The sequence below is a fragment of the Zingiber officinale genome, chromosome 8A, assembly GCF_018446385.1.
Source record: "Zingiber officinale cultivar Zhangliang chromosome 8A, Zo_v1.1, whole genome shotgun sequence".
Lineage (NCBI taxonomy): Eukaryota > Viridiplantae > Streptophyta > Magnoliopsida > Zingiberales > Zingiberaceae > Zingiber > Zingiber officinale.
In genome coordinates this window covers 140,093,631-140,154,578 of record NC_056000.1, presented here as the reverse complement: position 1 = coordinate 140,154,578, position 60,948 = coordinate 140,093,631, and the positions used below count along the sequence as shown (strand labels likewise).

General features: G+C 40.4%; 1 protein-coding gene across 1 annotated transcript; it reads right to left on the bottom strand.

Annotated features, from left to right (window-relative positions):
- Positions 1-21,749: 21,749 nt before the first annotated feature.
- On the bottom strand, positions 21,750-25,474 carry LOC122011348 (putative disease resistance RPP13-like protein 1). The gene is made up of 2 exons (XM_042567732.1): positions 22,306-25,474; positions 21,750-21,814 (listed from the first exon to the last, which is right to left on the bottom strand). The coding sequence occupies exon 1, from the start codon at positions 25,472-25,474 to the stop codon at positions 22,604-22,606; it is 2,871 nt and encodes a 956-aa protein (XP_042423666.1). The 3' UTR covers positions 21,750-21,814; positions 22,306-22,603.
- Between the last annotated feature and the right edge of the window lie 35,474 nt (positions 25,475-60,948).

The window sequence follows — 60,948 nt, the reverse complement described above, 5'->3', positions numbered from 1 at the left end:
TATGAATTGCACTTTTATTTGAAGCAGAAATTCTTTTGTGCATGTTGATCCTTGTTACTAGTATTGTCAAGCACTAACATTGCAAAATAGTGTGACAACTGACAATCAAGACTACATGGAATAGTATCATCCTCAAAGGTACACACACACTTGCTGTAAAATTTTAGTATGAAAATAAGCTCGTTATAATTTTTCATACGGATTGAACTTCCTTAATTAGTATTACTCTAAAAAAGACATATTTGCATTGTCTGCTAAATGCAGCAGATTCATGTCTACAAAAATGATTTGCTCCTATTTATAGAAAATAGGACCATGTTAGTTGCAACTCGCAAGAATTGATTCTACTTTCATTGGATTATAATTTCTTTAGTAGGATTGGCCATATGTGATACAGGTTCATGTTTGCAAATTTCATACTTCTCCTTAATGTATTTATTGGACTGCTACTCCAGATGCTTCCAAAGCTTATTTCTGCCATGAAGGGAAGTCGCGCACAGCATGGTTCACCATCGAACTTCAAGTTACATGTGAAATGGGCTCCTGATGTCTATGATCCACCATGCAGCTTACTATTACACACTGTGAAGAAAAATCACCATCAACTTCCCAAAGCAAGGAAAAATTATTACAACAAGCACAGGACCAAGTCAGCTCGAGGAAGTAACAATGATAGAAGAACTGCAAATAGGAGTCTAACCAGCTATAAGACTGAGTCCTTCAATGCAAGGTTTACAACATGCATAGGACCAAGTCAGCTCGAGGAAGTAACCGTTGTCTTTTCATACTATTGGGATAAATTTTTTTTGAACATGAGACATGTTTCTTCTTTTGTGATTGTAATTCTTGTATAACTAACATTTTGAATGATATTGATGTGGGGAATATTCTTTATTGATTATGATTCTTTATTATATATTTAAATTGAAATATGATATATTGGTATTAAAAGATAATAATTTAAAAGACAACGATTTAAAATTGTGATTGTTGTCTATCACCCTCAAAGACAACGGTTAAAAACCGTTGTCGTAGCCCCAAAATTGGCAGTGGTTACGTTAAAAATGCTCTAAATAACAACGGTTTTATACCGTTGTCTTTTCATTCAAAGACAACGGTTTAAAATCGTTGCAAAACTATTATCTTTTCATTCAAAAACAATGATTTAAAACCATTGTCATAGCCCTCCACTTTTAACAACACTGCCAATTACAACGATTTTAAAGGGCCTACGACAACGGTTTTTAACCGTTGTCTTTTAATAGTGTGGAAAAGGAACCTGGACATTGTTCTAACTATTGAGAGCTATAAGTTTGTACTTACTGAGGCTTGCCCTAATGAGCCTAATGGTGAATCCACCCAAGAGGAGATTGAATATCATAGAAAATGGGTAAAAGCAGATGAGATGGCGCGGTGTTACATTTTGGCTTCAATGTTAAATATATTGCAAGATCAGCATCAAGATTTACCAATAGCTTATGATATTATGAACAATCTCAAGGAACTCTTTGGTCACCAGGATCGGACCTCTAGGCAAGAAGCTTTGAGGAAATTAATGACGACCACCATGCAAGAGGGTACTCCCATAAGGGATCATATCCTAAAGATGATGGCTTATCTGAACGAAATACAAATCCTTGGAGGAGAAATTGATGGGGAAACCTAGATCGATATGATTCACCAAACGCTACCCAGAAGTTTTGAGCAATTCCGCCTGAACTATAATATGAATAAAAGGATGTATTCATTGGCGGAACTACTGATAGAACTTCAGGCAGCAGAAGGGCTATTTTATCATAATTCTCAAATTCACTATGCTGAGAATGGTTCTACTTCTAAACCAAAAGGCAAGAAGAAGAAGAAACAGGTTACCTCAGCAAAGAAGGTGAATAAACCTCAGAGTACAGGACCAAAGGCTGGAATGAAGAAGCTGAAAGGTAAGTGCTTCATCTGCAAGCAGTCAGGGCATTGGAAGGCGGACTGTCCTCGTAGGAATTAGAACAATAAAGGTATATCTCATGCTCTTGTAGTTGAAACATGTTTAGCGGTGCTATCTACCAACATCTGGTGTGTAGATACGGGAGTCACTGATCATGTCTGCAATACTTTGCAGGGGTTCCAGGAAACCCGATGACTATTTGAAGGGGAGATAACCGTCTACATGGGCAATGCTACTAAGGTGGCGGCTATTGCAATGAGAGATCTCTACTTATCTTTTGATAGGAATAAAAGTTTGGTTTTAAGAAATTATCTTTATGTACCCAGTTTTAGAAAAAATTTATTTTCAGTTTCTAAACTATATTTGGATGGATATTCTGTTTCTTTCAATAACAATGTGGTTATAAAGAGAAATAGGGCTATTATCTGTTCTGATGCATTGATTGGCAATTTATATACTTTAAATCTAATTTCTCCCATAAAGCAACAAATGGAAATTAATAACACATCTTCTAATTCCAATAAGAGAAAGGAACCTTCGGAGATAAACCAAACGTATCTTTGACATCTAAGGCTTGGTCATATTAACTTAAGTAGGATTCAAAGACTCATAGCTGATGGACTCTTGGGTCCATTGGAGTTGAAAAATTTTCCAACCTGTGAATCTTGCTTGGAAGGTAAGATGACCAAGAAACCTTTTAAGGCCAAGGGATATAGAGCCAAAGATGCGTTAGAACTGGTTCATTCTAATTTGTATGGTCCTATGTCTATCCAGGCAAGATGTGATTTTGAATATTTTGTCTCTTTTATAGACGATTATTCAAGATACGGATACATTTACCTGATGCACCGCAAGTCTGAGTACTTTGATAAATTCAAAGAATACAAGGCTGATGTGGAGAAATATCTTGGTAAAAGTATCAAGACACTACGGTTAGATCGTGGTGGCGAATACCTCTTAGGAGACTTTAGGAATTACTTATCAAAAGCCAGGATTCAATCTCAATTGTCCGCACCTGGTACACCCCAACATAATGGTGTGACAGAACGAAGGAATATGACTCTTATGAAGATGGTTAGATCGATGAGTTATTCAAAATTACCAAACTCGTTTTGGGGATATGCTCTGGAAATGACAGCGCACATTCTGAACTTGGTACCTTCTAAATCAGTATCTTCTACTCCCACAGAATTGTGGAATGGGCGAAAGCCCAACCTAAGACATATTCGGATTTGGGGTAGTCCAGCACATGTGCTGAAACCAGATGCTGATAAGTTAGAATCTCGTACAGAAGTTCGCGTGTTTGTGGGTTACCCTAGAGGAATGAAAGGTGGTTTATTTTATAGTCCTAAAGACCAGAAGGTCATTCTTACCACCAATGCCTAATTTTTAGAAGAAGACTATATAATGGATCACAAGCCCAGTAGCAAAATTGTTCTAGAAGAGCTTAGAGAGGACACATCTACTTTAGTACCAACAGTACAAGATGAAGTAGCACATGAAACTGCAACACGTGTCACACGTGATACACAACCACAGACAGTGCCTCGTCGTAGTGGGAGGTGTTGGTTGCTACTCGGAAAACCTATAGGTTCCACTGTACAAAAATTTTGTACAAAGGTCTGAACCTTTTCCTAGCTACCATGTGTTCTTTTAAATTAAATTTTGGATCGCCTGCGGAACTTAACACGTTTGATCCAAAACTTAATCTATTTGTTCTTTTAGGTTTTGACTTGGATCTCCTGCGGAACTTTACACGTTCGACCCAAGTCTCCTTAAGTTATTAATTCCATTAAATATTAATTTCCATAATTGGTTCCCAGTACTGACGTGGCGAGGCACATGACCTTCTTGGATATGGGAGCAACCACCACCGACTAGACAAAACCTTTTATAGAAAGCTAATATTTAATTTCCTAAAATAACTTTAGGTTAACCAAAGAGAACAATCAAATCACAAGGAAAAGAAAAAACAAAAGAACACAACATCGAAAAAACATATTCGAAATTCTAGAACGTAAGCCTCTTGTATTTGGTATTATTTCCATAAATAACTAGTATGATGCGGAAATAAAAATTACTAGTTATACCTTGTAGAAAAACCTCTTGATCTTCTACCGTATTCCTCTTCTAACCTCGGACGTTGTGTGGGCAACGATCTACCGAGATGAGAAACCACCAACCACCTTCTTCTCCTCCAAGCAAGGTTCGGCCACAAAGGAAGAACTTCACCAAAGAAGAAAACCAAAATACTAACCAAGCTCCAAGAGATGCTAGCTTTCTCTCCTTCTTCTTCTTCTTCTCCAAGCAGTATCCGGCCACCACAAGAACTCCAAGAGAGATGAAGTATTCGGCCACCACAAGAGGAAGAGAGGGAGAGGATGATGGCCGGCCACAACACCAAGGAAAAGAGGGAGAGAAAATAATAGAGGTTGTGTCTCATGAAGGCACCCTCACCCCTTCTTTTATATTCCTTGGCCTAGGCAAATTAGGAAATTTAATTACAATAAAATTTCCTTAATTTTCCTTGACACGAATTAATTGAGAAAAATAAAATAAAATTTCCCAATCAACTTGTGATGGCCGGCCACAATCAAAAGAGCAAATTAGGAGAGTTTCAATCAACAAATTAAAACTTCCTAATTTGTTTCCGGAAATTTTAAAAAATAAAATTTCTCTTTAAAAATCTCTTCATGGTTAATAAAAGGAAATTTCTATAATTTTAATTTTATCAACATGTGAATAATTTTTAAAGAGAAAATAAAACATCTCTCCAATCTACAAATAAGGAAAGAGATCTAATCTCTTTCTTTAATCTTTTGTAGATCGTTTACAAGGTAGATATTTTATTTTGAATTCTCTTTAAATTATATCTTCCACATAATAATAAAAATTAAAATTAAATTTCTTTTTTAATTTAATTTGGCCGGCCCTACTAGCTTGGGTTCAAGCTAGGGCCGGCCACCCAATTTTATACCTAGGCCGGCCCTAGCTTGTTCCCAAGCTAGCTTGGCCGGCCCCAATTGGGTGGGTATAGAAGGTGGGTATAGGTGGGTATAGAACTCTATAAATAAGAGGCTACGATAGGGACCGAGAGGAGGAATTGGTTTTGGTCTCCCGATAAAATTAAGCATCCCGTGTTCGAACACACAACTTAATTCTATCAATGACAATTCATTCCACTAGAGAACTATCATTGAACTACCGCACCAATCCCAAATTACATTTTTGGGCTCCTTCTTATTATGAGTGTGTTAGTCTCCTTGTGTTTAAGATATCGAATGTCCACTAATTAAGTGAGTTACTGACAACTCATTTAATTAATATCTAAGTCCAAGAGTAGTAACACTCAACCTTATCATCATGTCGGACTAAGTCCACCTGCAGGGTTTAACATGACAATCCTTATGAGCTCCTCTTGAGGACATTATCAACCTAGTATCTCTAGGACACAGTTTCCTTCTATAATCAACAACACACACTATAACTGATATCATTTCCCAATTTATCGGGCTTATTGATTTATCGAACTAAATCTCACCCATTGATAAATTAAAGAAATAAATATCAAATATATGTGCTTGTTATTATATTAGGATTAAGAGCACACACTTCCATAATAACCGAGGTCTTTGTTTCTTTATAAAGTCAGTACAAAAGAAACGACATCAAATGGTCCTACTCAATACACACTGAGTGTACTAGTGTAATTATACAGTCAAGATAAACTGATACCTAATTACACTACGACCTTCTAATGGTTTGTTCCTTTCCATTTTGGTCGTGAGCTACTGTTTATAATTTATAAGGTACTGATAATATCATGTTCTGTATGTGACACCACATACTATATTATCTACAATATAAATTAATTGAACAACTACAACTAAATGTAGAAAATTTGACCAAATGTGATCCTTTATTCATAATGAATGTTTACAAAGCTTAGGCTTTCAGTATACACTCCAACAGGAGGGTTGTGAGGGAACCTGAGAGATTCATGTTTTTGGAAGAGTCTTCGGACTTGATCCCGGGTAAACATGAACTTGATCCCTGGACATATGACGAAGCACTCCAAGATATAGACGCAGGATCTTGGCAAAAAGCAATGAATTTCGAAATAGAATCCATGTATTCTAATAAGGTCTGGGAGCTTGTAGAACCACCTGATGGTGTAAAAGCCGTTAGATGCAAGTGGATCTACAAAAGGAAAAGAGGCACAGATAGGAAGGTGGAAACCTTCAAAGCAAGGCTTGTTGCGAAAGGGTACACTCAAAAAGAGGGAATCGATTATGAGGAGACCTTTTTACCGGTAGCTATGCTTAAGTCTATCCAGATACTCTTATCCATTGCTGCTCATATGGATTATGAGATTTGGCAAATGGATGTCAAGATAGCTTTCCTTAACGGAAGTCTTGAAGAAAACATCCATATGAAGCAACCAGAAGGGTTCATTGAAAAAGGCAAAGAGCATCTAGTGTATAAGCTCAATCGGTCCATTTATGGATTGAAGCAAGCTTCAAGATCTTGGAACATCCGATTTAATGAAGTAATCCAGTCATATGGATTTATTCAGTATCCGGATGAGTCTTGTGTATACAAGAAGTGTAACGGAAACGTGGTGGTATTTCTTGTACTATACGTAGATAATATTTTGTTAATTGGCAACAATGTCAAAGTGTTATCGGACGTAAGAGTATGGTTGTCCAAATAATTTGATATGAAGGACTTAGGAGAATGTGCACACATTCTTGGGATCAAAGTCATAAGGGATCACAAGAAAAGAATGTTGTGTTTATCCCAAGATTCATATATAGATACAATTCTTGCTCGTTTTAGCATGCAAAACTCCAAGAAAGGTTTATTACCTTTTAGGCATGGAGTAGCTCTATCTAAAGAGATGTTTCAGAAGATATCAAAGTGTTAGTTAAAGCCCTATAGCCAATCATATGATGATTGTTGTATGGACTCATTGTATCATATTCCAATGTATATAAAGGCATTTGTTTTGGTTATTATACTTACTTGTATTGGTGTTAAATAATTAAGTATAATAGCGTCCTTGAGTAGAAGGTTCTTATCTATATCAATCGATTGGTTAAATCGATAGTGAGATGGATATAGAGAACACTACTCTTAATCATTCCTAGTCAAGTATTAACATTTAGGGACAATGTTAATGCGACGAGAATAGCATATGGGTCAACTCGATGACTTGATCTCACAAGTCATGGATATAGAGATATCAAGTTGACACATGGGTATGCATTGGAGAATGTATACTGAATGACCCGCCATGAGAAAGTATCATGAATCGTTATATGAGTGTCATATACTTTCTCATGTGGCTATTAGTATGACTATTAGTCTTTGGACCTGAAGTCACCATGGTTCCCTACATAAGGAGTTACATACTTTGGCTTTGTCAAACACCATCCGTAACTGGGTGGACTATAAAGGCGATTACTGGGCATGTAACAAATTATGCGGAGGGATGTGAGTGATGTAGATGGGATCTATCTCTCCTATATAACGGGAGTGACATCGTTATTCTTGATAGAGTGAGACCACTAAGTGCATGGCCATGCCCAAGTGAGTCGATATGAGATATTGAGCTCACTTGATTAGAGTGAGTCTACTTGGAGTTCAAGATTTAGATTGATTAGAGGATGACATGGTCTATGCCTCACATTGATCAATCTAAGTGTCAAGGATAGAAGGACATTGTCATATATTGTGAAGAGTCACAATTAGTAGTCACAAGGTGATGTTGGATCTCAACATTCTTGTAACTTGGGTAGTAATGATGTGTTGCTAGATACCGCTTATTACTTATGCTTCTAAATGAGTTTAGGAGCATTGCCAACGTTACAAGAACCTATAGGGTCACACACAAAGGGTAATTAGATGGAGATTTGGTTCATATGATAAACCAAGAGGATTAGGTTCATATGATGAACCAAATTGGATTAAGAGTAATCCAAATTAGATTAATTGAGAAAGACTCAATTGAGTTAGACTTGAGTTAGACTCAAGTGAGGCTAGACTTGAGTTAGACTCAAGTGAGGCTAGACTTGAGTTAGACTCAAGTGAGGCTTGATGATGATATTCATTGAATTTTGAATTCAATGATAAATAGAATTCAATTTGAATTTTAGATTCAAATTTTGAATGAGTTTCAAAATGATCATTTAATGAAGAATGAATATTCATTAAATACTCATTAAGGCTCATTAATGAGGTTCATTAATGATGTTAATGAGCATTAAGTATTTTCATTAGATGAAAATACTTAAGCCATTTTTTACTCTTATTTTCATGATCGATCATTATTGTTCTCCTTGCTTCTTCTTCTCTCCCTCTCCTCCTCCTTGGCCGAAACCTCCAAGAGTGCTAGCACACTCTAAGGTTTCTTCTCCACCTCTAAGAGTGTGGATTCATATAGAGGAGTGCCCACTTGAACACTCTCGAGATCCGACAACTTTGGACGAGCGGGATAAGCGAAGGGCTTCGCATCAAAGGTATAAACTCCTTAACATGTAGATCTAGTGTAGATCTTGGTTAGAAAACAAGTACATGAAATTTTTTTTTGTTCTTTTAATCTTCGCACGGATCCGGTGGCATGGGACTTCGGGGTTTCCGCAACGTAAAAAGTGGTTTTTGCGGCTCGAAAGTCCCAACACAAAGGAGATAGAGGACATGAAGGCAGTTCCTTATGCTTCGGCTCAGGAAGCCTAATGTATGTAATGCTGTGTACGAGACCTGATATCTATTTTGTTGTGGGCATGGTTAGCAGATATCAGAGAAACCCTAGACAAGGACATTGGACTGCGATAAATCATATATTAAAGTACCTGAGAAGGACTAGACATTATATGCTAGTTTACCAAGCAGACGATTTGCTCCCTGTGGGTTACACAGATTGAGATTTCCAATCAGATAGGGACAATAGTAAGTCTACATCAGGCTATGCGTTTACTTTAGGAGGTGGAGCTATTGCATGGAGGAGTGTTAAGCAGAAATGCGTATCAGACTCAACCATGGAAGATGAGTATGTGACAACCTCTGAGGCAGCCAAAGAAGCTGTGTGGCTCAGGAACTTCCTAATGGACTTAGATGTGATTCCTGGTTTGCCCAAAATCATCACAATTTATTGTGATAATAGCGGTGCAGTTACAAACTCGAAGGAACCACGAGCCCATAAGGCAAGTAAACATATAGAGTGTAAGTACCACCTGATACGAGATATCGTGAAGAAAGGAGAAGTTGTCGTCGCCAAGATTGCATCAGCGGATAACCTGGCAGATCCTTTCACTAAGGCCCTTCCGGTGAAAGCTTTTGATCGACATGTGGAGGGGATGAGAATCAGATGTATGGCAATAAATATGACAGCTTAGTCTTTTAGTATAAGTGGGAGATTGTTAGAATGTATACTAAAAGCCTAACTTTTGTAAACATTTATTTTTAAAATAAAAGAATCACATTGGTCATTATCTATATTTATTTGTTAAATGTAATTGTTCAATTAATTTATATCGTAGATAACATGGTGTGTGGTGTCACACACAGAAGATCATGTTATCAGTTCTTTATAAATTATAAACAGTTGCTCCCGACTAAGATGGAAAGGAAAAAACTATTGGAATAGTTATAATGTAATTAAGTATTAGTTTATCTTGACTATTAAATTACACTAGTACACTCTAAGTGTATTGAGTAGGACCAATTAAGGCAAGTTCTTTTTATACTGACTTAATAAAAGAATGAGTCCTTAGTTATTATGGAAGTGTGTGCTCTTAATCCTAATATAGTAACAAACACATATATTTAGTATTTATTTCTTTGACTTATCAAAGGGTGAGATTTAGTTCGATAAATCAATAGGCCTGATAAGTTGGGAAATGATGTTACTTTTAGTATGTGTTGTTGATTATAGAAGGAAACTGTGTCCTAGTTATCCAGGTTGAGAATGTCTCCAAGAGGAGCTCATAAGGATTGTCATGTTAAACCCTGCAGGTGGACTTAGTCCGACATGACGATGAAGTTGAGTGGTACTACTCTCGGAGATAGATATTAATTAAGTGAGCTGTCAGTAACTTAATTAATTAGTGGACATTCGTTATCTTAAACACAGGGAGACTAACACACTCATGGTAAGAATGAGCCCATAATGTAATTTGAGATTGGTGCGGTAGTGCAACAATAACTCACTGGTGGAATGAGTTATTGTTGATGAACTTGAGTTGTGTGTTTGGGGCGAACACGGGATACTCAAGCTCATCGGAAGGCCAAAACCAATTTCTCCTCTAGGTCCCTGACGTAGACTCATTAAAGCCTCAAGTCCATCCAAAGAAAGACCCATCTTGGTGTCCAAGAAGGGGGTCGGTCCATTGCTTGGTGACCAAGCAATGGTCGGTCATATTATCCTCTTAAGGGGTCGGCCCCTTGCTTGGTGCCCAAGCAAGAGGGGGCCGACCACATTAATTCAAACAAGAAGGGATGTTTTAAATTTTTTAAATCTTCTTTGTGTAGAAATCTACAAGTTGTAAAAGAGAGATTTTAAATTTATAAAACCTTCCTTATTTGAATTAGGCTACATGTTTTAAAAGAAAGTTTAAAAAGTCTTAAAACTTTCCTTTTTAACCATCCTCATGGTTTTAAGAAAAAAGGAAGAGAAGTTTTAAAATTTAAAATTTCTATCACCATGTTAAAAAAGAAAATTTTATAAGAGAAGTTTTAAATTTTAAAACATGTTTTTAATTTTTAAAACTTTTCTTTTTTAACATCCACTTTAGGAAAGAGAGCTTGTAAAATTTTATGAGAGAATTTCTACTTGTTAAGTTTTATAAAAAAAATTCTTATTCCTTCCTATAAGTGGTCGGCCAGCCTTGCTTGGTGCCCAAGCAAGGGGCCGACCAAATCATCATTCAATCAATCCATGATTTGGTGATTGATTTAATCAAGAGGAAAGAAAAGGAAAAATTAAAAGGGAAAAGGAAAACCATGAGGAAGATTTTAACTTTTGTAAAAAGTTTTTCCTTATTTGCCTTGGGCAAGTAATATAAAAGAAGGGGTGAGGAGGTCTCATGAGATCAATTCTTATTCTCTTGTTGGAGTCTCTCTTGTGGCAGGCCCTCCCTCTCCCCTCTTCTTTTCCCTTTGCTCTCTTCTCCTTGGGGTGGTTGTGGCCAAATTTTGAGAAAGAAAGCTTTTGGATGGTGTTCATCTTGGAGGATCGTCACCCACACGACGTCCAAGGCGAGGCGAGAAATACGGCAGAAGATCTCGAGGTCATTAGCATATAAAGAGAAGGTATAATTAGCAATTATTTTCCGCATCATGCTAGTTATTTCTCTTTGTAAGAATTCCAAACACAAGAGGCATTAGATCTAGTTTTTCGAATTTATTTTTCGAGTTTATGTTTTCTTTGTTTTTTGAATTTGTGATTCGATTGTTCCTTTTTGTTAAACCTAAAGTTATTTAAGGAAATTAAATATTATCTTTCCTTAAAAGGCTTTGTCTAGACGGTGGTGGTTGCTCCCATATCCAAGAAGGTCATGTGCCTTGCCATGTAGTCTTGAAAGCCAATTTTGGAAATTAATATTTAATGGAATTTATAACATAGGTGGATTTGGATCAATAGTGTTAAGTTCCGCTTGCGATCCAAATCTAAAACATTAAGAACACATAAGTTAAATTTGGAATCAATGATGTTAAGTTCCGTCTGCGATTCCTAATTTAACTTCTAAAGAACACAATAGGTTGTTTAGGAAAGGTTCGACACTTGTACAAAATTTTTGTACAGTGGAACCGGTACGATCTTCCTAGGACCAACCAACAATTCCATCACTCATCTCCATGTGGTATCCCCCAAACAACCTTGAACATCATTTATTTATTTATTTTAAAAATAACTACCCATATATTTAGTATCTCAGCACATCATCTGTTAAGGACCAGAGTGTGTTTCTTTGGAAAGAGTAAATCTTGTGTTTACATTGCCTCTTTGAGTAGCCATGTGGCAGCGAAAGCTCTTGTGCCATCTGGTTTAGTTAGGAAGCGTACAGAAAAGTGAAGGTTAACCCTGAGGCCTATTTTTGAGGGGACTCCATATATCTCTTTGTGATACCCCCTAGGAAGTCTGAGCTTTCTTCTTATCTTATGTGTTGGTTGCTACTCGGAAAACCTAGAGGTTCCACTGTACAAAAATTTTGTACAAAGGTCTGAACCTTTTCCTAGCTACCATGTGTTATTTTAAATTAAATTTTGGATCGCCTGCGGAACTTAACACGTTTGATCCAAAACTTAATCTATTCGTTCTTTTAGGTTTTGACTTGGGTCTCCTGCAGAACTTAACACGTTCAACCCAAATCACCTTAAGTTATTAATTCCATTAAATATTAATTTCCATAATTGGTTCCCAGTACTGACGTGGCGAGGCACATGGCCTTCTTGGATATGGGAGCAACCACCACCGACTAGACAAAACCTTTTATGGAAAGCTAATATTTAATTTCCTAAAATAACTTTAGGTTAACCGAAAAGAACAATCAAATCACAAGGGAAAGAAAAACAAAAGAACACTATATCGAAAACAAATTCGAAACTCTAGAATCGTATGCCTCTTGTATTTAGTATTATTCCCAAAAATAACTAGTATGATGCGGAAACAAAAATTACTAGTTATACCTTTTAGAAAGACCTCTTGATCTTCTACCATATTCTTCTTCTAACCTTGGACGTTGTGTGGGCAACGATCTTCCGAGATGAGAACCACCAAACACCTTCTTCTTCCTTACAAGTTTTGGCCATCAAAACTTCTCCTAGGATGAAGAGGTTCGGCCACCACCACCATGCTCCAAGGGATGCTAGAAAAGAGGCTTCTTTTCTCTCCTTCTTAGATCCGGCCACCAAAGCTATCTCCACCATGAGAAGGTTTCGGCCACACAAAGGAGAGGAGAGGAAAGAAAGGACCGGCCACACCCAAGGAGAAAAGAGAGGAAAAATATAATAGAGTCGTTAGCCTTGAAGCCTCCTCTACCCCCTCTTTTATAATCCTTGGTCTTGACAAATAAAGAAAATTTAATAAAAACTTCCTTAATTCTTTTGCCATTGAAAAGGAAAATTTATTTAATTAAAATAATTTTCTCTTTTCAAATTATAATGGCCGGCCACTCTTCTCCCCAAAACAAGGAGAGTTTTAATTAAAACAAAAATTAAAACTTCCTAATTTGTTTCTAGAAATTTATAAAAATTTCTCCAATAATTTTAATCCCTTCATGATTGGTTAATAAAAAGAAATTTTATAAATTAAAATCTTTCTTTTAAACATGTGGATAATTTCCAAAAAGGAAAGTTATCTCTAAAAATTAAAATCTCCTTTCAATCTACAAATAAGGAAAGATATTAAATCTTTTCTTAATCTTTTGTAGAAACTAATAAAAGAGAATTTTTAATTTTTAAACTTTCTTTTAAATCATGAATATAATTAAAAGGAAAGTTTTTACCAAAATTAAAATCAACTTTTAATCTACAAATAAGGAAAGAGATTTTAACTCTTCTCTTAATCTTTTGTAGAATCTTATAAAAGGAAGGATTTAAAATTTTAAACTCTCTTTTAAATTATATTATCCACATAAGAAAATTTTAAAATTAAAATTCCTTTTTATTTTAATAGGGACGACCACATGAATTCACCCATGAACATACCCATGGCCGGCCCTAGCTTGGTCTCCAAGCTAGCTTGGCCGGCCCCTATAGGATGGGTAAGAAGGTGGGTATAGATGGGTATAGTACTCTATAATTAAGAGGTTACGATAGGGACCGAGAGGAGGAATTGGTTTTGGTCTCCCGATGAAATTAAGCATCCCGTGTTCGCCCCGAACACACAACTTAATTTCATCAACAATAATTCATTCCACTAAAGAACTATTATTGAACTACCGCACCAATCCCAAATTACATTTTGGGCTCCTTCTTATTATGAGTGTGTTAGTCTCCCTGTGTTTAAGATAACAAATGTCCACTAATTAAGTAAATTACTGACAACTCACTTAATTAATATCTAGCTCCAAGAGTAGTACCACTCAACTTCATCGTCATGTCGGACTAAGTCCACCTGCAGGGTTTAACATGACAATCCTTATGAGCTCCTCTTGGGGACATTCTCAACCTAGATCACTAGGACATAGTTTCCTTCTATAATCAACAACACACACTATAAGTGATATCATTTCTCAACTTATCGGGCTTATTGATTTATCGAACTAAATCTCACCCATTGATAAATTAAAGAAATAAATATCAAATATATGTGCTTGTTATTATATTAGGATTAAGAGCACACACTTCCATAATAACTGAGGTCTTTGTTCCTTCATAGAGTCAGTATAAAAGGAACGACCTCAAATGGTCCTACTCAATACACTCTAAGTGTACTAGTGTAATTATATAGTTAAGATAAACTAATACCTAATTACACTACGACCTTCCAATGGTTTGTTCCTTTCCATCTTGGTCGTGAGCTACTGTTTATAATTTATAAGGAACCGATAACATGATCTTCTGTGTGTGACACCACACACCATGTTATCTACAATATAAATTAATTGAACAACTACATTTATCATAAATGTAGACATTTGACCAATGTGATTCTTATTTCTAGATAAATGTTTATACCAAAAGCTAGGCTTTTAGTATACATCCTAACATTATGGACTCCATCTTTCCAGATTGAGTGGTACTTTTGTTGCTTCGTCTATAGGTGCACGGTACCCTCGTCAGATGGTGAACCATTGCTCGATGTCCATCTTCAAGTAAACCACCATTATCTTTTTTCAATGCAAAAAGTTATTTCTATTGAAGAGAGGAGGACGAGCGATGCTGAATCCCTAAAGTTGGGCCATTGATTACTAAAATAGAAAACTAGAAAGAGATACCAAGACTTGGTCTTGGATTAATAGTGCTTGAGAAAGAAAAAAATGTCAACGACTCGAGTGGTGTTGCACCAACTTTGAGTACAAAATGAACGAGAAATGATTATCTAAATATGGAAATTTCACCAATTCAAATAAGATACGAAAAATAGAAATCAGAAAGGAAATACAGTTCCCCCAGCTTGATTGGTGGTTGCACCAATTCAGAGTATAATCTAGCTTTAATATCACTTGTTGGATCGAGACGCACGTGAGAGGGGGGTGAATCACGTGGTTTTGAAAACTTTTCTTTTTATTATTTTCATTTTGAAATTAAAGTATGCACAACGGAAAAGAAGGATACAGTAAAGCAAGCAGAAAACACAAGTACACGATCAGTTTACTTGGTCAGGAGTCTTCAGTGATTCCTACTCCAAGACCCAAGTCCCGTAGATCTATCGATAATTAATCCACTAAATACCTTTTCCAGAACCACCAGAAGAGGGGATCGAGTACAACGAAAAGTTAAGATAAGTATAATACACTACACTTTCTTTTTATGCATAATTTAAGTACAATATGAAATGTTGTTTACCCAACACCTTCAAAGATGATCGGATTGCTCAGTGTTGGATGACTCCTCAGCAGTAGTAGGACGCAACAACATAAATGTCACGCCCCAGAGGAGTCTCTGTCCGAAGAAATTTCGGCAGTACCTCCCCTGTAAGGGTGACAATCTGAAGCATTTCTACAGGCATAATATATATCAGCCACAGGCGGCTGAAATATACACACAACCACGCAGTTATATATATATATATCATCAGCCCACACAGCTGAAACAAAACCAACACAACGGAAAATGATAGAAACCCAATACAAACCAAAGTACAAAAACTGCTAGCCGGCTAGGCTTACACAACCAACAACCAATACAAAATATAACAACTCCAGAACAAAATCGGAATACCACACTAATTACACCAATTATAAATACCGAAGTAAAAATACACAAAAAAAACGTAGACATGTCTTCTGATGTGATGTGGGGACCGGTAACCAGGATACTCCAAGCGTCTCCATAAACAACCTAGTACCTGAAAAAGATAGTGTCCACGGGGGTGAGTTCAATAACTCAGCGAATACCTAGTTGACATGTATAGTAAACTATAACAAATGATAATAACTATGGAGTACAGTCTTCTGAACAAAAGAAGGTAATGCATAATAGAAAAGGCTGAAGAGTACTGTACTCACCAGGGCCACCTATCAGAATAATCGGGTCGTAAGACTGGAAGTGTCATAAATCCTGTATGCATGTCAAACATATGCATCCATACAAATGCAGCATATAAGTGCAACAACCACAATCAGTAAATGCATCAATGCATATGATGCCAATGACATGGTCACCCCTGACGCCAGTCAGTCATCTCACACACAATGGTGAAACCGAGTGGGTAGGACTGTGACAACCGTGCACTCTACCATCACTACACCTGATGAGTGACTGAGTGGACGGGATGTTGTCGGAGTACTCCTGTCCTCTGACCCCAAATCATAAATAGGGGAGCTCAATGCTCTCATCTCCCGGTACACGATGTCGGGGAGGTATCTCTGTCGGCTACCACGCTGAGTCACCTGACCAACGGAGCCAAACAGAGTCCACCGTCTGCCGGCTACTATGCTGCTACACTAAATGCCAGCGGAGCCAAACAGAGCGGAACTGTCTGCCGGGTACCACGCTGAGTCCTCAGACCAACGGAGCCAAACAGCAGAACCGCCACACGCCAGTCTGATATACCACTAACCCATGAGTGGTGGTGTATGCAGTACATGTAACTGGCGATGTGCTTAACCATAGTGGAGCCGACAATCGCGCAGCATGCAATCATGATGCATGACACTAAGCATAGCAATAAACTGATCAGCATAATCATATCCATATACATAAAATGAGTATCATAATATCGATGGTCAAATACGAAGATCTAAAGTACACAGGTCAGATAGGATATCAAAAACCTAGGTCCTGAACATAACAAGCATGGTATGTCACTACCTCACTGAGCATATATATAATCATATGGGTACTAGCATAAAATGCATAGCAGGTGAGCAAACAAGCATGTAACGAGTATCCGGTAGTGACGTACCGAAACAAGGACGAACATAATTATTACTAAAGGCTATAACCTACTAGACATATCAACAAGACATATCAAAAAGATAAGTCAAGGTACCCGCCTTTATACGTAGTCTGTATCGCAATAAATCTCGTATCAAGACATCTGTCTCCAAACAAAGTCCTGCAAACACAACACATAGTACAACGAGGTCAAATATGGACTAGTGAGCTAAATCCATCATGAACCAATAGTTAACTTTACCCTAATCTGATTAGGAATCCATTCTCGTTAGTCCAATTAAATTAAACTCAATCCATGAACTCTTATCATCCTACAAACTCACCAAATATTATCGTAGCTAATGGTGACTCATGACTGAAAGGGTTTCACCATCGAAAGATGATCTACTGCTGCCCACTCTTTTCTTGCTGACATAATACTGCCAAATCAACCAATCCAAACTATCATTTCATAAATGAAATGAAATTCTACACATTTCTTACCTCATCCAAATATGTAGCCACTGTTGATGCTAGAACAAGGGAAGTTGCTGATTGGAGTGGCTGTCGGAACCAAAACACCCTATAGCACAGAACCTCACTATTAGAATCTACCTCAACAATCAGATCAAGTAAGGGAATCAAGAAATCCAACAAGATAATCTATCTCTATTCAATTTCCAGCAATAATTCTGCACATTACCTCCTCTCCAACCTTATTACCTCAATCCACAAGCAAAGGCAAGAAGGTGCAACATCTGATCAGGAGGAAAAAGGAATGAAACTGATCCACCCCATTCCCTTAAGGATCGATGCACGGAAGGTGACGCCTACTGTGGCTCTGTGCCGGCGATGAAGAGTCTCGGCGCTAGGCAATGGCTCGGCTTCACAGAGAAGAGAAAGAAGTAGGGACCTCGGCTGGCGACGGCGGCTACTGAAATCTAGGGCTCGGCTCGGAGAAGACCGGCGCTGGAGGAATCGGTGCCGGAGAGGAGAAGAGGAAGAGGGCTGATCTAGGACACAGCTGGACGGAAGAGAAGTGGCGCAATGGAGGGAAGAAGAAGAGGGGGAAATCGGCCAAATCAGGCGGCGATGGCTCAGCCGGCAGTGGCTCGTGCTCGCCGGCGCTTGTGTAGGGACGGAGGGGAAAGGAGAAGGGAAGAAGTAGAAGGAGAAGGGGCAATCGGGTTGGCTTGGGAGGAGACAACCGCAAGGGTGCGGCGCAGGTTCGGCGAGGATTGGGAAAAGAAACGGGAAAAAGAAATAAAAGAAAAGGAAAAGAAATTAAAAAGGAAAATAAAACATTTCCTCAATCAAATGGGTAGCCTAAACAGGCTTTCCCGGGGCCCTTGATTTTATCCCCGTTAACTCATCCATACGAGCTCCGAAAAATCTCCAAAAATTCTGAAAATTTCCCTTATTATTTTCTATCCATTTTTCCGGTATTTTACAGTAGCAGAGAAGAAGTAGGAAGCCGGAGTAGTCGGAATGCCAATCAGATGCGTAGAAGGTTGTATTAGTGATGATTTCAAACCCTTGGGTGAGCACCTCTTTTATAGAGTGTGGAAGGTGCCTTCCATAACTCCGAAGGCGCCTTCCATAGGTAAAACTTTATCATGAAGTTGTTACTCCTTATCATCTATGAAGTCATAATTTATCCATTAGAATGCGCCTTCCATAGCACCGAAGACACCATTCATGAACAGTGCCAAAGGCGCCTTTTGTCGCATGGAAGGGGCCTCCAGTACTGTTCACTCGAGGTGATTTTTGCTCCTTTTTCCCTACAAAACGTATTAATCCAATGTAATAAATAATAACCTATAAAATAAAGTTAACATAATAATAATATGATTAATTTATGATTTAGACTTTGTCCTCCAAACCAGAATCTAATTAGGATCTCAATTTAAGTTTTCGAAATGGACCTAAATTGGACCGATACCTACTGTTCCCTTAACCGAGATGCGTCCTCACTTAGTCACTCTCCTCTAGTGACTTACCTTCACTTACCAAGTGTTAAGTTGCCTCATCGATGCCCAATTTGACCCACTAGGTCTTTCTGCTGGAATCACATATCAGGACTTCCTCCTGTCGGAAATTGAACATCTCGACCTCCTGCCAGAATCTCACATCTGGACTTCGCCAATTGAGAATTGCACATCTCGACTAAGGATGACAATCGGGTGAGTTCAAACCCAACCCCGTAATAAACCTGCCTTGGCAGGGCGGGTTTATACCCGCCTAAACGGGTTTAAGGCGGGTTCGGGGTGGGTCTTGGGTTTAATCGGACCCACCCTGGACCCATATATATATAATTATAATTTTTATTATATTTAATAATTAATATTTTAATTAAATTTTATTTTATAATATTTTAATATTGAAATAAATATATTTAAATATGGTGGGTCTAACCCGGACCCGCTCTGTCGGGTTCATGGGGTGGGGCGGGGCGGATCCAAAGGGAGGCGGGGTGGGTTCTAGGTTTAGGGTTCCGGGTTTAGCTAAAGTCACCCTGACCCGAACCCGTTGCCATCCCTAATCCTGACTAAACTTCCTACATGGTGTCAGGTCCTCTTGACCCGTCAGGTTAGTTAATCCTGCACACTCAGTAAATGTATTAGATCATGATAACACATAACTTAATTCACTTGTTATTCATCAACACCTAAGTTAAACCGTTAGTACAATTTGTACCAATAGTATATATTTGAAAGAATGAGAAAAGTTAAAAAATATATACAATAACCAAGAAAGAAGCTAAGAGAGTAGTGAATGAAGCAAAGAATGAAGTTTTTGAATGATTATATAAAAAATTTGATACAAAAGAAAGGGAAATAAACTTTTAAACATTTATAGAATAGCTAAAATGAGAGAAAGGAAGATAAAAGATCTTATCTAAATAAAATATATTAAAAATGAATATAATAGGATATTAGTAAACAATGGAAAAATAAAAGAGCAATAGAAAATATATTTTCATCAACTTTTTAATGAAGGTTTAAGTGACCAGGCAATTTAAGTAAGTCAAATGACCATTGAAATTTAAATTTTTATTATAGAATTCAAAATTTAGAAGTGGAACAAGCTTTAAATAGGATACACAATGGAAAAGCCGTTGGATCAGATCATATTCCAATAGAGATATGGAAGTGCCTAGGGAAACAAGACATTGAATGACTTATAAAATTATTTAACATGATATTGAAAATAAAAAAATATCTAATCAATGGACGATAAGTACTTTAGTTCCCTTATATAAGAACAAGGGAGACGTACAAAATTATACAAACTATAGGAGTATTAAACTAATGAATTATATCATGAAACTTTAGGAAAAAGTAATAGAAAAGAAATTAAGGAAGGAGACCACGGTGATCGAAAATTAATTTGGGTTCATGCTTGGAAGGTCAACAATATAAGCTATACATTTTCTTTGACAATTAATTGAAAAATATCAGGAGCAAAAATAAGATCTACACATGATATTCATTGACTTAGAAAAAGCTTATGAAAGAGTCCCAATAGAAATTATACGGAGAATTTTAGAAAAAAGAGGTGTTAGTATAACACATATTGAACTAATTACGAATATGTAATAAATAATCCAATGCAATAAATAATAACCTACAAGACAGTTAACGCAATAATGATATGATTAATTTATGACTTAGACCCTGTCCTCCAGACCAGAATCTAGTCATGATCTTAATTTAAGTTTCTAAAATGGATCTAAATTGGACTGACGCCTACTGTCCCCTCAATCGAGGTGCATCCTCACTTAGTCGCTCTCCTCCAGTGACTTATCTTCACTTACTAATTAAGTGTCAAGTTGTCTCATCGACGTCCAATTTGACCCACCAGATCTTTATATAAGAATCATACATCCGGACTTCCTCCCGTCAGAAATCGAATATCCCGACCTCCTGCGAGAATCTCACATCTGGACTTCACCAATCGGGAATTGGACATCCCTACTGGAGTTCCTGCTTGGTGTCAGGTCCTCTTGATCTGTCAAGTTAGTCAACTCTGCACACTCGGTAAATGTATTAGATCACGATAACACCTAACTTAACTCACTTATCATTCATCAAAACCTAAGTTAAACTGTTAGTGCAATTTGCACCAACATTATATATTTGTAAAAATGAGAAAACTTAAAAAAAATATATACTATAGCCAAAAAAGAAGCTAAAAGAGTAGTGAATGAAGCAAAGAATGAAGTTTTTGAATGATTATGTAAAAAATTTGATACAAAAGAAAGGGAAATAAACATTTATAGAATAATTAAAATGAGAAAAAGGAAGACAAAAAGATAAAATAAATAAATAAAATAATTTAAGATAATATCATTTTAAAATATCAGGCAAATCAAGCAACTGTCTAAGTTCATAAACATCGTTGACTGTATGTAGGAGTTTTGTATTATTGATAAATATTAGTAAATCCATTTGATTAGTTGTATAAATTCATCAAAAAGAAAGTATCTCAAGAGTGAGAAAGCTCACAAGCCATAATTTGTATCTAATTAATGATGCCGGATAAATAAAAGGTTTCACAATAAACATACATTAATTTCACAAAATAAAAACTGGACTAGATGATTAACCAAATTAAAACACACCAACGAAGATACGATTCAAACAAGCATATCATCGTCAATTAGGATCTTCTATTCCTCTTATGCCACCGCTCGAAGTCGATTGTTGCTTGCAACATGTTCAGCAAATCATTCAATTTGGTGAAGAACTAGAACTACTTTCATTGTATCTTCTTCTTTCTTCTTTTTCTCGCCGTTCCTCATCTTTTTTCTTCCAGGCATCATGATAACTGAAATGATAAGCGATTATTAACCATGCAATTATAATTTGCTTGGATAACATTAAATTGAGGATATGAATCTTGGTTTGAGTTTCCAACCTCTGCATTACAATTTGATAGTCCAACGTCCCAGCACAATAAAAGAACAAGTAAATTTCATAATTTCCCAATTTTTTTATTTTTTATTTCAATTAGTCTAATGGTTAAGCAAATGGTACGTCGGATCTATCTTCCATATTACTGCTAAAGTTTGTTGACAAACACATTATATTACTAATCATACCAGTCAGTTAATTTTTATTTAATTATCTAAGTAACAAGTTTATATAGTAATGGTAAGTAACATCTAATAGGTAGATAACAAACAAGGAAGAAGAGAATAAATAACTACTTTGATTGAAGCAATAATTAATCCAGCAGTTATCATCGGTATATATATGAATAGAAGCATAGGAGGAGTAATTAAATGAAATCTACTAGAAGATGAAGATCACACTCACATTTGCATCTTTGGGCAACCTTTAATTGTAAGCCTCCTGAGTTTTGTAAATGCTTCTAGGTTGAATGCTAGAACTGGGCAAGCATACATGTTCAATTTTGTAAGAAAACGCAATGGTACCAAAGTCGTCAAATTGTTGCACTTGTTAATTGTCATCTTAGATATCATCAACCTTCGCATACCCTGTGGTAGACACCTTAACTCTTGGCACCCGACTATCTCTATTATTTCCAGATATCGGAGGTTGTCCCAACTACAAAATTCAGCAGACCATATTGTCTCATTGTTCAACCATACTCTCATTGTAGCATTAGAAACAACCGCGGACATATTTCCATGAGTTTTGGGCACTGAATTAGTGTCAATTGTCTAAGCTCTGGAAAAAATATTTTATTTTTTCTTTCCGACGGCACAGACCATTTCTTTAGCCCAAGCATTTCTGAGAAAGTGAGCTCTCTCAACATAGCAAATGTGTTGCCATCACCGTAAAATGTATAGTCTATGTGTTTTATTAAATCCATGCCACTTATCTCAAGCTTCTCGAGAAAAGGAAGTTGACCGAGTGATGGTAATATAGCACACCTCCTGAGATTGATGAATCTCACTTCAACTAAAGAGTCGAAACGAGCAAGTTGTTGTTTACTCATCCAAGTAGGAAATTCCACTCCCTTATAAGAAATTATGTCTAGACATTTCAAATGCAAGTTGGGTCGGAGAGCTTCGAGCACATGCTGTGATGGAGCTGTTTCAGAACCCCTATTTGCTTCTTCACCACCCCAATGCAAAGACAAGTGTCGAAGACTTTGTTGGCCCATCAGCACTTCAGTTTGAATCTCCTCTGCTCGTTCTAGGTTTTGTAATCTTATTTCCTGAAGATTTGTTAAAGCTTGCAACTGTGTGAGCACAAAACCTCCTTGCACACCGACAATTATTCCTGACAACTTACGAAGGCCAATTAATTGCTCGATCCCACGGGGAAGTTGAGACAAGGATGCACATCCTGCGACGTTGAGGATTCTCAATGATTTAAAACTGACCAAATCCTCTGGGAGCTTGCTCAGAAAACAACAACCTTCCATATTAAGCTCTTCCAAGTTTGTGAGTCTTGTTATAGATTTTGGTAACCACTGAAGTTTTGTGCAATAAGCTAATTTCAAAATCTGCAATTTCTTAAGCTTATGGATTCGTTCAGGTATCTTTTGAAGCTTTTTGCAGTGAAGCAAACTTAAAATTCGCAAATTAAGCAGGTCAAAAAGTGATTTCGGAAGTAATTCCATCTTAAGCTTTGAAAGGTGGAGGTATCTCAAGCTAACCAATTTGCTAATTTCATTTGGTAGGCTTTGGATCATACTAGTTTCTACAACTAACATATGCAAATGTATGAATCTTACTGACATCTTGTTTAGGAACTTTGATATTGCAGTTGCTGCTTTCATGCATCTTTTTTTGTATACTCGAAGTGTTATTTCCTCAACATCTTCTCGCGTCGTTTTCTTATCTTCTTGTAGAATCAATGTTATCAGTTTACTGCTCACCTTAATTGGCATGATCGGCAGTCGAAATGGTTTCACTCTAGGATTAATTTCCAAACATAAACAACGGCAGCACCTAGAAATAGTAGTTGAATCTTTGGGAATCTTCATATGCCAGTAGACCATCCTTCCAAACAGTAATTCTTTCAAGTCCCGCTTTCTATGTATTTGGGTAAAATGTCTTTCATAGCATTCAATCCAACCTGGTTCGAGGCCTTCAGTTGGTATGAGGCATTCGGCGGTCAACATGTGTGAGATGACATCATAATCATTATCATAATAATTATCAGTGTCAGCATTAAGTAGGTAATGGTATTGGAGTAATCGTATGATGACAAGTGGAAAATTCCTAACCTTACAAATATCATCCAGAAGGCGACTTTGAAGTATTGCAAATGTCGTCGGAATATAATGGAACAACGATCCAAAAACCTTTGCCCCAAATGTTTGACCAGGAAAGTTTGTGCAGTATAGCTTAGCCAATTGAATGAGCTCATCCTTCTTTGATTTGTCCTGCTTCGATGGGATCGTCGTTGCTGCGTGTCTGCTGACAAACTCAACCCATGCATAATCCGATAAGGGATTCAAACAGAATGTTGTAATATCCTTCAGCCTATTTAGAAAACGCATATCTCTTACAGCTGATTCTGTTGATGATTTGTAGATGATCAAGACTCCATTCCCCGGCCCGCCCACACGCAACATGATGTTCTTCAATTCATTCCACTCTGGTTGCATCAAACTAACCAAATTTTCACAATGAAGCACCAACAAGTATCTATTGCCACAGAGTTGTTCATTAATATATTCCCACATGTCTGGTAGCGGCAGGTCTAGGTGTAATTTCTGATCACAATATTCTTCCTTGTCTATGGACCTTACAAATTCGTTTCCAATTATATCAATCATCTTGAATGTCGAAACGAGGGGTAGATCCACCCAAATGCGATGATGAAACTGTTGGCCAATCCAAGTGTGGTGGTAGATCATGTGCGCCAAGGTCCTCTTCCCAACTCCTTGTTTGCCAACTATGACAATTGCAAACGGGTTGTTATCAAAGCCATTGTTGTTGGATGATACTAGTTGTTGTTCAAAGATTGCAATGAGTTTCTCCATATCTTCCTCTCTACCCACCACCTCATTTTTTAGGACAATTGAGTAGTCTTCTCGGAGTGGGTTCATAGAACCCATAGGGTCCCTCCGAAGACCCATTGCAGATCCTCTCAGCACAAGAGAATTCAAGTCGCACAATATCTCTTTCAGCTCTATTAGAATAACATGGCGAAAGTGCACCTGTTGGGTATTTCCCACAATGGAACGATGCGAACTTGCTTCCCAATCCATGATTCGACTGAGCAACTCTCCCACATCTATAACTGCTGTAGCTACATCTGTCTCCCAATCTGCAAATTCTGCAGGCACAAACGACGTCACCGCATCAAACCGATAGAACATTTTAAAAAGTTGGTTATTCAACGTTCCCATCTCAGGGATTTCGATCATTGAATTGATAGCCCAAAGGCCATCACAAACCATGGCCAAGTGATTTTGGATACACAGCAAGCGGCCTTGTGCCACCATGGTAGGCGATGGTAGCACCTCCAGCAAGAGATGCTTCAATTCCAAGAACACCACCATAATTTCTTCAACCTCTTATTTTCTTTGCTAGTGAATGAGTTTATTCAATGGCCGAAAGAGTGGTGGCTACTGAACCAAATTAGTTTTGATATGTACACCACCCTAATCTGAAGCAGCAAACCTTCTTACCATCATCAGCATCTTTCATTTGTCATCGCCACAAGCAAAGCAAAGTATTCTTTTGCTCATGGAGTAGAATAAGCATCATGCTTAATTACCCTGCAACATAAATATCCTCTCAATCTACATCTCACCACTACAAGTTTTCTTTAGAATTAAAGGCTTGTGACAAATTAAAGCCTTGTCAGATTCAATTTACATATTTAATTCCGTTCCTTTTTCTGGTTTCTTGTTTCTTTTCCTTTTACTAAAGTAAATGATTTTCTTTAGAATTGAAGGCTTTTAAGATACTTAAATCCTTGATATCTTTAGTTTAATTATATTCTTTTCTTTCATTTTTCTATATCTTTTAGTAAAGAACTGCATGCTGTAGCCATGCACATCTCTCACCATTATTTATGATAATTATGTGAATTAATTAAGAAGAGCAGAGATTGATTAATTGTGTGGAGAAGGTAGAGAGGTTTAACATCCTTTATATAAAGCAGAGATGGATTAACGTCGGGAGAAGCTGATGAAGTTATTAAAATAATTTATTAAATTTATTAAAATAATTATTAAATTTATTCATACTTTAAAATTTTAATAATTTATCTAGATTATTAGAATTAATAAATCTAAACTAAAAGAGTGTTTATTACCCTCTATGGGGTCACTAATACCAATCAATAGTCGTTTATTTAGAAAATATGTAATTTATTAATCTGAAGTTTTAACATTCGAGTGAAAAATATTCGACTAAAACTAAATTAACTTTATTAAAATTAAATTAATCAAAAAAAAAATTCAACTAATCGAATAAATAAAAAATCAATTAATTCAGTCAATAACCAAATTAATATTTTTTTTAAAAAAAATATTAAAACGTTTAAATAAAAACTTAATCAATTTAATAAAAATAGAAAATCTTCTTTTAATTATTTAATTATGAATAATTTAATTGAATTTGAAAATTTATAATTAAAATTGTATCGATTTACTTGAAATAATCAATTTTATCTTTTTTTTTAAAAATTGAATTTTTGAATTAATTTGGGTTGATTGGTTATTTTGATTGAGCCAAAATTTTATCCACTCTTACATAAAAATGATTCGATAATCCATATTAATAATTTAATAGTCGCGATATTACTATAGGGATGTATCTACCACTTAAAACATCTACCATAAGAAATAATGCATATACCTCTCGACATTAAAGGCAAAAATCAAAGAGGCGGTAGACCTCGACTAAACCATCTTAAACCCTTGAATCATCGATAAGTAAAATTTGTGTGTCCTAGATTTTGATTAATTTATTATTCCTTTGCGAAAAATCGAAGCTTTAGTTCATGGGTGATTTCGATTTTGGTGTATGAATGGATAAATAGTTCAAATTTTTTATGTTGTCCAATCTGCTATCTAGAAGAAAATTAGTTTTGATGTTCGAATTATAATTTAATGACTATGTTTATGTTTTATCTTCTTCAATTGAAGAATTGAAAGATATATGTTACTTTTATGTATTGATTAGCAAAAAATTGAATAATATACTCAATTTAAGCGCTTTGATGCTCATATTTTCCATGACTTATACTTTATGGTATGAATTATAAATTGTTCTTGTTGTTTGAGTGTAGTTGATTTTGTTAGTTTGAATAAAAATGAGTTCTAGATTTATAATTGCAACCTATTTTATGAATGTGCTTGTGTTTTATCTTCTTCAATTGAATGATTGAATGAGATATATGGTTATTGTGTAGTGATTATCAATAAACTGAAAATATACTCAATTTAAGCGCTTTGATGCCCATATTTTTTTATGGATTATAGTTTATGGTATGAATTGTAAAGTAATTTTTTTTTATGCAGAAATGGGAAAGAAAACCAGAGCTATAAAATTAAAGGAGGTTAAGGGGAAATTTGTGGAGAAGAGTAAGAGCAGTAAACAATCATGTTCACATTGTTCACTGACATATTTCAAAGCTGTGTTGGATGAAGTGTTATCCAATTTGGGTAATAAGAAAAAAGAGAGAATCAAAAGCACTCCACTTGCTCCATGGCTCGAGATTCCTGAGATGCCAATTAGTAGTACCAGAATCGATTTAGTATTAAATAGATTCTAGTAGTCTTCGCGTTCTTTCTTGTTTGGTGACAACATTGTAGTTCCATTCACATTGACCGAATTTTGCATCATCCTTGGTTTGGTCCATGTAGGGCAACCTATTGATTTGGATGCCAGCATGGAGTCCAAATTTGTTGCTTGATTATTTGGAGGAAAAGTCGGCAATGTAAATAGGACTACAATTCATAATAAAATGCTTGTATTAGTTGGATTAGAGAAGGATTGTGAAGTAGATGATTTTCTTAGGTTGTTTATTTGTCTATTATTTAACTGTGTTATTTTTCCTGTTGGTAACTATTCCACTCCTCAATTTATTATGTCTTATATTGATAACCTGACGAGGTTCTTTGATTACTCGTGGGAGATGCAGCATACAGATTTGTGTGCCACCAACTTATTTTACATACCGCCGATAATGACAATAGGTTGGAAAGAAGCAAAAAGTATGTAGATGGTTGTACTGTTGGCCTAATGGTGAGTTTTAAATTTTTGAAGTACGATTGTGATATATTTCATATTATTGTAATACTATCTTTGTGTATCAGGTCTGGTTATATGAAAGAATACCTTCATTTAGACATGCACGATCTTTATGGTGTTTTCCCCGGTTGTTTCGTTAGGAAAGGAGTAAAATTTCCATCCAATGTGATGCTGTCAAGAGATTATTTATCGGCAATGATTTCAGCAAGGTAAGTTGCTATGTTTTTTATTCTAAATATGATTGTAGAAGTGATGTTTTGTTTATAATTATGAAAAGATGTTGGATATAGTACCATTTCTGGATGAGAAGATTATGTTAAGGCACAAACAAGGAAGTTCTTTAGTAAATATAGAAATAATGAAATTATTTATGTTAAATAATGATGATAAGATATTTTTTGACTATATTACTCTTATTTTGATGGTAAAAGCATTGTGTGAGATGTCATGGATTAGCTAATAAGAAGATGACGACTGAACCAAGCAGTGAAGAAAAGAGTAATGATGACGTGGAGACAGAACTAGTTAGTGAAAAATAGGTGGTGAGAAAGAAAATTTTAATTTTGAAGAGAATAAGAATGTTGAAGTCGAAGTCGAAGTCGATGGTGAGACTGAACCTACTGGGTTATTTGAGTTGAATGTTGAAGTGAATGAAAATCTAACTCCTAACTTGGATGATAATGTTGATTTGATGATAAAAGATGTTATTTCCCAATTGAATAAAGAAAACACTGGATTAATAGATTTGATGGTGATGGATTGGAAGTAGAAAAGAATAGTGGCTCAAGTGAGGAGCATGTTTTTGGTAGTGATGTTGGTACTTCAAAAACATAGAAGATCAGTCTTTTTCAATCTTCTATTGTGGAAAATGTGAGCAATAGGGTTAATCGTGTGGTGAAAAAAAAAACGTCAATGTTTGTGACTCCACCTAGCTCAACACCAAAACGCAGGAGGAAGGAAAAAAAATAGATAGATGGAGCATAACCTAAAATGTTTATTTTAAAGTCTAATAGTTTTTGTGTGTTATTATATATTGTTGCTAAACATGTATGGATTTTAACTGATATTACTAAATATGTTGCCACATAGATAAAATCCATCATAGATGTTGAGAAGGATGGCAAGAGTCCTAGCAAGAATAAAATGGATACATATAAAGGGAGAGGTGATTTTTGTGGCCTTGAAGAAGGATCAGAAGAAGAGAGAAATGTGTTGATAGAATTTCAATCTAGGAATGAATTGTAGTAAGTTTAATTTGAATATGTTAAATTTTGTCTTACCACTTTTTTCTCAATATTTGTAATGGAAATAATTTTTCTTGCTATCTAGTGTTGTCATTTGGCAAGATGACTTCCTGAGCTTGACTGGACATGTATTCTGTCCTTTTTGGTTTAGTAAGCCTATTGATAGTCAAATCATAAATGTTTACATGAGAATTATGAAAAAATAGAGTTCGACTTATGGGTTTGAGATATACTGTATGGACACTACTATACATGTTCGTAGCACAATTGATATTTGATTGTACTTCTTATTAGATTAAGATGGATTAAGATAACATTTATACTCTTGTTTTAAATATCTAGCAAGAAGTGTTGCTGCATTTGGAGGTATATGGCAAATACAGGCAGTTATAGAACATGGAATATGAACCTTTTCTTGTCAGGTTTGTTAGTATTAGCCCTAGTATCAATTATGAGATGGTTGTAAAGAGCTTATTTTGTATCATATATCATTATTAATAAAAGGCAAAGTTGGTTATTATATTTATTTCATTCAGTGTCAATTGAATAAGTATAATAATGTCCTTGGGTTGTAGGTTCTTATCTATAGTATATCAATTAGTTGAATTGATAGTGAGATATTATAGAGAACACTACTCTTAATTATTCCTAGTCGAACATTAATATACAAGGACAATATTAATGCGTTGAGACTAGCATGTAGGTCAACGGATGACTTGATCTCACAAGTCATTGATATGAGATATCGGGTTGACACATGGGTATAAATTAGAGAATTTATACTGAATTGTAAAATACTGGAAAAATGGCGGATAATGATAAGGGAATTTTCTGGAATTTTTGGAAATTTTTCGGGAATTTTTCGGAGCTCGTATGGATGAGTTAGCGAGGATAAAAACAGGGCCCCGGGAAAGCCTGTTTAGGCTACCCATTTAATTGAGGAAATGTTTTATTTTCCTTTTTAATTTCTTTTCTTTTCCTTTTATTTCTTTTTCCTGTTCTTTTCCCGATCCTCGCCGAACATGCGCCGCACCCTTGCGGTTACCTTCTCCCAAGCCAACCTGATCGCCCTTCTCCTTCTCTTCCTCTCCCGAGTGTCGGCCGCCGACAAGTATCCCTCACCCTCTTGCGACACACCGGCCTTCTCTTCTCTCTTCCCTTATTGTGACGTGCCCTAGTTTGGGTTCACAGCCACCGCCGCGCCTCTGCATCCAGATCCAGTAGAGAGAACGGGAGAGAAGGTGCGAACGAGCGATATGGGAAAGGAGCTGAGACATGGCATGACTAGGAGGTCGGATAAAGAAAGTAGTCTTCGGAGCGAAGGAGACCGAGCGGAGGACTCTACAATAGCGGCATGCATCTCGGACTATCAGTCTTCTGGCCCCATATCGGGACAGTAGTCAGGACAGGAAGGGACTTGACCGCGTGCCCCTTAAGTAGGCTCAATGGACACGGGAGCTACTACTGAGAGGCAGAGAAAGCTTTATTCAAAACTATGAAAGATCTTAATAACTATGTCCATGTTAGACTGCAGCTTTTGGGCACACGGAAAAGGGGAAGTGGATAGAGGGTGCTTCTCAGCTAGAGTTGGGGGTGGGGTCGCTATAGTGGCTAGGGTGAGTCTTTCTACACGGCTGGCCGCCTGGTTCTAGACAAAGCTGCGGGGGTTACCACCACATCCTTTCCCGACAGACTCGAAGCTCTTCATAGTCAGGCGGGGTAGAAAATCTTCTCTCAAAAAGAGACAGACCAGAGATGACAGAGGAGGGTATTCGATTCAAAAAAGATATGGCAGTCAAAACTGCTTCAGCCCAAAATTTACTAAGGACAAAAGCAAGCTACAAGCATTAACAACGCTTTCGTTTAACCCTTTCCTCCCTTTGATCAGCTGGACATATATTAGCCCATGCTTCCCTGGTACCTTTTTTCCTTTTCCATTCGCTTGTGGAAGGGCTACTCTTGAAAGTCAGCCTTTCGACGGTCTATTCTGGAAAGTCGCCCTCGACCCCCGTAACGCAACTAACCGTTTTATCTACGACCTACCTAGCACTGAGCCTTCGAAAAAGGGTGAGGTTCATTCTAAAAACCCTTTCTTTATCGATAGTTATTCAAGGTGAAAGAAAGACCCCTCCTTCTGGCAACATTCCGGACTTAACTAACCCGGACATTTTTTTATCTGAGCTAGCCAATATTTAGAGTGCAGGCTTTCTGTCAACAGAAAGTGAGGCTCTTCCTTTTAATAGTACTAAGGCCACTAGGACCTTCTTTTCATATACGTACGTCATTTCTGTGGGAAAGAACGCAGAAAATAGGCCGAATAGGATATCCATAGACAGGGGTTGAAGTCGATAGAGCCATTCCTCTGTTGGAAGAATCGGGATAGCTCGCAGAGAAGAGACGAGTATTATAATATTAATTTCTTCTTCTTCGTTCTTCTAGCATTTCAAAGGGTCTGCGTGAAAGAGTCATTCCCAAATGTGGTGAAAGGGTTGTAGAGCAGAAGCAGGGGACAGAAAGTGTCAGAACAATCGCCCAATGTTTTCTGCTAGGTGCCAAATCAAATGTAATTAAGAGAACTCAGATCTTATCTTAGACTTAGGAAAGAAAGCGATTGTCTTCAAAATAGAAGTCTTTGTCAAGAATCAAAATTGCCTTTTGATTACAGAGATTTCTGGTCTATAGGGTTACCCTTGACTTCCCTCCTGTGTCCCTTCGGGTTTTCCGTATTCTCTCCTCTGGACTTTCTGCTTTCCAGTTTTCGGAGCTGCGAGTCAATTTGCTGTGTTCGTACAGGTTACGCGGCGGATCATTCTACTCACGTCAAGGTCTTCCCCCATCTTTGTTGGTAAGCCCTGAACTCGAACTAATGTATTCCAAAGTCCGAGCCAAGGTGATCAATTGCTAGCTAAGCCCCACCATATTCTCTTTCTTAATTCAATATCTGTCTCGAATCCTGAAAACTATTAGCCATACAGTAATGCCTTTTCTTATATGTCAATTCCTTGTCTTCTTCTTGGCATCGAGATCATATCTGTGTCTTAGGGCAATCAGTGACTTACCGGGAATCCTTCCTCAAGCAGGGCTTATTCTATCACCCTCGGTTCACTCACTCTTTCCTGTCACCTTCGAAACGATTAGAAGACACTCCTAGTAGTGCACTCGCTCCCTTTGGGCTTAAAGAAGAGTTCCCTCCTTCTACGCTTCCCGCTGCTCTCATTGCTGCTTGAAGTTAAGTCTATTAAGTGGAATGAATAGTCTCCTTCTTCTATTCATTCTTAAACAAATTTGAAAATCGAAAATCAAGATAGAAGGGTTCCATTTTATAGGCTTCAACCTTCTGGCAAGACGAACTGAGAGAGAAGAGAGGGGACGAAGAGATCGACCGAAGGGAGAGACCGAGGGGAGAGATGAGAGAGGAATGACTCAATGTCAGGCTCGTCTGGACGATTGTATAGTATATGAAAGCTCTACCTAGGGTCTCCAGCTCATTCCTCTTACGAATAGCTAAGCACATCATGCTCACTTGAACCGGAAAGCAAGGCTGCTCTATTCACCTTCTAACCCTTAAGAGTTCCTTTCTGAGCCTCTTTATATCGCTAAGCATAACCGCTAAACTGGAACCCCTCACCCTAACCAGTAACCCCTTAAGATCGGTCTGCGTAACCGCTAAAGTGTGTCCGGTCTGGTACTCTCTCTTTCTATCGGTCCCTGTAACTGTAAGCCTCAACTGGAACCCCTTAAGTTTGAGGTCTGGTCCTCTCTCTTTCTAGGCTTTTCTAGGACTCTATCTTTATACTTTCTTTTTAGTCGTACCCTTAAATAGTTTCTTTAGCTGCAGTTGCGAATGGTTTGTACTTTTTATCCCTACCGTTAAAGCCTTAACTTCAACCCTTAAGTGGTAGTTCTATTACAGTCAAGTTTTCTGTCTAGTACCGGTCTATATTGTTGTGTCTGTTACCGTAAACTGTAACCGCTTAAGATCGGTCTGCGTAAACCCTAAAGTGTAAACCCTAGGAACCCCTCAACTGGAACCGCTTAAGACTTAAGAGCCGTAGTCGTCAACCCTAAAAAAGTTGAAACCTTCAAGTTTGAGGTATTGTACTCTCTTCTCTTTATAGCTGTACCGTTAAATAGTTTGTTTAGCTGCTGCTGTCGCTCGTCCTCCTTTATCTACTGTTGTCGCTCGTCCTCTCTTAAACTGGGTACCTTTAATAGCGGTCGGCGTCAATCCTCTGTTTCTTTAGTAACTGTTGTGGATGTAACTATTTATTAGCTCTAATATGTACCGTTACCTCCTTTTTCTTATTCCCCTCGTGTTAGGCTATTATCTCCAGCTCTCTGTTTAGCTGTCCTCTGTTCTGAAGTGCTCTATGTCACTGGTCCCCCGTGAGAGTCCTATATCCAGCCATCGTACCCCCTTTTTCCTGTGTTTTAGATAGGCATCCTGGTATGGAGAATTTCTTTTTCGGGTCTGCCCTGAACCTCAATTCTTGAGTTCTAGAAATTGGTCTACTGATTGTACGTCTAGTTTAAACACAAGGAAGGTTTCCTCTAGCGAACTCGTACCCTAGCTCGGTACACCCGAAGCATTCCTCTATCTTGACCCGAAGCATTCCTCTATCTCGAATTAGGCATCCCCGCAGCGTACCAAGTATGTGTTGGATCGAGATGTGCTAGAGGGGGGGGGGGTGAATAGCACTCGCGGCTATTTCGTTCGATTATCGGAATCGTAAAACATAAGAGTTAAAGCAGCGGAAATTAAGTAAAAGACACAGACACGAAGGAGTTACTTCGTTCGGAGCCTAAGGCGACTCCTACTCGAAGGCCCGCGATCCTTGATCGCTTTCCGTGGGCAACAACTATAAGCTCGTAAAATGTACAATAAGATGTTACAATTGAAAGAACTAAAACAAATTATACCGACAACAATAAAGTAGCAGAATCTGAAGCTCCGGGTTGTCGGGGACTTGCAACAGCACTTCTGGGCGTTTCTAGAGCAGCTTGTAGCGTAAGGATTGCCTGGAGTTCGTGTTTTGAAGCTGCTGGTCGAGACCCCTTATAAAGGGGGTTCAAGGCGCCTTATACTGTTCACCAAGGCGCCTTGAACAAGCCGAGTCACCCGCGTGGATCAGCACTGACCTGGTCGAACTCTATCTGGTTCAAGGCGCCTTCATCCTATCCAAGGCGCCTTCAACCTCCGGTCCAAGGCGCCTTCAACCTCCGGTCCAAGGTGCCTTGAACTCCATTCAAGGCGCCTCCAGTCTGCTGCGCTGGCCTTTTCCTGGCTCGCACCCGAGGCGCCTCCAAGCTCCATGGAGGTGCCTCGGCACTGTTCATCCGAGGTCTTTATTGTACTTTGGTCCCTGCAAGATATGTTAATCCCAAAAATACCCTGCAGCACAAAGTTAGCACAAAACAATGATATTATAAATGAAGTATTTAACAGTCTCTTGACTGTCCGAGTCTGACTTCAGGTTTCCTACCGGAAACCCTAGGTCGACCCGACGCCTACTGTTCCCTCTACGGGGAACGCGTCCTCACCTACTCCACTCAGGAGATTTACCTGTTGCCAGTACGATCCTCCAGATCGACTGGACTTTTGCTCGGCACTCGACGCTTCCGGACTTTCTGCTGGACATCCGCTTCCCGGCTAGTCCAGACTTTCACCTGGTTCGCGACACCAGGACTTTTCACCTAGGGTTACCACCCCCTAGGACTTTTGCCTGAAGCCATCGACCTGCCAAGACTTTCCGCATAGGGTTACCACCCCCTATGACATAGGGTTACCACCCCCTAGGGTTTTACCTTGCCTAACCGCAGCTAGGACTTTCCTGAAACACTCAGCAAAAGCTGTCAGATAACAAAGCACCTTAACTTTGAATCCTTTGCCATTATCAAAACTTAGGTTCGATCGTCGGATGCTTCCCGCACCAACAATCTCCCCCTTTTTGATTATGGCAATACGTAATTCAAAGTTAAGAAAAAACAACATATGCATAAAGTTAACCATGCTTAAGTAAATAAATTTCAAATGCAATAACAGTTAAGCTGGAAACTTTTAACTTGGTAATATTAGACTCCCCCTTAATAAAAGCCCTCCTTTATTAAATACTTTGAATTTTCCTTTAACTTTAATTTACCTACTCTCCCCCTTTGCCATATATCAAAAATAAACCAGTTTGAAAGTAGATTTGTATTTTTCTGAAGGAAAATTTTCAAAGAGGGATAATAATAATTTTTCTTCTTAGATTGTTAAATTTGAAAATACTTAGCTATATATTTAGCTTCGAAATGATTTGTATTGAGAAAATTTTTTGCCAAATAGCTAAGTTTAGAGTACAATCTAACTAAGTCTAGTTAAAGTAGTCTTAAAATTAACTAAGTTTGAAAATATGAGTATTTGAATTTTCAATAAAGAGATTTGCTTAGAGGTTATAAAATATGAGGTCACTTGAAAACTTTAAAACGTTATTAAATAGTTGACTAGATTTGAAAATATTTGAATACTCAATTACATGTACAAGTTTTGAAAAACTGTAATTAAGTTTTGAATATGCATTTTGAAGATACTTTGATATTAAAAAATATTTAGTTTTAGGACACAGGGAGTAGCAGTAGTTTGTTTTCTAGTCCAAGCATGAGTCAAATTAAATTACTGAATTTAATTTGATTAAGTATCAGAGCCTTAAAATAATCAGGTAAAGTAATTTGATTAGAACCTTAAGGTACAATCATACTTAAAAAAAAATTGAAACACACTTTTCCCAATTGTCTAACCTTTAGCTACTTGCTGATTGCCTAGAGGGCAGTAGCTTTCACATGGTTAGTCAAATTAAGTCCATTTGATCCAGCTAGAGTTTGCTAGAGCTAGAAGACTTGACTTGATTATTATTTATGATGTGTTTAACGCCCAGACTCATATTGATGCACAAATATAAGCATTCCTGAGTCCAGGCTGTACCCTATGCATCTCACGCCTTTCTAAGTTTTTCAAACACAAGCAAGGTAGACCTAGGTGTCTGTGAGATGCTCTGGCTTAAAGCTAGAGGAACATGATATCTAGGGGAAAGCCTAAGCTAGATCCAAATGTTGAAAATTCTAAGAAATTGGAATTTTGAAATCATTATTTTCCTAGAAATTTAAAAAATTAGTAACCTCTAGATCATTTGAGACTAAGTAAACTGTTGACTGGGAGCATGCAAATAAGTAGATATCACATCAAGAAGGTCTAACAAAAATAGATACACAGTTTCATAGTCAAAAGTCCTTAATACAATGCATGAAATAATCGAATCAAAGAGTAGGATCATCGACTCGAGGAGTATCAGCTGGCGGAGCATCAACGGAAGGTGGCGCATGGGGCTGTGCAAGTGCTGGCTGACCCAGACGTCGTATCTCATCTCGGAGGGAGGTAAACCCGGCAGCCATCTTGGATCGAAGGGTGAGAACTATCCGTCGTGTCTGAATAGACTCGACCTCGAGTCTAGCAAGTCTATCCTCGACAGAGAGTGATGCCGAGGTCGAGGGCCCGGCTGATGTGGAAGGTTCGGCAGAGGAGGAAGGATCCGCAAACAAATCCTCGGCTAAGAAGTCGGCCCACTCCTCTCCCTCGCCCGGTATATCCTCGGCTGCTGGAGCGATAGGGGCAGCTGCCTGCTGTGCTCGTCCTATCCACGCTAGAACTCCATCAGCTATGATATTGGCACTGGCTAGTCTACAACTACGGGATCCTAGCTCATCATATATAGTAAGAGGAATGACTGTTCCTCTGGTCACATCTATACCCTCTATGGTCGAAAAGAAGCGTGTCAGAATATGACAATAGGGCATGTGGACTATCTTGGAGGTAACTGTCCCAGATGCATAGATAATGTTGTGGAACATATGCAGGGCAATATCGATATCAAATCGATGACACAGGGCGTACAAGAAGAATGAGTGTGAAGATCTCATCTTCGGGACATCCCGAGATGAGATCGGCAGAATACATGCTGTCAGGACCCTATACATCACGTAGTCCTGAACCCGAAGAGTAACTGACCTGAACTCAGTCAAGTCAGCAGGTCTCGCTCCCCCGAAGAAATACGTATAGATAGTATCTAACGTAATGTGGGAGTAAGGATCGCCAAATGGCAGATCCCTACTGGGGTAGCATAGAAAGGTAGACTCAGAAACCCTAAGTCCTAGGGTGGTGCGTAGCAGAGTGGGAGTAAGCTCAATGTCCACGCCAGAAACTCTGGTGCTGTACCTATTATCATCAACCCTCTCAAGGTTGTGATAAAACTGTACACATAGCTCCTGGTTTACTGTATCGGTGCAGTAAACCAATTTATCCAGTTGATAGTGCTCTATCATTTGAATAGTTGGTTGACAATACTGGGTATAAAAAGTCTTGTTTACATATCAAGGTTTGATAGGTTCAAAGATGTAATTAGCAAAGGTGTCCCTAAGATGTATAGTTGGGAATGTAAAATACCAGAAATAGGCGAATATTAATAAGGGAATTTTCCGGAATTTTTGGACATTTTTCGGGAATTTTTCGGAGCTCGTATGAACGAGTTCACGGGGATAAAAACGGGGCCTCGAGAAAAACCTGTTTGGGCTACCCATTTAAGAGAGGAAAAGATTTATTTATTTATCTCTTTTTTTCCTTTTCTTATTTATTTTCTTATTCTTTTTTTTATTTCTTCTCATTCTCGCCGTGCTCTCTTTTCTCCCCGACGCCGCCCGAGCCATCTCCTCCTCTCTGCCCTAACCGCCGGCCGGCGGTTCCTCCTCCCCGAGTGCACAAAACCCCTCGGCCACTTCTTATTCTTGCTTCTTCTCGCCACTGCCGAAGCTTCTTCTTCTTCCTTGACTCTGAATTGGCGCCGACTCCTCCTCCCCTTTGGGCTCGCGACGCCGCCGACCCATCTCCTTTCTTCTTACCACCGGCCAAAGCCCGAGCAGTGCCGATCAAGCCGCCGACCTCCTCTGTGCCGCGACGCTACTGCCTCCTCTTCTCCGAGCCTGATCTCTGCCTATCGACGCTGAGTTGTGCCCTAGCGCCGGCTGCCACCATCACTGTGCCTGCCGACGCCGCTGTCTTTCGACCTCAGCGTTGACCTCCTCCACTTGACCGTGCCCTAGCTCCGAACAAAGTCTTCTTCCTCAGTTTTTCTAGTTGTTATCGCCAGTGTAACTCTAGCCAGTATTCAACAGCCGCTGGGACCAATCGTCGAAGAAGGAACTGTTGATTTGAGGGTAAGCCAGCCTCAATAACCTTGCTCTATTGATTTGTCATCATGCCCTAGTTACTGTGCTTGCTGTTCTGATGGTTGGGAAGTTTCTTTGTGTTGCTGCCACAGAAACACAGGGTTCCCGGCAGCAACTTCGCTGTGACTTAGGCAACAAATTTCCAGCATCAATAGGGGGCTTCAGATTAAGGTAAGGATTAGGTGATTGAATATATGTGTGATGAAGTATAAGTTGACACATAATTAATTGATAATTATTTGATCATTAGGTTTGTGTAGATTTATTTGGTTATCTAGATTTGGATCTTATAATTGTTTATGGGTAATGGATCCTTGATGTAGATTGGTTTGGTTTAAAATGGAACGAGGGTTAAGACAATTAACCCTAGTCAATTGTTAGATTTAATTTAGGGTTAAAGAATTCATTTAGCTATTTATAAGCATTTAGCTAAATAATCGTATATGTATTGGTGACACAGGACTGTGACGTGAGACGAGTATCTCGGAGTCAGATTTGGACTTTTCTTATCGGAGGCGGGTACTTTTGACTTATTGTCTTTGATATGCTTAGTAATTAAATTAACAAGATGCATTAATTGTGTTTCTTACTTGTTTCGGTTAATCACTGCCTAATACTTGCTACCTGTTGATTGATTGTTTGTTTACATCTTGTATGGATATGTACCTGATTCCACATGCTCATGGGTAGTGATATAACCATATTTTACCATGTCAGGACCTAGGTTTGATACCTTATAGGATCAGATACCTTGATATGATTCATTCGGTTTGGTGCACATTATGATATATCCAGAGATTGGTTTAGTATATTACCATGTTTAGTGACATGCACCATTTGCATGATCGCATGCTGTGCGATAGATTGCTCCTTTATTGTCGAGCACTTTGCCAGTTTCATCACTGTTCGGTGCTCCGTTGTGACGCTCATGGGTAGCGGGCACGCGTAGCACGTCGGTTTGCTCTTCGGTGCTCGTTGGTCCGCTCATGGGTAGTGTGGTGCGTGTAGCACGTTAGAGATCCCTGTCTGCGTCTGGGAGTTGAGAGCATTGCGCTCCCCATTTATGATTTGGGGTAGAAGTACGTATGCTCCGACAGCATCCGTCCACTCGATCACTCATCGGGAGTAGTGTTGCGAGTGCACGGTTGTCACCCTACCCTCGGCCTTTGTTGATGTGAGTGGTGGTAGCGTCGAGGTGACGGGACATTGGCATCATATGCATGATGCATTTATTGTTGTGTTTGTGTTTGTTGCACTTATATGCTGCACATTGCTTGGATACCTTGATTGACATGCATACAGGTCTTCTATACTTGAACGTTGGTCCTTTACAGGTCGGTCTGGTTAAGACTGTTTTCTTGGTTTGTGATTACCTTTATCAGGGATGCGACTGAGTTCTAGGTGTTATTTCTTTACTTTCGCATATCACTTAACCGCGTGTTCTCACCCGCCCCTCTTTTTGTTTTTTCTTGATCTTATGTAGGGAGTTCCAGTCGCTGGTCCCCACTGCACGTAGTGCTACTCCACTCTGGTTTTTGAGTTGTTGTTTCATTTTAGCTTTTCGCTATCGGACTTTGTTTTAGTTTTGTTTTGGACTTACATATGGATTTTGTATGGAATCTTTCCGTTGGATGGACTTTTAGTATGATTTGGTTTTCTTCTACATGCAGAAGAGGTAAGAAAAATCGGTTTTGGCTTCTGAGTGTAGTTGAGTAGGGTTAATTTCGTCGAGTATTACTATGTTGTTTATTTTATTAGCTGCGTGGTTGTGACAGCCAGACATATATAAACTGCGTGGTGATTGATTTTATTCTTGTTATTATTCCGGTACTTTGTGGGAGGTATTTAATGAGATGTAGAAAAATTTGGATTGTCCAAATGCGGGAGATCTTTGAAATTTTCTCGGACGAGGACTCCTAGGGCGTGACAATTTAGTGGTATCGGAGCACGGTTTTACGATCTTTTGTTTCGTATTTTGGATTTTGAATTTATCGATACAATTTATTTGGTATCGAGGCGGTTATAATCACCTTTTGGTTTTATGGAAATTTATCGGATACATTGTTGGTATTACGGATATTTGGGTTAGCCAGTTTGCGAGTCAGGGCATTATCAGTTTCGATATGGTTATGTTTGGATTCCGTTTGGTTTATTTGGATTCCGTGATATATCGTTGAATTTTAAGGTCAAATGGGGGGGACGGAACATCTCGGACAACAAATATGTATGTTGTTATTTGATGTTTGTTATATTGGTATTGATATCTGTAATTTAATTTAACAGATATGAGACGATCTACTCGTATTGCTGTGAGGCGTGGTGCTGGGCGACCACGTGCGAGGACCACGGGATGCCCACTGTTAGTGAGCCTGTCAGTCAGGGACAGACTCAGGATGCAGCGGGAGCATCGGACTCTCAAATCCCGATAGCTCCTGTAGAGATACATACTTTGGCCACAGCGGTATCCGCCTACCACATTTACGGTACCATCGAGGTACCATTGGTGTACCGGCAATTGCTCGGTGACCTCTGGCGTATTCGATGCCACCACCACTTGGATCTCTGATGTATCCTATACGGTGCTTTGTGCCCTGATGCCTCTGATGGCGGCGGTGCACCATATCCGTACCATTACCTCTGTACCTCCGTTTGCCACCACTTTTATTCCCGGTCGGTACCACCGCGGCTTATGCTCCGGTATATCCAGCGGCATCGGGAGTTCCTCCTCCGGTTTATTCAGCGGTACCACACAGTATCGGCTCAGTGTTTCCCGATTCTGCGGCCGTCCCGACTCACGATATTGTGTTGCTGAGCTAGGATTCCGACCTTGGTGAGTCGATGAAGACTCGTTTCACTCTTTTCCACGGAGATCTCGATCCGGTATGGCTCTGTCATGGATAGAGACTATGGGCGGAACTTTCTTCTATGGCTTGCTCAGTGGGAGAAAGCAGATGGCTGCTTATCATTTCTGGGATGAAGCTAATGCACGGTGGGTTACTCGGTTATTATTGGTGGTGTGACGTCACATGGACGAGTTGAGAGAGGCTTTTGAGGCCGTTTCTTTCCTTGTCCTATTAGATGGCTCGTGAAGCGAGTTTATGAGTCGAGGCGAGAATAATCGCTCGATGACCAGTATATCTTGAATTCCTCCGGTTGGCTCGGTTTTGTCGAAGTTAGTTGCGGAGGACAGAACTCGCATGATCAGTTTATACGAGGATTGGATGGTTATCTGCATATACGGCTTGCGGATTAGGGATTACATCTTACTACGATGCATTGAATCGAGCTTTGATGATAGAGTTAGCTCGGCAGACAGCATATCCGGACGGAAAAGAAAGCATACGGGTCGAGGGCGTCGAGGCGAGTCCAGCGAACCTGACGGCAGGCAGCATCGAGTAGTCGCGAGCGATCGGTCGAGTTCTTACGGGTTTCTCGTAGGCCTCATAAGTCGGGCAGTCTTCTCGGGGCGTTTCCGGTCTCCTCGTCGAGGATCGGAAGCAGTCCTGATATCTGATGTTTCGATGTGGTTCGAGACCACATCACTTGACACTCTGGAGCAGTCGGTTTGTTTTATTGCAAGCTTGGGCACTGAGCCGGATGTCGGTGAAGGCTCGGCCTGCAACTCGGAGGTCGAGGCGAGGGGCGGTCTAGTCGATCGGTGTCTCGGCGAGGAGGCGGAGATTCACACCCTCACAGCGTCGGCAGGGACCTCCTGCAGCAGCATTTGGCATGCTTGGACAGGAGTACTCCAGTGCTTCTGTAGCACCCCAGAGTTTTGTTCCAGGACCTTATTATCCGACTCAGGGGCAGTACCAGACTCAGTCCCAGCCAGCTGCACAGTATCAGTCACCATCCTCTCAGTCTTCTCTGGCTCATTATCCAGCACCGCCTCAGTGGCAGGCTTCTGCCCAGCCGCAGCAGCCGCTGGCAGCGTTACCTCCTCCTCCTCCGCCAGAGACTGGACGAGTTCATGCGATTACCAGGGAGGATGCGCAGCGAGCCGACGGATCCGTTTTCCGCGGTATGATTTCCATTTATGCATTCTCCGCTGATATTTTGATTGATACTGGTAGTTCGCACTCTTTTATATCCCGTACCTTTATGCGGGAGATTGGTAGATTACCTACTGTTAGGTTGCGGCGATTGACTGTCTCCCTACCGTCCGGTGATACTTTAGACGTCACCCAGGAGATCAGAGGTTGCCCGTTAGACTTTGGCAACATGATACTTACGGTAGATCTTCTAGTATTGGAGATGGTCGAGTTTGATGTCATACTTGGCATGGATTGGCTGTCAGTATATCATGCTACCGTTGATTGCCAGACGAGGGTGGTCACCTTCCAGCCTCCGAACCAACCCTCGTGGAGTTTCACTGGCATCAGAGACGACGGTATCTCGATTATTTCGGCGATTCAGGCGCAGAAGCTGCTGTTATGGTTTTCTGTTGTCATTGATCAGTAGTCCGAGAGTATCCAGATGTATTCCCTGAGGAGCTTCCTGGTTTGCCTCCTAGAAGGCCAGTGGAGTTCACTATTGAGCTGATTCCGGGAACCGCGCCGACATCGAAAGCTCCGTATCGTATGGCACCAAAAGAGTTGAACGAGCTGAAGGTTCAACTCCAGGAGCTTTTAGACAGGGGATTTATTCGCCCTAGTGTTTCACCATGGGGTTCTCCAGTTCTATTTGTCAAGAAAAAGGATGGTACTATGAGGTTGTGTATTGACTACAGGCAGCTGAATGCAGTGACCATCAGAAATAAATATCCATTACCACGGATCGAGGATTTGTTTGATCAGCTCAGAGGTACATCAGTGTATTCTAAGATTGATCTGCGATCCGGATATCATCAGCTGAGAGTCAGAGACTCAGATATTCAGAAGACAGCTTTCCGTACCAGATACGGTCATTATGAGTTTTTGGTAATGCCATTTGGGCTTACCAATGCTCCAGTGTTTATGGATTTGATGAACCGCATCTTTCCGGAGTATCTGGATCAGTTTGTTATCGTTTTCATTGATGACATATTGGTCTACTCTCGTTCCGAGGAGCATGCACAGCATCTTCGCACGTCTTGGAGATTCTTCGACGACATCAGCTGTGAGATGTTTGAGACACGCGGTTTCTAGTAGGGTATTTCGTGGTTCCTCAGGAGATCGAGGTCGTCACCGTTGGGAGTAGACGGAGTCGATAGAAGAGGCTCGCGATTTCACGATTTGGCTGATATTTCCTTCTCAGGGATTGCTATGCCACCGACACGTCTTACCGGAAAGGCGTGAAGTTCATATGGTCCGAGGATTGCGAGACCAGCTTCTAGGAGCTGAAGCGGAGATTAGTGTCGGCTCCGGTTTTGATTTTACCTTGGAGAGGACGGTTGTACTTTACACCGATGCATCTCTTCAGGGTTTGGGCGCTGTTCCGATGAAGCACGATAGATAGTCTCTTATGCTTCTCGTCGGTGAAGGAGCATGAGAAGAATTACCAGTTCATGACTGGAGTTAGCTGCCATCATCTTTGCTCTGAAGCTATGGCGACATCATTTATACGACATCATATTTGAGATTCTCACGATCATAAGAGTCTCAAATATATTTTCACCAGAAGGCTTAATCTTGACGGAGGAGATGGATGGAGTTCTGAAGGACTACGATTGTACCATTAGCTACCACGGGAAAGCTAATGTGGTTGCGATGCACTCGGAGGAAGTCGAGAGGACTTTGGCTTGCCACCGGACTTGATCACGGACTTGATTGAGTTTCTGGAGTTAGATCTTGAGGCGAGGGGCAGGCGGGGTATTCGGTTACCATGGTTGCTCGATCGTCGATCGGGACGAAGATCAGAGGCCGAGCCGATGATCGGCATTTGCGGTTTATTGGCGATCGAGATAGCTTCGGGCGTGACCAGTTTACGAGCGAGGAGGGTATTATATACTTCCGAGGCAGTTATGCGTACCTCGGTCTCATCCGGTCTTACAGGAGCTACTCCAGGAGGCACACCGTACTCGATTTGCGATCCATCCAGGCGGAACCCGCATGTATCGAGTTTGAGGCGTTCTATTGGTGGAGCGGGATGAAGAAAGACATCGCGGATTTTGTAGCTAGATGTCTTGTCAGTCAGCAGGTGAAGGCTGAACACCGAGACCTGCAGGATTACTTCAGGGATTCCTATTCACGAGTGGAAGTGGGATCATATTACCATGGACTTTGTGGTAGGGTTGCAGAGGACACGACGAGGCCATGGCATTTGGGTAATCGTACATCGATTAACCAAATCCGCGCACTTAGCGAGGACTGATTCCCTGGATCGATTGGCGGATCTGTATTAGAGATTATCGGACTACATGGTGTTCCATTGAGTATCATTTGGATAGAGATCCAGTTCACGTCTCATTTCGGCGAATCTGCGGCGAGCCTTGGGCACGCTCCGTTCGATCTGACTTTCCATCCACGAGCAGATGGGCGATCAGGCGGACCATTCAGACTTTAGAGGACTGCTGAGGTCATGTGTTATGGATTTCGGAGGCGTGGGAGGACCATCCGCCATTGGTAGAGTTTGCCCACAACAATAGCTTTCATTCGGCTATCGGATGGCACCGTTTGAGGCGTTGTATGGTAGACCTTATCGGACACCGTCCTTTGGGATGAGGTTGGAGAGGCTCGATTATTGGGACCTCATAGAGTTCAGGATGCGAGTTGGTCCGTACTATCGAGACGGAGGATGTCGAGGCGAGATCGCGGAAGAGTTATGTTGATGGAGGCGAGACCACTAGAGTTTTCTGTTGGCGACCATGTATTTCTGCAAGTTTCACCCACGAAAGGGGTGAAGAGATTTGGCCTCAGAGGTAAGCTAGCTCCGCGGTACATTGGTCCTTTCGAGATCTTGGAGAGGATCGGAGCGGTAGCTTACCGACTGGCACTACCACCGTCCCTGTCAGGCGTTCACTATGTGTTCCACGTGTCGATGTTGAGGAGATACGTGCCCGACCCGACGCATGTGCTGGCAGATATTCCAGTTCCAGTTCAGCCTGACATTACTTATGAGGAGGTTCCGGTACGGATTCTCGACCGGAAAGAGCGTCAGTTGCGGAACAAGACTATCCGGCTGGTTAAAGTAGGATGGCAGCATCATTCGGACGAGGAGGCTACTTGGGAGCTCGAGGATACTATCCGAGCTCGATATCCCAATCTTTTTACTTGAGGTATGTGATTTATTTACTGTTCAGCATTTATACTCTATATCTGTTGTTAGTACTTGCTGATGGTAGATAACGAAATTTGGGGACCAAATTTTATTTTAGTGGGGGAGAATGTAAAATACCGGAAAATAGGCGAATATTAAGAAGGGAATTTTCCGGAATTTTTGGACATTTTTCGGAAATTTTTCGGAGCTCGTATGGACGAGTTCACGGGGATAAAAACGGGGCCTCGAGAAAACCTGTTTGGGCTACCCATTTAAGAGAGGAAAAGATTTATTTATTTATCTCTTTTTTTTCCTTTTCTTATTTATTTTCTTATTCTCTTTTTATTTCTTCTCATTCTCGCCGTGCTCTCTTTTCTCCCCGACGCCGCTCGAGCCATCTCCTCCTCTCTGCCCTAACCGCCGGCCGGCGGTTCCTCCTCCTCGAGTGCACAAAACCCCTCGGCCACTTCTTATTCTTGCTTCTTCTCGCCACTGCCGAAAGCTTCTTCTTCTTCCTTGACTCTGAATTGGCGCCGACTCCTCCTCCCCTTTGGGCTCGCGACGCCGCCGACCTATCTCCTTTCTTCTTACCACCGGCCAAAGCCCGAGCAGTGCCGATCAAGCCGCCGACCTCCTCTGTGCCGCGACGCTACTTCCTCCTCTTCTCCGAGCCTGATCTCTGCCTATCGACGCTGAGTTGTGCCCTAGCACCGGCTGCCACCATCAATGTGCCTTCCGACGCCGCTGTCTTTCGACCTCAGCGTCGACCTCCTCCACTTGACCGTGCCCTAGCTCCGAACCAAGTCTTCTTCCTCAGTTTTTCTAGTTGTTATCGCCAGTGTAACTCTAGCCAGTATTCAACAGCCGCTGGGACCAATCGTCGAAGAAGGAACTGTTGATTTAAGGGTAAGCCAGCCTCAATAACCTTGCTCTATTGATTTGTCATCATGCCCTAGTTACTGTGCTTGCTGTTCTGATGGTTGGGAAGTTTCTTTGTGTTGCTGCCACAGAAACACAGGGTTCCCGGCAGCAACTTCGCTGTGACTTAGGCAACAAATTTCCAGCATCAATAGGGGGCTTCAGATTAAGGTAAGGATTAGGTGATTGAATATATGTGTGATGAAGTATAAGTTGACACATAATTAATTGATAATTATTTGATCATTAGGTTTGTGTAGATTTATTTGGTTATCTAGATTTGGATCTTATAATTGTTTATGGGTAATGGATCCTTGATGTAGATTGGTTTGGTTTAAAATGGAACGAGGGTTAAGACAATTAACCCTAGTCAATTGTTAGATTTAATTTAGGGTTAAAGAATTCATTTAGCTATTTATAAGCATTTAGCTAAATAATCGTATATGTATTGGTGACACAGGACTGTGACGTGAGACGAGTATCTCGGAGTCAGATTTGGACTTTTCTTATCGCAGGCGGGTACTTTTGACTTATTGTCTTTGATATGCTTAGTAATTAAATTAACAAGATGCATTAATTGTGTTTCTTACTTGTTTCGGTTAATCACTGCCTAATACTTGCTACCTGTTGATTGATTGTTTGTTTACATCTTGTATGGATATGTACCTGATTCCACATGCTCATGGGTAGTGATATAACCATATTTTACCATGTCAGGACCTAGGTTTGATACCTTATAGGATCAGATACCTTGATATGATTCATTCGGTTTGGTGCACATTATGATATATCCAGAGATTGGTTTAGTATATTACCATGTTTAGTGACATGCACCATTTGCATGATCGCATGCTGTGCGATAGATTGCTCCTTTATTATCGAGCACTTTGCCAGTTTCATCACTATTCGGTGCTCCGTTGTGACGCTCATGGGTAGCGGGACACAGCGTGGTAGCACGTCAGTTTGCTCTGGTGCCTCGTTGGTCCGCTCATGGGTAGTGTGGCGTGGTAGCACGTTAGAGATCCCTCCCGTCATCGTGAGTTGAGAGCATTGCGCTCCCCATTTATGATTTGGGGTAGAAGTACGTATGTACTCCGACAGCATCCGTCCACTCGATCACTCATCGGGAGTAGTGTTGCGAGTGCACGGTTGTCCTGACCCTACCCACTCATTGCTTGATGTGAGTCGGTGGTAGCGTCAGGGGTGACCATGACATTGGCATCATATGCATGATGCATTTATTGTTTGTGTTTGTGTTTGTTGCACTTATATGCTGCACATTGCTTGGATACCTTGATTGACATGCATACAGGTCTTCTATACCTTTCGGACTGTTTGTCCTTTTACCGGGTCCTGGTTAGTACAGATTCTCTCCTATTTTCTTTGGTTTGTGATTACCTTTATCTTTATCAGGAGACTGTACGCACGATTAGTGCTAGGTGTTATTTATTTACTTTGCATATCAACTGTACCTGCTGAGTGTTGGACTCACCCCGCCTCCATTGTTGTTATTTTCAGGTTGATGCTGTCAGGAGGGAGTTCCAGTCGCTGGTCCCCACTGCACGTAGTGCTACTCCGCTGCTGGTTTTTGAGTTGTTGTTTCATTTTAGCTTTTCGCTATCAGACTTTGTTTTAGTTTTGTTTTGGACTTACATATGGATTTTGTATGGAATCTTTCCGTTGGATGGACTTTTAGTATGATTTGGATTTCCTCTACTACATGCCTGCCTGGACGGCAGAAGAGGTAAGAAAAATCGGATTTGGGCTTTACGAGTGTAGTTGAGTAGGGTTGATTTCGAGTCAGAGTATTACTATGTTGTTTATTTTATTAACTGCGTGGTTGTGACAGCCAGAGGCTGAATACATATATAAACTGCGTGGTGATTGATTTTATTTACTGTTATTATTCCAGCCGCCTGTGGCTGAGGTATTTGTGAGATGTAGAAAAATTTCAGATTGTCCACCGTACAGGGGAGATGCTGCCGAAATTTTCTCGGGCAGGGACTCCTCTGGGGCGTGACAGGGAATCTGATATCTGCTGATGGAATTCTAGCTGGATTAAGATCAACATGTCGGCGTTTCCTATTTTTAACGATTTTACCAAAAATTGACAGAAATAAGCACAAATTCTAAGTAAAACTTGATTGGAAGGGATTAGGATTATACCTAGGAGGCATTGTCACGTATTGAGGAAGATTAAACAGGTAAAAGGCGCCTTGGTTGGGAAGAGAACGCACGAGTATCGCGTGCTCGGCGTCGGCAGAAGATGAACAGAAAAGCTTCTGTTCGTTTTGATATAAGGTGTTGAAGGCGCCTTGAAACAAGGTTTAAGGCGCCTTATATACGTTGGAGGCGCCTTGGGTTGATCCGAGGCGCCTTAAGATGAAGCGGCGGGAATTTTCCCGCCGCTTACTAGGGCGCCTCCTTTTGATGGGAGGCGCCTCCGATGAACTCCACGTGATTTTGAAGAGGTTTTAAACATAATTTTTTTTTTTTTTTTAACTTGTTTTGAAAATAATTTTGAAAGGATTTTTAAATAATTTTGAAAAGATTAATAATTTTGAAAATAATTTTGTAAAGATTTTTAAATAATTTTGAAAAGATTTTTAAATATTTTTGAGAAGTTTTTGAAATAATTTTGAAAATAATTTTCAAAAGATTTTTGAAATGATTTTGAATAATTTTGAAATTGATTTTCAAAAGATTTTTGAAATGATTTTGAATTTAAGTTTTAAAAGATTTTTGAAATGATTTTGAATTTAAGTTTTAAAATATTTTTGAAATGATTTTGAATTAATTTTGAAATTAATTTTCAAAAGATTTTTGAAATGATTTTGAAATAATTTTGAAAAAGATTTTTGAAATGATTTTTAAGTAATTTTGAAAAAGATTTTTGAAATGATTTAAATAATTTTGAAAAAGATTTTTGAAATGATTTTTACATAATTTTGAATTTGATTTTCAAAAGATTTTTGAAATGATTTTGAATTTAAGTTTTAAAATATTTTTGAAATGATTTTGAATTAATTTTGAAAAAGATTTTTGAAATGTTTTTGAAATAATTTTGAAAAAGATTTTTGAAATGATTTTGAAATAATTTTGAAATTGATTTTCAAAAGATTTTTGAAATGATTTTGAAATAATTTTGAAATTGATTTTCAAAAGATTTTTGAAATGATTTTGAATTTAAGTTTTAAGATAATTTTGAATTTTAATTTTACATTTCTTAATCATCTCACCCGACCTAAATTTTCAATCAGGTAATCCTATAATTGTTGTGAGATGAATTATAATTCAATTTTAAGGTTTGGGTTAACTTTGTGTTAGATTCAGGTTTAGCTTTGGGTTAAACAAATAAGCATTCTTTGGATAAACTTCTGGGCTATGGTGAGTCACAAGGAACTTATTAAAGCAACCATGCCTTCGAGGTTTTCCAAATAGTCCTACCCATTGAGCTTAGTACTAAACCTTGGTCTAACTAGTTAGGATCCATTTAAGGGTAGCTTCGGTCAGTTTCACTTGGCCAAATGCACCAGGTCGAAGCCATATCTTCCTAGACATGCGATGCCCAAGCTTCCCTAACGTACTATCATCCAAAAATTTCACCAGTACTGTGGTTCAAGTTAACCTTAGTCCGTTTTAATCTAACCTTAATTACCCTGCCGGGTGATCTACTCTTGTTTTACCCATTTCGGGTAGATTAGGTTCAGTTACCCTGCCGGGTAGTTTAGTTGGGGGTGCCAGCGAGTCTGGATCCTCCATCTTCATTTTGAGTTTTAATTGAATGTTGAAGTTATAACTTAATTTTAAATTTTGAAGTTGCTTTTAATTTTGAATTTTGAGTTTATAATTTAATTTTGAATTTTGAATTTAATTTTTAATTTCAATTTCGAATTTTGAATTTTGAATTTAATTTTTAATTTCAATTTCGAAGTTTGATTTTAATTTTGAATTTAATTTTTAATTTCAATTTCGAAGTTGATTTTAATTTTGAATTTAATTTTTAATTTCAATTTCGAAGTTGATTTTAATTTTGAATTTAATTTTTAATTTCAATTTCGAATTTTGAATTTTAAATTTTTTGGATTGTTTTTCTTTTTGCTCCCCCTGGATCATGGCCTCGATATGGTCTATCGAGGTAATATATTTGATCCTTCGGAACCCAGTATTGGCCAAGTCCAACTTGATTGACCAAGTTAGACTTGGAGACCCATGCTTGGACTGATTTAATACTTTGTTTGTTTATTAATGATAAATAAGATCTATATTTACTTTTGTATCCCAGCCCAGTTCTGTTATAGACGGCTCTTTGTGTCCCAAGAATCAAGTTCAAATTCTTGGAGCCCAAAGTAAACCGTTCTAAGGTACTTTCTAAATCTTTAACCTGATTTGTTAGACTTGAATTTTCTTCCTCAAGTTTTTGAACTTGAGTTGGAAATTCAGTCTGACTCTGGTCAGGTAAGGGTTTGGTGTTAGCCACTTCTTTAAGGACACTTACTTCCTTTAGAAGTGACTTAACTTTCAGGTTTGACTTAGCTAATTTGCGCAATAAATAGCTAACTAAAATGTTCAACCGGGAGATACTTACAGCGGGATCTGGTCCTTCGGAAACGGATACGGATCCGTGGCTTTGCTCGGACTCTGCCTCAGACTCGCTCTCGCATCCGTATTCGACGACTTGGTCCCGGGCCATTAATGCGAGTAGACTCGTTTGTTCGAGCTCGTCGTCGTCGTCCTCCGATGAAGATTCATCCCATGTTGCCTTAAGGACCTTTTTCCTTCTTTGCTTTTTGACCTCCTTCAGGTTAGGGCAGTTGGTTTTGATGTGCCCTTTTTGGTTACACCCGTAGCATGTAACTTCAAACTTCATCTTTGTATTTTGTGGGCCTTCCTTTGATTTTACTGCCTTTTTTAGATCTCTCTTGTCGAATCCTTTCGTCTTGTAGAGCTTCTTCACGAGGTTTACCAGCTCGGTTGTAATGTCACCTTCTTCATCGTCAGAGTCTGGTTCAGCTTCCGATGCTGGTTCGGTTCTCCGTCGTGGTCTCGGTTCCCGGGTTCGGCTTGTACCTGCAACCAACGCAATACCTTTCTCGGTTGGCTGTGCATTAGTCTGCTCATGAAGTTCAAATTCACTAAAAAGTTCATCTAGTTTTAAAGAAGATAAATCCTTGGAAACTTTGTAGGCATCTACCATTGATGCCCACAATGTATTCCTTGGAAACGAGTTTAGTGCATACCTTATTACGTCCCGATTTTCTATCTTCTGGCCAATTCCGTGAAGAGAGTTAAGGATGTCTTGTATTCTCGCGTGAAGAGAACTCGCCGTTTCGCCTTCCTGCATTTTTAGATTATATAATTTATTAAGTAAAAGATCTCTTTTACTTACCTTGGTGTCGTCAGTGCCTTCGTGGAGTTCGATTAGCTTTTCCCAGAGCTCCTTTGCAGAGGAGAACGGGCCAACTCTGTTGAGTTCTTCCTTGGTAAGACCACACTGGAGGGTGCAGGTAGCTTTGGCGTCGGCTTCCACCTTTTTTATTAGAGAAGCGTCCCACTTCTCGCAGGGGGTTGTATTGCCGTCATCGATTGGCAGTTTCAGTCCCGTCTTTATGATCATCCACGTTTCGAATTGTATCTTTAGATACGTTTCCATTCTTCCCTTCCAGTAGCCAAAATCCTCTCCGGAGAATAGCGGGGGACGTACAGTGCTGAAACCCTCTTGTTGGGCCATTTATAATATGTAACAAAAAAAAACAACAGAATATGTTCCAAGACTAAGTCTTGGATTAGTAGTGCTGGAATAAAGAATAAAAAAAATGAACTCGAGTGGTGTTGCACCTACTTCGAGAAAAAGTCGATTCGAGGGAAACAAAAATTAGAATATAGCTATAAGGCTAAATTCTAATTCGACTCTGAAAACAAAAAAAAACTGCGAAAAATTTGTTTTGAAAGGTGGTTGCACCAATTCAAAACGACCCCGTTCTGATACCAATTGTTGGATCGAGACGTGCTAGAGGGGGGGGGGTGAATAGCACTCGCGGCTATTTCGTTCGATTATCGGAATCGTAAAACGTAAGAGTTAAAGCAGCGGAAATTAAGTAAAGAGACACAGACACGAAGGAGTTACTTCGTTCGGAGCCTAAGGCGACTCCTACTCGAAGGCCCGCGATCCTTGATCGCTTTCCGTGGGCAACAACTATAAGCTCGTAAAATGTACAATAAGATGTTACAATTGAAAGAACTAAAACAAATTATACCGACAACAATAAAGTAGCAGAATCTGAAGCTCCGGGTTGTCGGGGACTTGCAACAGCACTTCTGGGCGTTTCTAGAGCAGCTTGTAGCGTAAGGATTGCCTGGAGTTCGTGTTTTGAAGCTGCTGGTCGAGACCCCTTATAAAGGGGGTTCAAGGCGCCTTATACTGTTCACCAAGGCGCCTTGAACGAGCCGAGTCACCCGCGTGGATCAGTACTGACCTGGTCGAACTCTATCTGGTTCAAGGCGCCTTCATCCTATCCAAGGCGCCTTCAACCTCCGGTCCAAGGCGCCTTGAACTCCATTCAAGGCGCCTCCAGTCTGCTGCGCTGGCCTTTTCCTCCAAGCTCCATGGAGGTGCCTCGGACACTGTTCATCCGAGGGAAAACTTTCTTATTTTGTCCCTGCAAGATATGTTAATCCCAAACAATATCCTGCAGCACAAAGTTAGCACATAAACCAATGAATATTATAAAGAATATTATGACAGTCTCTTGACTGTCCGGGTCTAACTTTGGATTTCCGCTCGGAAACCCTAGGTCGACCCGACGCTCACTGTTCCCTCTTCCGGGGAATGCATCCTCACCTACTCCACTCAGGAGATTTACCTGTTGCCAGTACGATCCTCCAGATCGACTGGACTTTTGCTCGGCACTCGACGCTTCCGGACTTTCTGCTGGACATCCGCTTCCCGGCTAGTCCAGACTTTCACCTGGTTCGCGACACCAGGACTTTTCACCTAGGGTTACCACCCCCTAGGACTTTTGCCTGAAGCCATCGACCTGCCAAGACTTTCCGCATAGGGTTACCACCCCCTATGACCTAGGGTTACCACCCCCTAGGGTTTTACCTTGCCTAACCGCAGTTAGGACTTTCCTGAAACACTCAGCAAAAGCTGTCAGATAACAAAGCACCTTAACTTTGAATCCTTTGCCATTATCAAAACTTAGGTTCGATCGTCGGATGCTTCCCGCACCAACAGTATGTTGAGCCATCGGAACACACATCTGTGGTTTTGGATAGGCATCCTGGTATATCAAATTACTTTTTGGGTTCTGACCTATTTAAATTCCATCCTTGCTTTTTTTCTTCCGTCCTTGCTTTTTTCCTTATTTAAATTCCATCCTTGCTTTTTTTCTTCCGTCCTTGCTTTTCTTATCTATCGGAAGTCGAGGAGAATAAAATAACCTGAGAGAAGTACTTTATCCCTCCCGATCTGGTACTCGTATATTAGAAATTTGTACACTAATTGTGGTAGCCAAAAGCAAGGAAGGTATCAACTTCTTTTCTTATTTGATTATGTTCTTATATGAAACTTTTAAAAAGTCGAGTCAAAAATTAGTCGAGTCATGAGAAAGAAATGTATCTACATTTTGAATGAAATACCATGAGCGCAATTACTGTAATCTGCTGTTTAAGGGTAAATCTTTCTCCGTTTTGAATGTCATTTTAGCAATACTGTAATCTGCTGAGAAAAGGCTACTTACTTTTTCAGGGGCTCCGCAGCAATAGGTCTCATATCTAAATGACAGGCACTTCATCCATGGTTGGCATAGTACCCTTTCGTACCCTGATCGGCATTGCTTTTGTGTGGGAATGTATAGTCACAAAAGGTGCACCCTCATTTCAGGCAATCTTTCAAGTTCCCTCACAGTGGTCAGTCTGCTTTGCAGCGAAAAAAGCTAATTAGTAGCCTGAAATTACATAATATATTGAGGGCGAGGGCTAGGCTCATTTCCAAACCAAAGCACTTTTTGAAAAGCAGAGTGATCTCCCCAAGGTAGGTCTTCTTGAACCATCAAAAGCTCGTACTAACATTCCGTTGCCTTTAACCCTTTCACGTCCTATCCCCATCCTCTCCAGGGTAACCCATGGGCAAATGCATGAAAAAGAACCGCGTCGACGTCGACGGGGCAGACTCGGGTGGGAAGAACGGGAAAAGAATCCCTTTCAGCTGAAAATCCGCGGTGCCTGTCTTAAGTAGCTCCTAATCTTTCTGAGTTTGTGCATGTGTGAAGCACGGATGTCTAAATAACTCCCGTACTAGAGTTCAAAGTTAACTGAAATTCCAGATCTGAGGCTGCCGGAGAAATACAACAATACGAATGAAGAAGGTCTCTTTATACTTTGCTGAAGACCAAGACTAGACTAACTCTCTTTAACTCTTTCCTACCACTTTTAATTAAATGAAACCACTTTCACTTTCGAAGCCAAGAATTCTAGGAACGAGCGACAGCGAACTTCTTTCATTTGAGTAGAGTGCGAGCGATAGCGACGTTAAGGGTAGACGTTAAGACGTCGGCACAAGAAACATATATAAGATTGCTTTCTCGTCCCTCTATCGAACCCATTCACACCGGAGAAAGAGCTGCAGCTGCAGTGCATTCCAAATTGTACTTCTGGTTCGGACAGGAAAAGCTTATACAACAGCAGCACCCGGAATGAAAGGAGAAGTTTCAGAACGGGTAGGGAATGAAGACTGAAAGTAGCTGGTGCGTGCCCTGGTACCCCTCCGAGTTCTGGTTCGTAGAGTTCAGGTTCTGGTTCATATTAGTTTTTGGTTCAATGAGGGAATGGAACTGATTTTACCCCGGCAAAATATAAAGGAATTGGAGTTCCAAAAAAGTTGTAAAACCCGTGTTTTTGGCATAAAGACAATTTCCTTAAGCAAATGGTACAGAAGTTAGAAAAAAGTTGTAAAATCCGTGTTTTTCGCCTAATTATGATTTTGCCTAATGACTTGGACCTGAATTAAAAAAAAGTTGAACTTACCGTGTTTTTCGCCTAAAATTCCCATCAACAAAGTATTTTAAATGAAAACTCTAATTCAATATTTTTATACTTATTTAAATAAGAATTATAATTATAATATAAGTTTTTAATTCAAATTCTTCTTTTCTATTTGAATACTTATCATTTAATTTATTCTTTTTTATTTTAAAACTCTTTTGATTTTCTTTCTTCTCTAACGGTGGAGCATAGTGAAAATAGAGCCGTTTAAGCCATGAAGTGCCCTCTCTGAAGGTCTTTGCCTATCGGGCTAGATAAACTTACCTTTCTCTGCCCTAGGCATGTTCCATTAAAGCCCTTTAGGGAAGGTCAGCCATTGAATTATATGTTATATAAGAAATGAGTCTTCTTTGTGGAGTGAACATAATATATTGCTGTTGGGAAGGCAAGGGAAGACGGATTGGATCGAGAGGCGATACCTATGCATCGATAGGATTCCCATCATTTGAAGTAAAAGGCGAAGGAGATTCTTGTGCAGATGATTATCAATGGCTTGACTAACTTGATGAGGCATTGAGAAAGGATAGGGCTTACTTGAGCTATTAATAAAAGGGGCCAGGACACTCATTATAGATCTAGGTCAGCTTTGGCAAGCGATGGGGAGGGCTTAGTCAAACCGAGAAAACGAGCCTAGCCGGTGCCAAGCGAGCTCGAGAGTCCGCCATCAGTCAAGCGAGATCCGGTGGACCTTGTCGGTTTAGAAGGCTAAGGAACATTCATTCGGGGAAGCTTTAATGAGGAATTGAATCACTCTGAATCTCCGGGCTCAGCTCATTCAGTGGGGACGGCGGTCGGGAGCGCTGGACGGCATGGTGGAGTATCGACTAAGAGAAGGCCTAGTGTGTTGAGAATGATTATCAGACTTCAGTCTTGATAGCGTAGAAAAGGAACCCACTATAATAATAAGAAAGAAAGTCATGGCTTACTTCCAACAGAGTGAGTGGTCTGGTCGAATTATAGCTTTTATACTGATTCTTCATAGTGAGGAGAGCCTGGGAGCAGAGAGGTCGCCTGATTAACTTGCTTCTTGCGTCTCGCTCGGCTGCTTCGCCTGATTAACTTGCTTGCAGAGAGGGCAGGTGCTTCCTTCCAGGTCCTATCGATGACTGCAGAGCCCGGTGGTAACTTGCTTACGGATCGGATGCCTGCTTCTCTTGCTTCCTGAACCCATGCTTACTTGCTTACTGAGAACGGAGGCCTTGCTTGCTCAGAAAAGAGTGAGGCGGAGACCCGACCCATGCTTCCCTTGCTGTAGGAGAGGATGATGCTTCTTCTTCTTACCCCAGGTCCATGCCCATGCCTACCCTGCTAGTCAAGGATCTAAGAAGCCCTAGGGAGACTACTTGCTCCATTGCAGATAATCCAGCAACCAACCTACTACTTACCTGTCTGCTGAGGGATGCCTATCCTACTGGCTGACAAGGCTACCTATCCATGGTAGAGGCATGGCTCGCTAAGAAGATTGAGCGGGTCAACCAGCCATGCCAAGAAAGACCTGGGGAACTAGAAAAGCGGGGTGATCCATCAGTAACCCCACTCTGCGGTAGAGGAAACTCTTTATCTCCATCTCCGGGCTTTGCTTAGTCATTCATATTCATAGAACGTCGACGTTCGGTGTCTTTTCATAGAACGTCGACGTTCGGTTCCCTCTGATAGGGCAGGCGGAGGTTGGGAAGACCACAGATGCAAAGCGAATGAGAGTCAGTCTACTATTCAAGAAGAGAAGCGAGGACCGGGAGCCAGAGAACTCTTTCTTGATTGGGCCCGGAAACGAGGCCTAAAATGGAATGCAAGTGACCGCGTAGTGAGACTGGCACCTAATAGAGAAAGCTCACCCTGGTCCTAGAAAAGGAAGTGATCGAGCGCTATCTCCGGTGTGCCAAGAATGGAACTAGCTCAAGCATCTTCTCTTGCATTCTACTGGTTGTGGGAAAGCAAGCATGAACCTGAGAGAACTGAACTCAGAAAGTGTTCCGGGCTAACTCCGGCTAGATCTGCATAGGCGACTCAAAGGCATAGGTGCGGCATAGGGCTGAGGGCAGTGATCGATCCTGAACCCCATCCCAGGAGGCAGCTATCTCCAGGTGTACTAGGACAATTGTTCCGGTCGGGTCTCAGATTAATTATATAAAAAGAAGGAAGGGCAAATGAGAGGTGCAGAGAGCGAGGTGCAGGTGCGAAGTGGGCCTGTCTCGGAGTGAGGAAAGACTCGTCTAATACGAGGATCAGTTGCGAGCCAATTCAGAGGAGCGGTCGGGAAGGCTCTCACTATGGTGTGAGTGCAACTATAGAATAGAATGGTGTGAGTGTGAGTGCAACTATAGAGCCAGCAAGCGATGAGCGAGATCCACCTAGCCGGGCTTGAGCGCAGCTACTGAATTGCAATCCACTCAGATGATAGGGGCGAGTGATAACGACGCGTCGGAGGGCTCGTTTTGCCTGATCAGAGCGACTGTGTGTGATCTATTCTATTCTATTCTATTCTCTTCGGAGAGCGCACCAACCGAACTCAAGAGTGGAATGCACCGACCGAATCAGGGCCGAAGCTTACTATTCTTTTCATGCCTACCTCAAGAGTGAGAATGCAATGCTTTAGTTTAGTAGATGTCGGAGATGTCTACGATGGCACTGACCGAGCAGTCTACGATGTCGGAGATGTCGGAGATTGAAGATCCTACCCTCGTATGGTAAGGATAGAAAGGAGATTGAAGATGCAGAGCTACAGTTCTCAAGGCAGAGGTCCCTCTGGTCCCGACTGGAATGCAAAGCAAAGGGACGTAGATCAGGCTCATATAGAATTCTGTGCCAGCGGTTCGGGTCTAAGGAGTGCCAATTATCAGAGTGAGGGGAGGCGTAGTTCAAATGGGATTCGTAGGTTGGGCTACCATAGCATAGGTAGGGGAAAGACTAGTGGAGCAGAGAAAAGACTCGTCCGTCGGTCCCGTCCAATCAGGCTAGTCTGGCTCGAAAGTGACCATTCATAGAAAGTCAGGAAAGACCAGACTCGGAGCGAACGCAGTCACGTGTTCAAATCCCACGGAGCCGTAATGGTGGAGACACTCTGGTCAGCGAAGTCCCTCGAAGCGCGATCTCTGCAATTGAAGCAAACACTAGTACTCCGGGCGAGGTCTTTCTGGTGCAGTGCAAAGGTTCGAATCCTGAAACTGCCTTTCTTCGGTGCGAGACCTGAACTCAAGTTCATTAGGCCTCCCACTATAGGTGGGCGAGGGCCAATCAATAGCTGCTCTTCCCATATGGATGGTGTAGTGGGCCAATAGCTGCTCTTCCCATATGGTGGGCCCACGGAGCGGTTGAATCAAAGAAAAGAAGGAAGGTCAGCGAACTCATAATCAATCGAAGGAAGTAGTTCAATAGGTTAACGAGGAAAGCCGATCGGTGAGAAGGCTCAGTTGGAAGGAAAGGGCAGGCGGAGGACCAAACTTCAGTCCCATCCCCGGCGGAGTTCCAATAGTCCAAGGCCAAGGCTCCGTCCCTGTCAGATCGAGATCACGGAGGTGGTGAGTCAGCGAGAGCTCTTCACGCCGTCCCCCTATTTGTCGATCCTCATCAGGAAGGCTGACTTCACTACCTTCATCAGTGCGTAATCAGTCGAAGGAGGGGAATCACAATCATAGAAGAGCGAAGCAATCATCAATCATAGATCTTTCTCTAGAAAGCAACTGCGAAGACAATTAGGGCGGGCAGGAAGGAGCTCAGATGAGTCGTTCAGTCAATATGATCTTCGTCGGGTTTCTAGAAAAGAAAAAGAAAGAGCGCGAGCCCGCCAACCGCGGAGTTCCAGGAGCCGACCTGAGTTCTATCTATTATAATAGAAGTTGCGTTGGCCTGATTGGCCCAGCTCTAACGGAACTCAACTCTCACTCTAAAGGACCTAGCACCGTGGGACTATGAGTTGCGCTCCCATTCTTCAGCTACTGTAGACCCCCAGGCAGAGATCAACCAGACAAGTGGATAGCGGCAGAGAAGGCAGAGGACGGGTGCGATGGGGAGTGAGCTTCCTGGCTTCCAAACTCGAATTGAATGCCCACGTAGACGAACCATGTTTAGTGAAGCGCGGGATAAGTCGGAAAAGACAGAAAGAGAAGACGAAAACTAAACTGCTCACGACGGACCGCAGAACTCAAGTCAGAGATCAGGGAGACGGCAGAGAGCTTCCTTCACCCTTTATGGATCATCAGCGGAGAAAGAATAGTGCCAGGCTCCGTCCCAGTAGTTATTCTACCAACCAGGGGCTTCTTCAACGAGCAAGAAAATTTCAATGAAAAGTAATGTTCTATGAGGTACGAGCAGAGCGACGTAAAAGGGCAAAGTCAAGCGACAGCGCGATCTTTGCAATCCACTAAGAGGCTAAGGTTACGTTACGTCGCAAAAGAGGCGATCAAAGGAAAGAATCCCTGATCGACCAAGAATCACTGATCGACACTGGTGCGGTACTATAGGTGAGTCTGAGCTGCGAGAACCATTGACCCCTGTGAGGATAGGAAAAAGACCAGACTCGGTTTGGATGGGTCGTCCGACAAGCCAATGAATAAGAGAGCGAGGTGGCGAAGGCTAAGTTCGAGAGCAAGCAAAGGGAGCCATTTGAATGAGCCGATGGCAGACTCATCCGAATCAGGAGTTGGAGTTGGGAATAGAGCGAGAGAAAGGGCAGGTGCGGAGCGACAAGTGAAGCTAGGCGATCCCAGGCTCCGGACTCGGGATAGGAGGTGCGAAGATATGGTGCTCGGGAAGCCAAGCAATGGAAGACAGCGAGGGGAGACCTTCCTCTAATAGGTAAGACTACTCGGTGAGTGGGCGTGCGAACTAATACGAAGCGCAAGAACGGTGACGGGGATCAGAATGCGCGGTCAGACGCGGGATCAGGAGCGAGCGACAGTAGCAACAGTGACTACAAGAGTGAGGCCATGGGAGCACTTATGAAGAAGTGGGCCTTCCGCCCCGTAACTAGTCAGTTAGAAGTGGTGGGACAGACCAACTAGGTTGCTACGCCCAGTTCTCGGACGCGAAGACTGTTAAGGGAGCATTCAAGTAGTCGTCAGTCCTATATATATGGAAAACCAATGCCGCTCTAGAGATAGTGACTTTTTGCAAGAATTTCGATCTCCAAAGCA

Excerpts from the sequence above, each read along its gene's own strand:
- LOC122011348 (XM_042567732.1), bottom strand. The coding sequence starts at position 25,474 with ATGGTGGTGTTCTTGGAATTGAAGCATCTCTTGCTGGAGGTGCTACCA.